General features: G+C 40.8%; 4 protein-coding genes across 4 annotated transcripts; 1 reads left to right on the top strand and 3 right to left on the bottom strand. All coding sequences in view use genetic code 11, as the record gives it.

Moving 5' to 3' along the window:
• Window positions 1-6,513: 6,513 nt before the first annotated feature.
• Window positions 6,514-7,110, bottom strand: EGR_01075 (hypothetical protein; the record flags this gene model as incomplete). Its single annotated transcript, XM_024490324.1, has 1 exon — window positions 6,514-7,110. One exon carries the CDS (start codon window positions 7,108-7,110, stop codon window positions 6,514-6,516), a length of 597 nt encoding a protein of 198 aa, XP_024355143.1.
• An 8,008-nt stretch (window positions 7,111-15,118) lies between these two features.
• EGR_01074 (hypothetical protein) lies at window positions 15,119-18,845 on the bottom strand (the record flags this gene model as incomplete). Its single annotated transcript, XM_024490323.1, has 4 exons — window positions 15,119-15,268; window positions 16,063-16,094; window positions 17,564-17,677; window positions 18,749-18,845. 4 exons carry the CDS (start codon window positions 18,843-18,845, stop codon window positions 15,119-15,121), a joined length of 393 nt encoding a protein of 130 aa, XP_024355142.1.
• A 605-nt stretch (window positions 18,846-19,450) lies between these two features.
• EGR_01073 (Cytoplasmic dynein 2 light intermediate chain) lies at window positions 19,451-21,102 on the bottom strand (the record flags this gene model as incomplete). Its single annotated transcript, XM_024490322.1, is given in 8 exon segments — window positions 19,451-19,636; window positions 19,876-19,967; window positions 20,161-20,311; window positions 20,342-20,431; window positions 20,451-20,706; window positions 20,726-20,928; window positions 20,967-21,019; window positions 21,051-21,102. The coding sequence occupies 8 exon segments, from the start codon at window positions 21,100-21,102 to the stop codon at window positions 19,451-19,453; spliced, it is 1,083 nt and encodes a 360-aa protein (XP_024355141.1).
• Window positions 21,103-22,430: 1,328 nt separating this feature from the next.
• Window positions 22,431-59,670, top strand: EGR_01072 (DNA polymerase alpha catalytic subunit; the record flags this gene model as incomplete). The annotated part of the gene is made up of 33 exons (XM_024490321.1): window positions 22,431-22,616; window positions 22,660-22,855; window positions 22,946-23,076; window positions 23,641-23,799; window positions 24,980-25,220; window positions 28,744-29,107; window positions 30,664-30,772; window positions 32,536-32,757; window positions 34,331-34,443; window positions 34,849-34,903; window positions 38,401-38,513; window positions 39,381-39,484; window positions 40,426-40,526; window positions 40,562-40,903; window positions 40,939-41,239; window positions 41,277-41,558; window positions 41,633-41,751; window positions 41,822-41,899; window positions 42,186-42,334; window positions 42,484-42,548; window positions 43,695-43,888; window positions 45,080-45,164; window positions 46,317-46,648; window positions 47,733-48,080; window positions 49,212-49,482; window positions 50,098-50,231; window positions 50,460-50,843; window positions 52,633-53,100; window positions 53,949-54,423; window positions 54,484-54,656; window positions 55,886-56,321; window positions 58,821-58,975; window positions 59,560-59,670. The coding sequence occupies 33 exons, from the start codon at window positions 22,431-22,433 to the stop codon at window positions 59,668-59,670; spliced, it is 6,996 nt and encodes a 2,331-aa protein (XP_024355140.1).
• Between the last annotated feature and the right edge of the window lie 4,926 nt (window positions 59,671-64,596).

Below are 64,596 nucleotides of genomic sequence, written 5' to 3'. Positions count from 1 at the left end.
TTCTTTTATGGTAAACTAACTCTAGGACGTATGAAGTACTCTAACTGGAATGTTGTTTGTTCCTTCAAAAAATCCAGGAGTCCTATGGGATCTGTAAATGGCGCCCTTTTTTGGCACTTACGACTCCAGCAGATAACCTGAATGAACTATCACCCTGCCAGAAAGGTCTCACGTCAAGAGGAGGTATCGTGATTTACTGATAACATCGAGTAGAGCATAGCGTAATTGCCCTGAGTCGTGGACACTATCAACAGATCCCTATTAAATGGATCAAAAGTGTGTTTTATATTTTTTTCCCTGCACTCACTTAAGTTCGCTCTCACTAAGTTATTTGCAATCAAAGTTTTAAATTATGTCTAAAATATATTTTAAAAATTTTAAATGCAGTAAAAGTTAAAAAAATGGCTTTGGTCTTTAAAATCGGAGAAAGTGCCACATTCCAGAGGAATTTGTGTGGAAGCTACAACCACACTTCTTAGAATGGGCAATAACTTCACTAAAACGAAAATATTCAATTGGGTAAGGGGATGGATGAATCTTTTACCTTCCATGTACATCAATTGGCCCATGTGCACGGAGTAATCTTGAGACCTTTCCACTTCTCCTAATTTAGGGGGTGCTTATGTCTGTACACACTTACGTTTGTCTTGGCTAAACATCCATTTAAAACGGTACTTGTATTTTATTTGTCTTCAAACCAACGTCTCTATTTGCTGTTGCAGTACAAACGAGTGTTTAACTTTATGTTTTTTACATGTCTTCAACAACCTCGTAAATGGGATATTTTCCTTCTGTTCTAAAGTTATTACGACAAAAGATACCAGTGATTCTCTAAATTACCTAGTATTTGGAAATTTTACATTATCACTTTTCAATATCTACGATGTGTATATTCTCCTATAACATGTAACTGCTAAAACAACCAGTTTTGTAAAAAAAGTACATCGACATTTCCACAGGGCGGCTCCCAGGTGATTCAAAACAATGACGCCTCTATTGAAAATTTGTGTTGTGAATGGGCTAGAACTCAGACGCTGTAACGTGGCGGCTGTCGTAAACGCAGCGGGTCACTTTCTCCACCCTAAGCATGCCAAACGTTCGCATTTTTACACCTCGAGTTCCTCAGCTTCGACAGTACACTTTTCTTAGCTTTTCAAATCGTGTCAGACAGTTTCCTTGAGGTAGATGTACGAGTATACAAAGGGTTGCAACGCGAAAAGTTGTTGTAAAGGTCTCAGTTTTTCGTTAGCCTTCAAATCTTCCTTCAGTGGATGCCAGGCGACTGGGACAAAACAGGCTGCACTTCGTGTTAGGGAAAAATCCCCTATTCCTGATAAAAAGTTTCTCCGCTTAATGATAGCAAATCACAGTCCTTTAAACAGGTGGAATTGCGATGAGGACATGAAAAATCTGATAAGTGACTTTTCCGAACTGAGGTAAATTTGCCAGTCGCATCAGGTTACAGATGTGTGAGGATTTGTTTTCTCCCTATTTTAGCAAAGGGACTTTTGGCAGAAAGACAACCTTCTACCCTCACTGTTTAGCGATAGAAAGTCTCCTCTCAGCAGCAATGTCATTCGCACACTCCTAATGACAATGCATAGTAGTGATGCGTTTCACTTCAACCGATTCTATTCAAGGAACGTCCGATAATAAGGAAACTTTTTTCCCCCTTTTATACTTAAAAAGAAATTTTTTATTCAATTTTCTGGCCAGCAAATCATGGGATTCAATCATAAATGTAGAATTTTCATTAACCGTCCTCTCCTGGATAAAAAAACCACCAAATTCTGTGGATACAGGATTCAAAATAGAAAGGGAACCCAAAGAAATAAAAAAAACAGCTCTTTTATTTGCGGATAATGCTGTGCACCGTTGCTATTTCAAAGTTGCCACAAAAAATAGTGGATACTTTGACCAAAATCTGCCACGTACTAACTATATTGGAATGGCACAAATTGTTATTTTTTCAGTCTTATTTACCGCTAAAGGTATGAAAGGGTTGCGGTTTTTTAGTGAGTAGGTGAGATCAGGCAATAAAAGCGGAAGCCGAGCAACAAAGTGACAATTAGGAGGCTGAACGCTAAAACTCTGCCAAAGTGGCGCGGACCAGCAAGTTCATCTATGCAGGTCATCGGATGCGTGGAACTTTAAGCTGCCTTCAGCCTCCGCCGGGAGTTCAAATATCGCAGTAGAGTGAACTAAAATACTTACATGCGCTCAAGGCATTTAAATGCAGCGCAATCGGCTTGAGGAAATACCATTGTTGATGCCTTTTTATAAAATCGTGTTCTAAACTCCAAGGGAACTTGCTCCAGGGTCGCATGTCAAAAGCAACGGGAAAGATTACCATAAAACAGAACTTTTAGGATTCTGTGTATTTTTTGTTTCCATTTTTGGGCAATTTACTGTTGCATAAAACATTAGGATCAGTCGGATCGCCTGACCACAACAGGGCTTTTCTTACCTGCAAAATGGTTCGTAAAAAAGTTTTATACACAATTTTAAAAACCAAAGGAGGCTCCACCGAGTGTGTACAGAGTAATTTCAAAAGTTGGCCTTTCAAATAGAGGTCAACGTAGCCTGTATCTCTCTAAGGTGGCATGAACAACACTGAATCAAGGAGGTGCGATTCTGGTAAAATTATTATAGAAACGGCCCTAGATATCTTCTCAGGGGTGGAAAAGTGTTGGTGGGAAAAGGGTGCATGGGGGAGGATTAGTTTCTATGTAATCAACATAAGATTAGGCAAATACATTCACCCCTTTTGTTTAACAAGGCCGTGTTTAATAATTGGCATCAAAAAGTTGTGGGATTTTTCTGTTTGTAACCGATAAACGCGGGGAAATTTTCGAGCCTGCTAAAAGTACACACAAAATTACATTAATGGGTAGTCAACATTTAAACAGAAAACTTTGCTCTGCAAATTCGTGCAGAGGAGGCCAAATTTACCTCTCCCAGCGTTGGCATTAAGAAGACAAACAGCATAGCTGATAACATTCCTAGGTATGAAGGTGTACCTTATTGGCGCTACCGTGCATTTATTTCTACTTTGTGCAGGTAGCCTGATGTTCGTCCTTCGTAATTACAAGTTATTGGAATAGCCGTACCATAAAGCGAGACGTCCAATTGCCATTAAGTCTGCATTCTTTTATTGCAGTGAAATCGTCAAGATCGCAGAAATATTTGAAATTGTCGATGAATGGGTAAAGAATTGGAAAATTTCATTGTGAATTAGCTTAATTAAAAATTGGATATCATATTTAATGATTTGTTGGCTTTGCCTCAGAAAAGAATTTAATCCAAGGAAGAAGACCGTTTATTTATCGTTAAGCAAAAGTTGGTACGCTGTAATGGTAGTGTTCTCCCACCAAAGTGCCGTCGGAGGAATGGTATACATAAAGGAGATGCATTAAACCTGATTGTAAAATTTATTCAGTCATCTGGATGAGATAATTACTGTTATTACTGTTGGGCAAGCCCGTAAATGGTTAATAAAAAGGACCTAATTTTAGAATAGACGGAGGTGCAGTAGGCTTGCCTGGAAGGAGGACCAAATTATCTGTCCCTTCGTACTGTAAGCAGAGATGCTAGAGAGCTTTAAGAAAAAGTCAAGTATGGGTAGTGGTGACAGCGAAAAATAACAAAAATAGCTTAGATAAATACCTGTGAAAGACGATTGCTACCAATCTAGTCAGTATAAATGCCTTTAATACAAGATTGTGCCTGGCAAAAAAGGCAAAAAATATGGTGCTGTAAAGGGAAAACTGCAAATTTTTGTCTCAATGAGAAGGTAGGGAAAGGAATTAAAAGACAATAAAGATGAATTGCGCAACTTATGGCAAGTGAAACTGGCCTTAGTTTACTTGATTTTTATTAGGTGTGTCCGAAGCCTCCTTAGAGGTAGAAAAATTTTATGGAAGACTGCTTTGAATTTGGTAGGGTATATGTCCTAAATTAGTATACTATAAACAAGCGATTCAAGTAAGTGAATTATATATAACTCCTCAATGAATTCCCAAGATTAAGAGTATTCCATTCCTCAGGTGTGAGTGGATACTATTTGATAGGTAGAGCTTACCACAAGCAATTTTCCTTCCCACTTAAGTGAATCTTATCCACCCACTCAAAAATAGAAACTCTAAAACTGTCCTCGTTGTGCGCGTACTGAGGAATCCTTTGCAGCACTTTTTAGGCCGGTTTGCGTGACTCAAAATTGTAATTGAAATTTAACATACTGTTGAAGCGTTTTTAGCAAAGTGGTAGCCATGTTTATCATTTCTGCTCACAAAAAATCGCAAGTAAAAATTTGACAAGGGAAGTCAATAGACACTGATAAAGAGCATAAACCTACATTACAGTTGAATGATTCTCAAAACGAAATCAGGCAGGTCTTTTAAGATGGTAATCTTTGATACTATTATGGGCGCGGATCTTGCGTGTTAAACAATTGTGGCATTAAACGACCCCCAGTCCTGCCATGACGAATTTATGGGGAGACTTGCTAATCTTCACCGTAATTTACAAGCCAAGTTGATTTTGGACAAGGCAGAACACCCCGTCGATGGACAACTTCTGAAGTTTGCGCATGTTTTAGACTCTTTGTTGTATTATCGCAATGGCATCACTTAAGCTACTGCCAAAGTTGGAAGAGGTAAAATTACTCCACATTGTAATACACCATCCCAACCAATTGTATGGCGGCCGGAACATACAGAGTCATGTGTAATACTTATGTTCCTTTCAGAGAGGGGGCGGGTGGAAGAATCGAACCTCGTGACTGAAGAGCAATCGACATCCGAAAACCCGAAGAAAAGTTCCGTGCCCAAACCTTCCTAAACTTATCCCCATTTACATTTACTCGATAAACATTACAAAACTAAATCAGCCTGGGTGTTTTAAGGTACAAGGGCCAGGAAAGGGGAGATTTACGAGACTCTTCCTGCATATATGATTAGGAGATAATTTTAATTAGGTTGTCAATCGTAATGTGTCGTTCAGCTTTTTTCCCATTTGACTAAATCATTACTGAAAGTGTATAGAAGGAAAAATCTTCCAGTTTTCATATGACTTCTGTTGATGCATTTGAGAACTTTTTAATTCATAAAATTATTAAAAAAACTCAAAATCCGATGCCTATTTCATCATGAATTCTAAAAGGTTCCATATGAACCATTAAATAATTTATGAATAACATTATATATGATTATCGCTCATTGGCAAGCATTAAGCCCCTATGCTGCTTGATAAAAAATGCATGCCAATTAAGCAATATCTCAAACCAGCAGTTAATCTACAGTTGCAGCAAAACTCTACCACTTGTAATTCTAAGGCTACTTTCTATTAAAGGAAAGGTTGCCTATCACTCGTTGATAAGCTATGCAGGCGTTAATGAAAGAAGAATTCCATGCCCTAAATGAAAAGTCCGATCTTTAAAAATTAACTAAGATGGAAAGAAATTGAATGGCTGACCTGAAGCATGATACAATATGATCCTAAGAGAAAGAACCACTTGACTCCATCTGACTGTAAACATTCAAAAGGGGCATAGAATGAGCAGAAAACTTTTCCGTCGCTGTGTTGGTGCTTATGCGATGTTATAGGATACTGCGCCGCTTCCACTGCTTCAGAATCAAAAGACGATAAACGTCTCGCTCGGACACAGCCGAACTAAAAAGTCGAACCAGCAAAAAGGGTAGTTTTTTGCCTAGTAAGTGCTGCACTGATTATATTAATTCGTCTTTACAAGCTTTCGGTCGCATTTGGAATTCAGCCCGTTTGGGTAGCAAATGTACCATAGATTTTTGGAGATCAAGCTCCGAAGAGAGGCCTGCCATTTCATCTACCATAAAAGCAATCAAGTCGGCCGGCATTTGGAACAGACGATTATGAAGACCTGCAGCAAATAAAACAGTTATTATAAATTTAAGTGTCTGTTTTAGCGCCCTTCTGTTTGAGTAGAAAAATTTCAACTACAAAGGCAGCATCTGTAACTTCAAGCGTAGGAGTACAAATGATTGCAAGCTGCTCTATAAGTAGTAACTCCCGGGTAAATGTGATTCCATTTTTCCTGTTCTCAAAAAACCTAACAGACTAAAGTACCTAAAATATGCGTTGTCTCAAACTGAGTGGCCAAGTTTGATTTCTTGGTGCCGCTCTTTTCCTATTATTTTAGGCAAAGATAAACAAATGAAGGGGGCAATTTCCCGCGGTTGTTTCAACCAGCCGCGAGAACGCTAGGGCATATTTATTCGTTTTCACTAAACATTCTTAGTAGTCGGTACCACGATTGCACACATTGAAAAAGACTAGGGTCTTTACAGAAACGCACAGCGAGCATTTACAAAATAAGCGGGATAAGAGCAACAAAGGCCGTGGAAGAAGGGATTTATCTAAAAAGAGAAAGATAAGCAGAACGACAGGCGCGAGAGTGAAAGAGGAATGCATGTGGGATATAAGTGAGTCTAGAGGCTACGATTAAAAGCGACGCGCAGTCGCGCATTTACAGGTGCACTATCGGATGTGCACCTCCTTAAGCATCGCCGCGTAGGCAGTTGGAGTCAGTTGCAAACGCTGCTGGCTGCTGCCGAGCACCGGTGGAAGCGACTGTCTGTAAAGCTGTTGCTGGCGTTGGTGATGATGATGATGATGATGATAAGCGGCAAGAGAATGAGGGTTTTGTGTAGGCTGCATGTGAGTTATAACAGGAGTGGCGGAGGTGTTAGGAGCCACAAGCGTGGAGGAGGTCAGCAGCGCTCTATCTCTTCGACTTAAATGTTGAGGATGGGCGTGGGGATGGGCAGAAAGTTGATGAGGGTGCTGGCGAAGAATCACCTCGGTCCCCGTCGGCGCTCCCACCGACGTCTGTCGAACGTGAAGTTGGGGATGCTGACGCGGCACCGCAGATACCGAAGTCGACTGCCTCGACGGAAGAGCTTGAGATGGCAAAGTGTGGAGGAGCGATTGTGAGATATTAACGCAAGCGCAGCAGTGGATCGGTTGTTTGGGCTGCTGACGGCTGCGTCTTAGATCCACTGCGCATTCGCCTGATGTATAGGTGGCAAAAGAGGGTATCATTTGATTTCGTAAAATATTCGAATGATCACCCATTAGGCAAGCGTTTTTACCCCGTATTTGTCAGAGCACCTCAGATTTGTTTACTTTAAAACACTTCTGCAGTAAACAACACTTTACCAGTCTCTGAAGCATGTTGCCTAAGTCTAGTCAACCAAAACATGAAAAGCGAAAAAGCGTGACGTCATCATCAACAAAAGTACTCATCCCCATTTCTGATTGCATAACAAACTTTGGCTGACACTGGAAATGTGTTCAAGAACACAATATCCCTCAATAACCGATTCGGTAGCAGTTTTTTGTAAACCTTGGTTTGGGCGGTTATTGGTTTTACTTGAGGGTAGCATAAAGTGAAAAGGAAATCTAACAGACAACTCTCTAAAATCCACATCATCCTTACCTCATAAAATGTCCAAATTTTTTCCACAAAAATATTGGCTATAACTCCACATGTCAATTTTTAATGTGAAATTGGAGGAAATGTGCGTTTTCTTATGCTATTTAAGTCATCAGACATCAGGATGGATGAAATTTTCCATTTTGAGTATATATCAGCAGTGTTTCACGCCACAACAGCATGAATGCCAAAAAAGTTATGAGATTCTAGCTGTTAGCTTTCTTGTCTGCCTGCCTGCCTGCCTACGCGCCAAGCAGTAGAACCAGCATTAACAGTGACACAGGAAGAAGCCTGATTAATGCAAACGAAGTACTCTGATCCTGCGATAATTGAGCGTCGCATCAGTGAGAATCCATCGTCGAGGCAAATTCGAGTCCGATAGGCACATTTCCGACTTTCTTAATACAATGGAAAAACCAGAGAACAAGACAACTGAACTACTTGGATAGTGGTGCAATCGACGTAACGTGTTCCTGTGTAAATTACTTAATAAAATATATTCATTTCACATTTCCCAGAATGATTCATTAAAACTGCGTTGCCGAAACCCAAAATTATTAAAATAAAATCATTCTAACCACCATAGCTCAAAATACTGAAATACTGATAAAAAATTTAGTCGAGTAACATACTACCAAATGTTACAGAAATATAACCGTTTTGAGCAAAGAAAATGGGTTAGTGAGGTTACCGAGCTTGACACCACTCTTTGGCTGCTGGCACGCTAAACCCGTTGCCATGTTTCGAACGACGTCGATTAAAGTAGCCTTGGGAATTACAGGATGAGGGAAGGGGTAAACGGTTGCCAGGCGATAGCTTCAAAAAGAGGTTTCGCAAAATAATTTAAAAAGGGGATTTTTTTATAATCTCAAGTTAATTTGCGCATGGATTGTGTAATCAGCATGGCGTCGGTAGCCCCAGAGTCAAGCAAATCGTGTGTTGCTGAACCCATTCAGTAATTTAAAGTGATTTTTGCAACATAACTGTCCTTACAAAAACGAATAAAACATTTAAAAATATCTTTAGTAACGATAGTCTATCGAAAATGGAATTTTCGGGTGGCACGAATTAGAACCCGTAAAGGGCGGTAAGTGCTAAATTCAGCAACTTTAAGTTGATCAGGAATTTGGAAAATGAAATACGAAAACATTCACAAGAAGTTGCTTTGCTATGAATGAATTCCTCAACTTTTGCTACATGAGAGTTGTCCAACAGTGTCTTCGAATGGTGAAGTAAGGCCAAAAACCGTGAAGTAAATATATTTACAAGTATATTTGTGCTGATTGCTCCATTCATTTATCGAAGACGTTAACATAGGGAATAAAAAGGCTTGACTCTCGGATTACGGGAACCAATTTCAAGAAATGTCTAGTCTTTCATAAAATAAATCTTAAAATCCTCAATTCTGAACACTTTCAATTATCACTTCCAATATCATAATTTTGTGAATTCTGCATGGATTCATATATTATTCGTCTATTTTATTACACGGAAATCTTGCTACAGTTCCACAGTCTTGAGTAGACCATTGGGATGAAAGCAAATTGTTGTGAAGATAGGAAATGTGATATTATTAAAACTGTTCTAAAAAGAAGGGATTAGGTAAAGTGGCTTCAACTTCAAGCGTTAAAGGTGAACGTGTATTAGGCAATGTTTGTCAATCCACTGTTTTCGATCCCTGAAACGCAATGTGGACTCAAAAAATTGCCCCATTTTAGGTAATTCGATAAAAAAGAGAGAAGTTCGGCACCAAAGAACAAAGTCTACTTTTTCCTTTCTGAGTAACGTGCGAGGAAATAAGGACGTTTCCATAGCTTGAAATCACAGCGTAAATGTGGCTATTATTTTCTGATTAGTCGGTTGCTGAGCAGGCGATTTCTCACCCACAAAGAAAGAGCCCATTTCCCATATTTTCCCACATTAACAAATCTAAGTAGAAAAAGAAGTTTCATGTCACAAATTTGGAAATTACCCTTGGTAAACACTTTAATTTATCAACACATTAACGCTGAGTGAGTCGCTTGTGTGAGCTGCCCGTCTTAGTTTCTCCATTATAAAGCACTTTCATTTAATTAGATAAAAAAAATTGGATCTTTTGGAAGCTCGTCACAGTCTGAACTCCCTATTGAGGCCTTTGAGACCGTGAGCGGTCTTATAAAATAATAGCTGCATAGCCTATACCACAGAAGTAGCAAATCGTGGTTTTTAACTTAGAACTGAATAAAAACTGGGATGTATTTTAGGAAGATTTTGATATTTTGTAGAACAATAATAATACACATATGCTGTTATAATGTTCGTTAATAAGAATACTTACACCGGTAAACCAAATATGACTCACCTAAACGAAAAAAACGACGACTTCAAGATATGCTTCAAAAAAATACGCAAACGATCACGACTGATCTACAGTCCAGGCAAAACAATAGATTATGTGCAGCCGCAGTGATCACTGAAACCATGCCCACTGGTCAGGCTAGATTTTTTGTCGTTTCAGCATCCTGACACTTTGCAATTACAAATTGTCAGCAAGAACCTTTACTGGCCATTCAAATGAAAAATTCATAGTTAGCTAAGTGCGACAGTGAATGACTTTATAAGTGACAACCACGCATGCATTTGTCGCTTGGAAATGTTAATTTTAGTAAAAAGAATTGTGACTTTCGAAGGATTTAAATGATTCTAAATCACATTCCTGAAATCCTTGAAAAACAGTGCTAGTCAGAAAACGTGCTTCGAACATGGAATCGAGAAAAATGACCTGAGGAAAATAAATTGTACATCGCAGAAATCTACAGGCCTCTATTAAAATGTTAGATTGGGTGATAAATACTTTTCAAGTATTTTGAAACTGTTTACCTACAGTAACAGAAATTAATGAGAATTTCCAAAGAAGTAATGGACAGAGATGGTCCGAATAGCATCACTTTAAGGTAGATATTAAGAAGATTAATCGCCTCCACGGAACCAAGAGAGGAAAAGGCAATTATTTTAGTCAGTTGAAGGTGATGAAGAAAATAGGGGGATGATTTATTTCAAGGCGAACTAGGTGTAAAATATATCATATCGTTTTGATAGGTTTGCTTCAAACCCCAGATTATGGACTTGTTTATTCTCCAAACAACGACACATTATGCGTGATTATTGCAAGAGAAAGAGATGATAAAGTGTTTGATAATGATAGACGGTATTCGTCGCGTTTGAAGTGGGAAATTGTAACAATGCAGCTTGCTGATGAAGCTTATTTTGCGAAGTGCGCAGGAAAACACTAAGTTAAGCAGGAGCAGATATTTAAGATCTACCAAAGACCCTCCTAGATGTGCTTTTTCCTGTATAAACAAACCCCAGTGACAAATCTAGCGATAAAATGCGCCTGCAAACCTTACATCGACTTGGCATTTAATGTCCGACATTAATCACAAAAGAACTCTCATTTTTGGCACGCAAGTAAAGACTGCTTTCTAAACGCTTCCGCAGGGATAATAGCGACATTCGAAAACATATTGCCAGTGACCAAGCGGGATGTTGAAGACTGGAATGAGAAGGCCTAGCTCACCTTCTGGACGCGAAAATGAGATCATTTGGGAAATATTTACGAAGGGAGATCCACATACCCCCCATACCACCACAAAAATGACATCGGTAATTTTATCACGTACCAAACTCATTAGTTAGGAAAGACTACAGCGTAAGGCACCTTATACCAGCCATCAAACCAAAACATGCATAGTTTTGTCATAACTTTCAAATGTGACGGGTTTAACTAATAGGACTCAAGGAACTCCTAAGATACTCCTCAGTAAGAGAATTTTAGAAGGAAATTCCCAGTTTTCTGTAAGTAATAGGGCACTGATATCCAGACAAGATATTATTTTCTGCATCTGACTGGGAACACTTAGCGTATTACCTATTTTACGCATTAGGATAGAGTTAAGCATACATTAGCCTTTGAGATTGTGTAGAGGAGTTATCCATTTAAATACCGATTCCTCCAACAATGTAATCAAATATCACGAAAAAAGGAGTAACACCAAGTCAGCCAATGAGTAAAATCTAATTGTAAAAAATCCAAAATTTTTTGACAATTTAATTCAAGCATATATGACAGATTGTGAATCGCTAGACGCACAAATACAGTAGTATTGAGAAGACGGGAATAAATTGGTTCAGTAAATGCAACAGATTTGGACCAAAAAAACAACACTAATGCTTTGAGAATAAAGAAGAAAGACTTGATTTCAATCCTCATTTTAGCATTAAAATATTGCAGATTAGAGAAGTTTTTCAAAATCCACGTTTCGATCGTACAAGGATTCTAAAAGCATTAACTTGACAAAGAGCCTTTCTGAAGGCCTTAAAAAGGTCAAACACCCGTTTTTCTAACAGAAAAAGATTGCAAAAAGCTCGTTTAAAAGAAGATTCAGAAAGTATACTTACATAGTCGATAGTCTGAATATGGGTATATCCTCATTCCACCAAAACCCGAATTCGTTGTGTAAGTGCAGTTGTAAAACTCAGTAGATCTTATTAATCCTGGTGGAACCCTTGAGGATTGTGGCGTTGGGAGGCTCCCAACCATGCATGCGTCCGCGGCGATTTTTCTAACATATTCACACTTTAGAACCGGCCTTGATTCACGCGAAGCGACAGAATTATACACAGAAATGGGTTGACGTTCAGAGACATTATTTTTATGATTCTGAATGCACTGCATAGTGAAGCCATGAATAATCGTATTATTGTTTAGTTAAGACCACAGTTAATGTCCAAACAAAACTGCCGAAGCCACCAACCAAACCCAGACGCCCGCCTTGAAAGGGGACAACTAAGCCTTTCACGAAAGGTTAAATTAGTTAAGTTAAACGAAATGAATTTCATGTATATTCATTGTGACTAATTTTGGTACACAACAGGATTAAAGTCATTCTTGAGTAATGAAAAGGTAATGTTTTTTTAATTTGGGTAATGCGTGCATCTGACAACTCGTGTGAGAATATGGAATAAATACTGAAGTAAAAAACAGACCATGCGAAATCTTTTAGTGTACTCTGCGGAGCCTAATAAGAACTGGAAAATTATATGCTGAATAAGTGTATTTGTAGTTCTTTTAAACTCGAGCTATGGGCACTGCCCAGACCCTGATTTTAAGCTCCGGAGCTCCACTTGATGGCGTGCAAGCAAAAGTAGTGCTGCAGAATATCTATTTCGGATGTGTGGGAGGCTGAAGATCTTCAAACTTCTTTGTAGACTCATACTACATAAGGGAAATACATATTTGCGAAACTTGGAAGGTCGACGCATTTAAGGAGCTAAAATTAGCTCAAACTCGTGTTCAATCTTTTTATGCTCTGCGTAGTGGTTCCATCCAGTTTTTTGATATATTCCAACACCGAAACTTATTGCGTAAAAATAAACAAGTGCGTTAGTTTTGAAATACTGAGGGTTTTTTGCTTTATTTATTTGTAGCTATTTTTCATTGCCATTTACCACTTATTGGCTTAGGCGACCTAGTATCAATGGATAAGTCAAATATCTTTCTCACGTCTTGTTCAATTAAAGTTATGTATGAACTGAACTTTATTTTAGCTTCCTCTGCTATCCCGGGCCCTCTGTAGTCCCAAAATCCTTCACTATAATGCTGAGCGACTTATCACTAACGGGTGGAAGGGTTGGGAGGCTACAGGCATTGCTGGACGTCCGGAAGTACGATTGTGGAGAACCAGAGTCCCATAAACTGAATCATGAATTTAGTATAATAACACGTTACAAACTTATTATGTCTATTATACAATCAGCATTTTCATTCCTTTAGCAGCATAAACTCGTATTGGCCGAGTGGGTTGTATTTCAGAAAGAAATGGTGTGTGATAAAAGTGCACATGGACACGGAAAAGTAAAGCGATAATTTTTTAATGGACGGTAAAAAGGGCCATATGGTGTTTAAGTAATGAAGACATATGGAAATTCCGCATTAGTGGCAAAATAAAAGCCGCTGGCAAGATCCGTCAGTTTTGCTACTTCGCTTATGTTTCAAATAAAATGGAAATATTATTGTCAAAGCCGTTAACAGCGTATGAAATATGCTGAATTAGTTACTCTATTAAAGGCTAACGCACTCCATTAAGGAAAGTATGTATCTGAAGTGTGGACTTACATCCCGCAGTTATAAATTTGCTAGCACACTTTTTAATAACTGCATCAAAATTGGCCAACGCTTAGATTTTTGTGCTTTTCATAACTGGTGGAAATGAAATGGTTAGAGAGCCACATTCAAGGTGAAAGTAAGCCTTTACTTGACCAAATTTTCCTAAGTTTGCAGTGACGTTTCTCTGATGTTCAGCCGTGAGTACGTAGATAAATGAATGAGAACTTTATGCACGCAACTGATGTAATAATATACTGCAGCACTTCAGACATTTCTTAAGAGGGAAGAAATTAGTACTGGGACAGGTTATGTATTGCCGACGTACGGAAGGGTTGGGGAACTATTGACATGGTGTGGAGACCATTCCACCTAGCAGAAGTACAAATGCAAAACACAAGATGGCCGGGGTACCAAAATCAAGAGTTAAACAAATGATTAAAGAATTACATAGCCCCCTCCTTTTAAGCGTCATCCTTAGCGCTCCACTTGGTCATCCCCCCGCATCAGCCAACATAATATGGTTAGTGCTGTAAGAAAAAACTCACAAGTCAACCGCACCACTCATTAACTTTTCGTGCAACTGAGGAGGTATCTGACGGCAACGTCACTGATCCCTCTTACTATTCTAGTGGATCTGGCGTTTCATCCCTTTTAAGAGCTGTATTGGGAAAAGGGAAACGTGATGTTTACCACGCGTGCCCGTAGCCACCCGTGGAAGCACTGGCCCAAAAGTAGAGCCATGTAACAATGAGAGGGGTTAAAAATAGTTTCGTGGGAGTAAGGTTTCGCGTCTGCTCCTCCTTGCCACATCGTTCTCATTTAAGTGCTGCCCAGCCAAATCTATCTTGGTTCTATCCAGCTCGCACAAAGATGAAGGTGACACCGCGTGTCCCCTTCATCGACATCTCCATGTAAGTACCTTGGACAGCTCCGTAACGAGCTTTTAAGATGGCTTACGGCTCGCATCACTCCAGTTATTACTAGCATTTCTAAAGAATACAGGACTGGGGTAGTTGCAGAAGGTAGACGTCACTTTCACCCCCTTTGTTAGGAGCCGTCACAGATTTCACCATCCGCAACACATACATTTCTTCCGCCTCGCTAAAGGTAATAGTGCCTTATGCTTGAGTTCGCTTGCGACGCCAACTGATGCAGCTCCCGAAGGCTATTTTGAAGGCAAGAGAAGTCACAATACTACAAAAATATGAATTGCCAGCACAGAGAGGGGGCGAGCGGCTACTGGCATGGCCCGAAGGGGGCCATGCAGCCCAGTGGAAGTACAAAACAGAGCCTTAATTGCCCACAAAACTAAAAGGAGGAGTTAAACAAATAATTAAAGCATTACAATGCCACATCTAAAGTAAATGAATCGAAGGGCTTACATATCATTTATGTAGGATGTGTAGAGTTGTTATCTTGCCCGCTGTGCTAACTTAAATTGTCCGCCTCTTCCGCTAATAATTGTTGCGTATTTGGCATAATAGCAGATTAAGTGTTTTAAATCACGTTTCGTTTAAAAGCCATTGAAACAGAAATGAATCAGTATTGCTAACAGCTTGAATAAATGAGTTATCTGGTTTATAAAAATAACTAAGAAGCATTTTTAAGTTGGAAGCAGACCAGTCTCTTATTTTCACATGTAAACACAATCCCTATAAAATATTAGCAGAATTTGATGAATTTCGGTAACTCGGTAATCGTTCCATTGCTTACTGGCCTAGATACTAAACATGCATTTTTATTTTGGATTTGAAAGTTTGGTGGAAATTTGTGCGCATTTATCTCGAACTCACTAAGAGTACAGTGAGATCGCCACCCAAGTCGACATCTTTCTATAAAAATGGTTCCGTTTACTCCATTGCTAAATACACTTTTTGGGGTTTATACCATGAGTAACTCACCTTTTTCACTCCTACCAAACCTCTTTAGACTCTGCATGGAAAGTTGTTGCCCTGCTGCTGATCACAAGCGCGGTCGTGCAGGACACAACGGGGTGCTCCACAGTGGATGTTTGCACGTAAGCTGACTGGTCGGTCAGTGTCCCGCCCTGTCTGCCATTCTATCAGCCAAACTTATTCTAAATCATTTTTTGCTTCTCTAATTCAGTCGATCCTCGTCAAATTGTAAATGCATTTAGAAAATGCTTTAAAGGTGACTATTGGGTTTGTCGGAATGTTATATCATTTTAAAGCACTTTGACAGCTAAATCTGGATCGTTTCCACTGTCTTCTTATCTTTAGATCAATCGACAAATTTTGTCGTGGAGAGATGGTGAAATCAAAGCTGCTCAACTCAAAAGTCTGTACCTGTATTTACGAGAAGTGCAAAACTTCGCCTTGTCGTGTTGGGAAGGACTGCAGGGATTCATTTAAGCAGTACTACCTTCAGTGCAAACAGTGAGCCCAAAACGCCTTGCGTTTGGGGACTTGGCCTTCGCATTCCTTACATTAATGGGATTTATCTCTCCAAACTTTGAGACTAAATTTTAAGGTTATGGGTATCTTGAAGTAGAATAATAACCTTTAAAAATGGTCCTTGTATAGTAAACGTAGAGGGCTTTTGAATGCAATACAACGTCTGCTATGTTAAAGCATCCTTTTTATTTGATAAAAAGGTGGATATAATAACGTTTGGCTCCTAGAACATCAGAAAGCAAGCGCTTGTTCATCACACGTTTAAATCATAAGAAGTCTTCAATTAATGAATGGATGCTGTCACCTCGTTGATGATTGTGCTTTAGTATTACATTAGATCTAATTAAGTAAAAGGGTTTATGGGAAATTCAAAACTACTTTTAAGATTGAATCACCAATTTAAGTGGGATATGAGTTATGCAGTAGCTGTGATGTCGAATCTCAGTGAGGAAACAGGCTTCAAAGTGTTGGCTGTCGAATAAGCGGTTTATTCAATTTTACTAAGATTTTGTAAGAAATCCCGTTATAAAGGGGACATATCAGTACAGCTATAAGTGGTTCAACTTATTCTCGAAGGATTATAGCATGGGGCTTAGAGTATTGTGTATCGCCAAGTGGTACACTGAATCCTGAGGGCCATCCATAGCCAGGGAAGTGAGAACAGAATTTTTTGAAGAGGGATCAGGTCAATTTTTAAATGACGTCTTCCACAGGATACTTATGTCGGGTAGAAAAGCTCTTTGTATTCATATTCACATTCGGTACATTCACTCAGTTAACGGGAAAGCACACACTGATCTCCCTTCTGACCTTTTCTGTCTAACGATATATCAAAGCTCTTGTTATTATTATTAGTGCGACCGTTCCATTCCTTTGAAACTCTGTGTGCTACAAATTAATCAGCTGCAACGAATAAAGGTTAGAAGGCCTATTCCGATAGTCGTGTTTCACCTCTAGGTCACCAAGCACAAATTGTTTCAGGTTTGTGGGGATCTGCGAATATGAGGAAGATCTTCTGACAAAAGTGGTCAGCGTTTTGGATACCAATATTTTTTTGGCTGGGTCTCAGAAATGTTCCCACTCAAATTTATAGTTTCACAAAAACTACTCCGATTGAATGCCGACGTAGTACTATCTTCATCTTCATTGGTTCCGCCTTTCCAGCAAAACAGGCAGAAGGCAGTGCGTGGTAAGAAATTTTCATTAATAAATATTAGTTTACTCAAGCTCAAACTCGAATACTTAGTGGTTTTAAGTGAAAATTATTGGAGAATGGCAGAGTATAGCAAATACCCGCGGTAATTACTGCTAGTTGAGGTAATACTTCCAGCAGATATTCGAAATTCAAGGAATGACAACTCCTTTAGTTCTAAAGGATTACACAGTGTAGACCATCAAACCATTTGCTTAGACGGAGTCGTAGCAACTTTGCTACAATTTATCTTACTATTTCTATGCAGTACTGAGAAGAAAATTCCCGGCTTTATGTACCGATATTAGTACACACGATTTTACTATACTACTTACGACTACAATGAGCAAGTTTTGACGTCCACAGTTGTGAGATTAAAACTACCGATTTCGGAGCGAAATTGCAGAACATGTCTAAATAGATTTTTGATGGTTGGGCCTTTGACTGACACTTATCTGAAATTGAAACGCAAGCAAATGAAACATGTTTAGAGTTCCGACACCTCCGTCCCCACAGGTTGCTGCTCCGCCTTGCAGCATGACCTTCAAGTCAAACCGGAAGCCTCCAGGCTTTTGCGTACGTCAATACTATGCGTTATTTCACACTACTTTGGCTCATTACGATTTTGGAGAAAACTCAGAGTGCTGCATTGGTGGCAGCGGCAAGCGAATTCTATCCAAAAGCACACACGTCTTGAGTTCTATGGCTAAATACTATACCTTAGTGGGATCGAAGAAGGGCATCCGCCACTGATGGGTGAATCTGTGAAGACTCCCAATGGAAGGATTAAAAATGACATCTGCCTTTGAGAGTTACTTCAGTGCCCTGTTCTGCAAGAATACTAATAACAAGTTAAGCCACATCAGACTAGAAACAATTGTTAAGAATCATCATAGAGCTGTCCAAAGCACGTATAGGAAGATATTGGTTAAGTGAACCAGCAACACCCCCACATCTCTGCTGGCTGAATGGAACCAAGAGTGGTAGGCTGTCCGGCAACACTGAAGTGAGAACAAAGTAACAAGAAGAAGCCGATGCCAAGCCATATCCCCGTGAAAATATTTTTAATGGCTCCGCATTTAGACCATTTTCCTTGCGATTGGGGAAAGGTATACTAGTTACCCCCGCCATGAAACATCGTACGGTCTTGGGAGGAGCGAAGGCAGTGCATTCGTCCCTCCCCGGTACACGTCACAAATTCAAAGAAATTTCGGGCGGAGTCGAAACAGTGAGATGTACCAGTAACGTTGGAATCAAATGCTTTCTCCTGCGCAAGAAAATTGAGCAACTTTTGTTGCCGATTTGTGGTGGCTTATAAAGCACCGATTAGTTGTTCGAAGCTGGATGCTGCCGGAGCATGGTCGGCGACGGATTCCTCATTGGAGCGCCGAACCCTTGCTTAGTAGGATATCAATCCTCCCAATGATCCACCTGAGGCAAGCGTGGAGCAATACAGTTTATAGATCTACCACATGCCTATCAAGGAATGCGATTTTTACTTTCCCAAGGGGGGTGGTTGAAACTACCTTGTTTCATGTCTAATGATCGCTGTCTGCATTCCCTCTTCTGTCCACTTTGCGATTTTGTTAGAATTTCAAAGCAATTTAATGTCCCTCCTGTCATCTAAATAGGATGTATTGTCCATTTGGTCATTAACTAAAAAGGGGGCAGCAATGTTGGTGGCGAAGCATAAAATAAACTTTTGGTAGAAGTGGTTGTGGCTTGTAGGTCCGGCGCAAGGCTTTGCCATATGTGCCGTCTTTGGCCGGATTTACAGCCTGCACACCTGCTCTCAAATATTTACGTTCGGCAGCCCGACTACTCGTGATGTACACAAGTGGTAAGCAGTTAACAGTACCGAACACGAGGAATTATTGTGATCATTTTCATAACGTAAACGGACTTGGCCACCGAAGCCAGTAGAAACAGCATGCCTTTATTGGACCATCGAGGCCACATGCACGGACACGCAGGTAGAGGGAAATCAAGGTACTCATTTACGTCGGGTTCTTGCGTTCATTTTGTTACTCATGGAACTAATGGCATTTTACGGTTTCCCATAAATCTTATTTGAAATGTAATCAGGACTTCTGATTTAATAAGATTTCCTTCAAACTATGGTAAAATCACTCCAAATTATGGCAACTATTTGCTTGTGTGACTTACTCAGTTAGGCAGTCACCTCAGGCAAGGGCGGAGTTCAGAGACTCTCAACAGAAGAAAAACAATCAAACATCAAAAACAGGTTCATCGATGGAAGCCAGTTGCATTTGTACTTGCATGGACCGTTCCGACTGACGCCGATTGCGTTCAAATTCTTCATCCTTCAGCTGTCGAATGGCATCTACCTCCGGCTCAGCAAACTGTTCATCTGCCCCAGGATCGTTATCCTGCGCCGATGTTGAAATCGTCACCTCAAATGCCGAATAAACCACACATTTAAAATCCCATCAAGTGACTGGGGATTTTAACGGAATGAACCAGCAGAATGATTTTAGCAGTATGAAATAGAAGACCTCCAGTGAATTCAAAGTCTATTTTAGGATTAGCTAGCGTACTACCTAGTATTGTTGCACAGTAATTAAGCCTGAAAGATTATAAGCAATTCCATTTATCATGAATTGCTTAAATAGTAAAGTTTAAGCAAACAAACCTGCGGAAACCGTTTGATAAAAGCCTTTTCCCATAGTTGAAACGGTGTGCATTCATCACCAAGTTTCAAATACGACTCGGATTGAGGAAGACCTAGTCAACCGAAATGCACAGGAACTCATTTACTTTGTAAATTAGACACATGGAAATAAATAAGAGCACCAAAGAAAAATTAACACGTAATCACATAAAAGGTACAGAACTGGTCAGGATGTGCCGGGTGAAAACCAGAAGTCGATCATCGTAAAAGTTACTATTCAGAAAGGAAAAAAAATTGAAACTATACCGATCGAATCAAATGAGTCCTCGCCAGGAAGAATGTGGAGAGGTCCACCATCGAGAGTGGGAGGAGTAATTGGCATTGACGTATCAAAAGCCAAGTAATTTAGATAATTTCGGATTTTCTTCGTCATAGAAGTATCAACCGCGTTTGTAAACTATTAGTGAGACGCTGTAACGGAACCTACGAAGAGGGCCGCACCATAAGAGTGAGCAACAAATCTCAGCAATTTAGTGATTATATCTTGACTGTCCATCTTTAATTTCTGGAAGAATGTCTGTTTAAAGCAAACCTACGAGAAACATGTCGTATTTGCTACCGATTATTGTGAGAGGAACTGGGAAAACGGTCATTAAACCACGATCTGGGTGGTTGGCATTTATTTTTTGCCATGTGTGGTTGCTCTTCCCTTTTCGTGAATCCCTATTAACTTGAGAACGGCTCTGTTCCAGCGCAGCACTAATACTCGATTCTAAGGAAATAAAATGAGTCAAGTGGGTCCAAAATTCGGTAGGTTTCGACAGGTCTAAAACGATTACAATGCGCAATTTCCTATTTGTAAAACGCTCACTTAACGTACTCCACTGAGTCTTTCGTAATAATGGCGTCAAGTAAATCTGAAAATTTCACACCTCCACCCAGTTCCCATAAATGCACAACGGTCTTTGGGAAGCACGGGCCACGGTTGCGACGGCAAAAATTAAATTCCAGTGCCAAAGTTTTTCTTGGCGCTTCATTCTTTTCAAGGAAGTTGTTAATTATGGTCGATTTGCCCTATATATGAATTCAAATGGCATAGCTTATCAACTAACGCTACTCTCACATCCGACAAAGACTAGCGAGGATGGAGTGGGCTGTGCTGATCCTACGAAATCACATAACACACACTACACTACCGGCTTTAAGACGCGATTGTTTAATCGCAAGATCCCACAGCGACTGAGCCATTTTGAAATCATCAAAGTAGCAACCACTCTTATGTTTACATGAAGGACTTTAACAAACCAGGTATTCCCGATAATTTAAACTACAATTAAACGATGGAGCGCTTACCTGTCCATTAACCTTTAATTTGGCGGTGTCTAAAAATTTATCGAATTGTTCTGCATGGTTCTTGCGTTGATACAACAGAAACAAACACTAGGCTCAGTACTAGTAAAAGTGAGATAAAGACTTGAAAAATAAGGGCAAAATGTACTGCCAACCATAAGGTGTGAAACAACTGTGCTCATCAGTTCTACCAGCTGCCAAACTTTATTGTAAGGTATTTTGATTCTCAAAATAACAACTATGCGAAAGCATACGCGAAACCTCGCCAGAACGCCACCCTTTGAACATCATATATATGCAAAAACAACGACTTGGGTAACTGTTGTGTTTGGGATTATTAGACCCGGCATTTGAATTATGCAACGCAATTAAAGCACTTCAACGTATTGAAAACTAGATGCCTTTTCCCGCCCATTTCATCCGTTTTTGAGGAAGTGAAAATGCGTATAATTTACTGGACAAAAAGCCGATTGAAATTCTCATCAATCGTACTGGATTCTCGTGCGTTTTATAAAGCAAAAACATAATTGACTATGGGCGTAGAAGATCACTCGTTTGTCTCCTCTTCTCCAGCCTTCATGCCCTTTGATCGAAGGGGCCGACTGAATTGGAACATGCATATTAGAGATTAGCGACATAGGGGGAGCCAACTGTACTCGACAACCTGTCACCTCCCTAGAAGTTATAGTTGAGTAACGAAAGTATTACAAGGGATTTCTCAAATTTTTCAGTTATTAGCAAGATATGTAGTAAAATCGGCGCATTCAGTCGCAGATTGCATTTGCGCAACAAGCATTATTAGTTAAGAGCAAATCCTGGTTTTTTGCTAAAACACATTACTGATTGACCGAATGGCAGTTTTCACATTTGCTCGCTATTTTTCGAAGTTATTCCAACACATTTCCTTTGCATTACTTTCCAGTCAATTTAGGTAAAAATGGTCGCAAATGCTCGTGCAGCATTAAAAAAAATTCTGTAAACTGCCAATTAAATTTGTTGAACTTGATTCAAATTTACATCATTCTCTAGTTTGGTATCATTTATATTTCAGTGATCTATACACCCTAAACTCTTACATCCCATTTTGCTATTATAAGCTCTTTGTTAATATTAAACTCACACTTCAAAATTCACGGTTCTTGATTGGGAATTGAAAATATCCCTTTGTTAATTTGCACTAGTTTGTGGCCTTTTTGATGCTCACAAACTCGTGCTTTTTATGAAGGATGAGTCTGCCTTCCGTTGCTCCTTGGAACGCTTTTCACAGGCATGCCTCGTTGGCTCTTAAGTTCGTCCGGAATTATACACGAATTACCGCACAGGAAATAAACCCTAATATGAGAAAACTGGAATATGCCATTAGAGGTCCTATTGTCCAACGTGCCATTGAAATCGAAAAGGGTCTTCTAAATGTATGGCCCTTTCTACTCCCTATTTGCTTAAATTCATATTAAGGGTGAAAAAAAGCCATTTGATAGTATCATCAGGTGCAATATCGGAGACTGTCATTTTGCTGGTCAGACGCCGATATCCTTCATACGCCAAGTTATCGCCGTCGCTTGCGACACGCATCTCATGGATTCGTCGGTTATTCCCGATGATGCCAAGGAACGAGCCTTGCGTTTTCTTAGAAGTGTAGGTGGCAGTGTGGGTAGGTTCGCCGTCACTCATTCAGGCTATCAGTTCATTTTATTCGAATATCGTTAGAGGTATGTCATTGAGATTCTACTTCGGTATTTAGGTGCCTACAGTCAATCCACGGGAGTTGAATTAGTGCGCGAGGACATTGCAGCGTACATTGAGCAGCGCGACGGAATTCCCTCGTCTCCAGAGAATATCTTTTTAGCTACTGGTGCCTCAGAAGCCGTTAAGGTGTTATCATTTTTCTGTTCCATTTCATTTTACACGGCTCCTGAGATTGCTAATAGTCAATTGCTTATGCGTGATTCTAAGGTAGACATTCAGTTTGGTATGTGCACATTAGCAATTCTTTTGCGAGATTTTAGTAGCATTTCCTTGAAAGTATGATTGTTTTGCTGAGGTGCATCCCTGACCACTTTTAGTTAGTCTTTGCCAACGTTATTGCATGCAATATTTATTCAATATCTTAATTAATGTTGCAGTTCTCTGCACTTAATTTTAAGGACCCGTACTCCGATTATACGAATAGTCAACTTGTAGTTTACTTCAAAAAATTTTCACTGGGAGCATTACTTATAGTCCATAACCTAGTTTAATGGTTCATTTACATTATCCGTCTTGAGCACTTACTAAAACGGTGTCGCTTTGGCTGCTTCTTTCTTCCGCCAAATAATTAGTCATTCACTACTTCAACCTCCACTTGTGTTGTCCACCATGTGCCATGTGTTGTTTCAGCAACTTCGTCTAAATTAACTCCCCACACACTTTTTCTCTCGTTTCTGTCGCTGACCTTAGTTTATCCTCGGGCTGCTGGCCACTACAAAGGAAGGCTCGCAGCGCGCCGGAGTCATGATCCCCATCCCTCAGTACCCCCTCTACTCCGCCACACTGAGCGAGTTCAACAACTACCAGGTAGGCGCTCAACCTCTCGCCTCCACTGAACATCCCTTCAAAGTATGTTTTCCGATAATCGATAAGCCGATAATCCCTTGGGGATGTGATTTTGGGAAACCAATTTATAATCACTGTGTGCCTGTAGGTCAATATGCGCATTCATTTTCTCAAACAGCAGTTCGTTTTTCACTCCATTTAATTTTTTCCCAAAACCGGTTTCCACTATTTGATGCAAATGGTTTAATTCTATTTTCATTTTCTGAGACAAGCCATCAAAAGTCTTGAAGCTGAATGTTTTGTTAGGGATTTACCGAATGCAAACTTTCCATAGCATCACTGAATTTTAGAAATGTCTTTTCGGGGTAAGGATGGGGTTTTTTGTAGGTGCTATGTACAAATCACTCCATGAAATGCACTGTCCAATATATGCATGTGCGGAAGCCTTATATTTTAGTCAAATTTTTCGTCCCTAACATTGCATTCCCGGTTACGGAAGATGGCACACTCAGAGGAAACAATGCCCCAGTCTAAAGGCCAGCCTTTAAACAGTTAAACTTTTTTCACTAATTACGATAATGAAGAATTGGTTTCCTTCATTATTAAAGTAGATTGTTATATGTTTCTATTTAAATACACAAACAACTACTTAGGAAGAGAATACTCCAATATATGCGGGTTAAATTCTGCAAATTAGTACTAGGGAGGCACTATCACCGTTTATCTTCGCCTCCCTTCTTCGTGTGGCTGTGTCGGCCATTTGGTTCGGTTGTTTACTATCCGCAAATTGGCCATCAACTATTAGTGTTGGTTCTGGAACCATGTCACTTGCGCACTCACCACTTTTCGATCTTGTTTTCATCTTTATCACAACGTCAAAGAGTTGCTTCCGGGGTGTTTTCGTTGCAGCTGACCGAATAGGATGGTCTTTTTATCAAATGAATGCGCAAACCATCTTGAGATGAAGCGAATCAACCATTGGTTTTTTGGCATTTTGTCACAAACACTAGTTTAAACTCAAACTATCTGGTAAAAGTTCAGATTTGTAATGTTTCCTACCTCAAGATTATGAAATGTCACTGCGGATTTCTCGAGGTGAGTCGTGAGTACACTCGATCTAGGTATTTGGTCATGTGACACGTTTTTAGGAATGTTTTTTTTTCGTGCATGGAAGTGGGAAATTTTATAGCAGAATTTGTGGTTTTCTCAACATCCGTCTGTCTAGTTTTGGGCTTGTTTGTAGATTGAATCCACTGCACCCTCGGAAAGTGGGCTGCGTGTGGAGCAAAGCTCTGGATCGAAAATTACTTCCTTTTGGAAGCGTAAACTTTTTCTTGCTTGCAGGCTGCTCCAGTCTACTATAAACGCCTCGCCGAGCGCAAATAACGTTGTTTCTTTTCAGTTCATTTGCGTTTGTGCAGAATTTTGTGCGCTTTGGGTTCTCAGCGGGTTTGACTACGGAACGATGGGAGTCAAAATTGGAGGTTTGCCTCCAGATTGCACTTTCGGGGGTTGATTAATTACGGCCCATATGATCTCTCTTTATTTCATCCATTTATGATTCATTGCTAACGTGAGAAAGCTGACTGAGTCATCCACTGACTCAAGGTTAGCAGGAGGTGTAATCATTCTCATCGTGAGAGACAATCTATTTACGGGCTAAGGCATTTGCCGCATTGGTTCCAGCCATCCTCAAGATACAGTCATAAGTTTGCGCTACCATGCAGTCACAATAACTGAGCTGCTTTTTCACCTCGAACGGAGTTTTTTTTGATATCAACTTGGTTTCGATTCCATTTCGTACCCAAAGTAGTATCTCCAAAACGACACCATTTGATCTTCAAAATATTTCGCCTGTCATATTTAAGTAGATCATTTTATCCACGTGTATCTACTTCGTCATAAGATTTGTAGTTTGCAGCAGAATCTACCAGCAGAAGACCTTCGGGTTTGAAGACTTCTGCTGCGGCATGAAATTGCGGCTTACCCGGCCAATGCAGTGGAATGCGCCTTGTGCCTAATCTCTGTCGTTTCCGTTTATCCGACTGGTACCATAGCGTTGCGTAGCAGCGCAGTTAAACCGATAAACACCACCGTACTGTGTGCGCTTCTGTTTGTGCATTAATTCCCCAGTGGTGTGAATTGGCGGTACCTTCAAACCGAGAATTACAATGTTAATAATGGCTAAGTTATTTTTTCTTTGGTAGTTTGATTTTTATTCATACCAGCATTAATTTCCGGGAATTTCACCATTTTCTCAAGCTTTTTTTCTTGACTTTTCACTTTGGATGCCGACAAATACTCTTTTTCAACTTATCACTCCGTAAACGAGGATAACGTCATTAATGAGGGTGGCATATAAGCACAATCGTTTCAGCATTATACTCAAATGTATCATTTCCCAGTTTCTTGATTTCCAACATTGTCTGTGATTTTTGCATCTGTACATGATCTCTCACCCATGAGTTGATTGAAGCGGTTTTTAAACCGATGCGTACAGACCACCTCCCGACTGCAATCTTTCTACTACCCTCCAATGCTGTCCCATGGCTCAAGGCGACCCGTTATTTTTGAGAATTCACTTTAGATGTGTCCAGTTTACGCATTTTAAAGTTGTGCGTCTGCATGAAGTCCCTTTGTGTGATTGGATTTCTACCTTAAATGGGGCCACGGATTTAACCCTAGAATACGTGATTGAAACCGGTTTCGGTCGTCTCTGTCTCCTTTAGGTTTTTCTATGTCTATTGGTGATCTCACAATAAGAGCTGAAGTAGATGAATTTTTTTACTCCATGATGTCTGTGATAGAAACGGAGTGCTACCTTTGATTACGTAATTTAGATCCACAGGACCGTTTTAAAATATCTTCAATGATGTGTAAGGTCTATTTTGTCTCCATTTCTTCCTCACTAAAGGTGTACTTTAAGAGACCCGAGTATCAAGATACAATGTAGTACAATGGAGTGGAGTGTGCATCTGGGCAGATCCTACAACTGAATTTGCTCCGAGGCTCCCTACCGGCTGTACAGCCTTGGCCCAACCAATATATAGTTGGTGTCCAAAAGCATGGCCAGTAAACTTATTCCCACCTGGTTTCCTCCCCTGTTCTTTGTCCCATGGCCGAGAAAGCCTATCAAAAGGGTGGGTGTGTTCTTTCATCTCGAGTTTCGTCCATTGGCCTCCTCACAATAGCATTTGTTCATTTTGCTTCTAGTACATTTGGTTGGAAGGTGTTGCGTTTAACCATATATTAAACACTACTGAAAGCTAAACGCAAATTAGAGCGATACTCCATAGCGCAGAAACGGTGTTTTTGTTTCTATCACCTGGTGTTGTTCATAATTTTATAGGGCATTTCAATGTTTTTTGGGCTGTTGTGCTTGGAGTCTTTCCACCTTACTGTACACCATTCCCCTTGAAATTAGTTGCAGTTTTTTATTTATGCCTTCGAGAAGCTTTTGATCGTACGTAGTTAGCAGATTTTAATGATAGTTTTAGGCTATTAGTTTATTTTCCCTGCATTTTTCCCGTCTATCCTCATTGCTATGCATCACGAAAGTTGAGTTGGCATGAGCACCACACCTTGTTTGCCTTCTCAAAGATCGAAAATCCATAAGACGCCATCTTTGTCTTCAAACCAATGGAGCTTAAGGGCAGTTCGTGTCAAGTCCCCACCGGACGTTTTTGCAGCTCTGATGAGGGAGTTATTTTCCGCTGAACTGTATTTTTAACCATGAATTAAATAAAAAAATCAGGGAAACTGAGTCGGGATAGCACGACTCGATACCTTTTTTTGCGGTACCACGAAAAGCTAATGATATCAATCATGCGACCAATACGATATCCCTAAAGTTTTCGGCTTTTCCCATTGTTATGCGTTGTATTCATTGACACTTGATTTGTGTAAAACATACTTCGCTATTTCGCAAATATCCTAATTTCAAGGTAATTGATGCGATATGTGAAATTATTCCCTTAGTCTACGGTAAGCTGTGTCCACTTGGTGGCAAAAATCGGTTCAGGCAAGTTGTTCTGGAAACCACGATTACTTTGGCCTTTTCTAATGTTAAAATTCGATGATGATAATGATACGGGTTAATTTATTTTTGAGGATGTTTAAAACAAAACGGCGGTTACAACTGGGGCCCAGCTTTAGAAGAAGCTGTCTTGACAATCAAAGCCGAGAATTGGATGATTTGCAGCGTTTGTAGTATTGAAGCATTTAAGCGGGGAATGGACCGTGTTTTTCTGCTTGTGGAGTATTCATTCGAAATAGCAATTATTTCTTCCTTCCATTGGGCATTGTTTACGAAGTGTTTCAAAACCAATCGTCTGACTGGATGGAATGATTTGTCAGAATGAAACCGAAACGTCCAGGATTTGAAAGTCGGAAATGCTCTCCCTGTAGTCAACGGTCAAGTGGGTAATGCCCCCTCTCTTGTTCTGGTTCAGCTGATTTTGTTAGTTGTCTTGACTGCTTACGCTTTTGGAAGGGTCAATCAGTTCATTAAGTAACCTAAATACTATTTACTGGTAGAAGCTGTCTCTGGTTGTCTAAAATATTCCAACTTTTAAATAGAGATTTATCAAATAACAGTGGGGTGAAGCGTACTTGAGCTTGTAAAACTACTTAACATTGTGAAAACCTACAAATATAAAGAAATGGACATTGTAAAAGACTTCACCAAAATACGATTTCTTAGTGGTTAAAATATCTCAGTGCTCCTAGCAGTCTCAGTAGGGTGTCTCGTATGTCTTCGTTTGGATGTTCTTAGTTTCGGATAAAATAAGTTGGCAATGGGACAAAATATTGTCATAAGTTCTCTTGTTAAAATATATGCCTTTAACGTCTAAAGGTTTGCATCAAATAGAGCTTATAGATGGCTAAACTGTTTAGAAAGCCTTGATAGAATGCCGGCAGTGGTGAAATGTTACCACTCACTGCGACATTTACCACCGCAAAGACACTTATTGGTGGCTGGTTGACTGATCTGATATACTGGCCTAGAATGTGTATCCTCGCAGATTGGATACTACCTGGAGGAGGAGAGCGGCTGGAGCCTGCGGGAGGAGGAGTTGGAGGCGCGGCTGGAGGCGGCGAAAGCGCACTGCAAGCCGCGAGTGCTGGTGGTGATCAACCCGGGTAATCCTACCGGTCAGGTGCTCACCCACGACAATATCGCCGCAGTCCTGCGTTTCGCACACCGCAACAACCTTCTCGTCCTTGCTGACGAGGTCTATCAGCACAATATTTACGCGCCTGACCGGCGCTTCCACTCTTTCAAACGTGTCCTCCACGAACTTGGTGGCAACATCGCCAACGAAGTCCAACTCACCAGCATGATGTCAGCCAGCAAAGGATTCATGGGAGAGTACGTCTTTTTTAATCCTTCCCTTCTCTTTCCGTCTCTGACTCGAGCTTTTAAGAGGCAAATCTCCTTTACCATTATGTTGCACGTTTGAAGTCCCACTTCCTCTCATCTATTCCTGTGGTTCCATTTTAAAGTACAGGTTATGCTTTGTCATTTGCGACAATTGAGGCATCTCCACTATGCCTAATTTCCTGATTCATCAGTAAAAAATGAAGTTTGTTGACCTTATTGATTTGGAATTCTAATCCATGAAAGCTAACGTTCTTCCCTCTTTGTCCTTTTCCAACTCTTTTTACGCCTTTGTCTTCGATTGGCTGATGCCTTCGCCCGGCTCTTGTAATGTAAATTATTCGCGAAGTCCTGACTGGGTCATTTCTCTCAAAATTTTCCTAATCTCTTGTTTTGTCTGCCTTTAGACACCTAAAAGCCCATTTTCCTTCGCCACTTTCGACGGCTTCACTCCAATATAGACGGGTTTGGTATTTTTCTACTAGTTCTTTCTTTTTACCTATTTTAACATTCTGGTTGCCTTGATCCCTCGTACTACAAGCATATGCCTTGGAGAAAACTTTTCTCTAAATAACTTCATCCTAAAGATTTTTATTTTAATTCGGTTTGTTGCAGTGGGGGTGTTGCTTTGTTCTCGTTTGATGTCCAGTTGTAGGATTTAAGGTAATTCCCTTTTGGGTATCTTCTTATTGGCTACCTGGAGTTCGTTCAGTCTGCTTCGAATTGCTCTAAACTCTTTTTTATCCATCTACAAGCATCGGAATTTTTAATTCAAATTCAATCAATCTCTAAAAGCGTACATTTTGCGAGTATTACCTCTAGTACCTTATCTGGTCATGTGAACTCCCGTTAATTATACTTTAGAGGACATTACAATCATCCTCATCCATCAGAGGATCAAAATCCTCTGAATAATCACTTCCAATGTGAACTTTGGCAGTTTCATGGGGAGCGACGACCCCGGCGATTGCTACGACCCCAAAAAAATTGGAAGAACAATGATCTATCCGATAGACAAGAATGATCAGATTACCACTCATTTTTCAAGCACTCTCTGATCCTTGTTAAGAATCAAGTTTATAATATTTAGTGGACCTTTCCAACTCCATTATCCGTCGCTAATTCACCCCTTTTTTCAACGATATTACCTTTCAATTATTCTGCCTAATTACTACGTTTATCTCAAAACCCATTACCTTTTTTCGTCGTTTATTTTTCGAGATATTTCGGTTTTTGACTGTTCTTGGTATTGCAGTTACGATTATTAAACAAATCGTTTAGAGAGCAGTTTTTCGAAGCCATGTTTATGTGCACCATTACAATAGCCTCCAATCCGGTTGTACTTTATCTCATCGATGGGGTCACCTGTTCACACAACTGGTGGCTATGTCAAAAGTTCAGTGTTGCTCGACTTCCTCTTCGGTTAATGATACCCAAAATACTCATCAAGACTTAAACATAACACCTTTTTTGTATATTAATAGCCTCATTACTTGTGATCGGGATGTGTGTATGTGGATGTACATGTATGTATGCCTCAATTGTAGATGTGGCTTCCGTGGTGGCTATTGCGAGCTGGTCAACTTTGATCCTGAGGTTCGGGCGCAACTGTACAAGTGTCTCTCAGCGCGTCTCTGTCCTCCTGTTCTCGGTCAGGTAGATCACGTTCCCTCCTGGTTTAGACTAAATTTTCCCCAAATGGCACGTTCTCAATAATTCAGGAAGGTGACCCTTACAATGTAATTTTTTGATCTGTTTTATTCTTTTTCAAGTAAGATTAGCGGCGCTCGTTCTCGATTCCTGACGCGCGTTTCAATTTTTACGAGTTTTAGACTTCTTTTTGAAAATGGAATAGTTTTACCGATGTTTTACTCTACAAAACTCTGGTTCTCCTCATTTGTGCTTCGTTTCTCAATGTTCGTTTCAAATTTAACCGACCTTTGGATGATTTCTTTTTCCTCCGTTAATTAACGCCAAATGTGAGTTCAAGATTAACCGTCAGTCAGGCATTTGAGCACAGATTCGCTTTCCGTTGATGGACACGTGGCAATCCGAATCTTCTTTAGGCGGGAGAGATGAAAACTTTTGGATTAATTGCGATGATGAACCTGGTGACATTTAGGAAGGTAATGTTCTAGTATGCCATCTTTCAGGCAAAACTCTTTAACAGCAGCCCTGAAAGTAAATGCTTTATACGATTGCACTTTATGCAATAAAAATATGGCATATACTTCTCGGGTACTTGGGTTTTAAAAACCGTAGTCAAATTTTCCGTTAAGCTTTAAATGAGTTTTACCCAATTCTTCGGTCAATTTAGTACCTTTACTTATCTGTTTTTTCAATAGACTATTAACTCGCAATCACCACATATTTGTAACGTAATGCACGATAAGGTTATTTCTAGCTAATAAATTACGAGTCATTTCGGTGGTTGCTAGCCTACTCACAAGTACTAGATCCTCCGAAAGCATTCTGTGCTTACGCCTATTCTGACATCTGGGTAAATTTTTTAATCGGCATTAGGCGTATTTCGTCATATTCATACCTGTTCAGATCAACAGAACAGGGTCGGTGCAATTGATGATCTACAAGTGGTCCCTACTTCGCCCATGCTTCACTCGTCTCAAATCCACATACACCGCGTTTGCCCAGAGCCATTGAATTGTCGTAAAATTTGTACTTTTGTGCATTCCCCGGCTTATAGTTACTATTGCTCTTTTATAAGGTTTTCAAGACAACCCTACACAGAATCTCATAAAACAACGCAAGCTGGGCGACTATTCTTGTAGGATGGTTGGTTTAATGGCAGTAACAAATGTCTCGCATTGAGGAAAATTAAGTTGCTAGTTGCAAAGACTAAATTTATCGGTAACGCAAAATTGTGGTGATTTAGATTGCCACTATAAGTTATGCAACAGCAGCATAGTTTCATAAGTTCAAAGCCACAATTTGTAAGTGTTCATTCGTTAGTTGGTCTAAAATATTATCTTCCCTTCAATGCCGGAAAATTATGGAACTGTAGGTACCTACGAATCTACTTTTATTGGGAACTGCTGGGAATTAATTTTTAAGGCAAAAATGAATAATGCAGCTAGAGATATGATTCTTTTACTAGGTAAAAGTTGACACTTACAGACACTTTTGCGTGGAAAAACATGGGAGAAACAAGATGCCAGCGGCTTAGGAGCATCTTAAATCGGTCAGTCGGAAACACCCTAGCAACTTTTTCTGATGATGCTAAGATACCCTCGTGGAGAGCCAGATACTGCTCAATAATCACTGCCTACTTCTTAAGTATTATAAACGAAATACCTTTTATTAGTGACTATAAGTCGTTGTCAGTCTGACTAATTAAAGATTGGGGTAAAGTATGACTCTAATTGTGGTGCCTGATCATTGCCCAACTTGCACTTTTAAAGCTGACGATGGATGTGGTGGTGAATCCGCCGCGGCCGGGCGAGCCCTCCTTTGAGCAGTTTTCTGCGGAGAAGTCACAGGTGCTGAGCGATCTGGCGAAAAAGGCGAAGCTGGTGGAGAGCCTCTTCAACCAACTGCCCGGCTATCATTGCCAACCCGTTATGGGGGCCATGTACGCCTTCCCCCGTCTCGAACTGCCCCCTAAGGCCATGCGGGCTGCCGAGGTACGTGCTCCCTAAGACTCCTGTCTAGAGTAATTTGAATTTATACAACGTACCAGTGTGGATTTGGTTTTATCGTCAACATGCGAAAGGTCTGGAAGGCTGTTTGCCTTATGACCGAAGCGAGAGGGACTGAAAGAATAGTGATGAAAAATGTTCAGGCCATGGACCTCTCTTGAGCTGTTGGAGTGGTTTCGAGAGGTTAGCGCGATTTTGTTGTGAGTCTCCACAGATTCAATCAATAGTGCTTCAGTGCATCATCCAGCTAGCTAAATTGGGGTTGCTGTTGCTGTCTGAAATGTAGCGCTTGAGATGACCCTAAAGCAGTGATAAGACATTCGAACCTAGTAATGACTGGGAGGCTATTATTGCAGGGACGGAGTTGCAGCAGGTTGAAAAGGTCGTATAGTTAGAAACACAACAGAAATGCTATTAAATTGCTAAATGGGGTAATAACGTATTTGTAGACATGGTCGTTCTTCTATTTGAGTTAATCGTACATTTAAAGGGCACTAGTTATATTAAATACGGGGTGATATAAGTGTTGCATTTGTTTTTCGGTAGGGAGGGGAATCCGTTGCCTTTAATCCTGAACTGTTAAATCATTCACGTAAACATCTAAAAAGTAAGATTCTATTTCGCTCAAATGTGTTTGAGTTTACTTCGACAAACGCTCTAGATTCGGTTCTATGAACCACTTCTAGAGCTATTTCCATTTGTGGATAGGCACTTATTCCACCTTAGACGTATAGTATCAAAGGGGTTATTTGATCTTGTTTCCATATTTTTTAACCTTCAAACATACATTTTCTTGCAAGAGTAATATTAACCATTGTACCTCATTTTGAAGCAGGAGAGGGGATCTTCAAAATCGCTTCTTTTTTGTACCACTAAATACAGTCACTCTTTCCCGTGCCGGGAATGTCTTTTATCACATAATTTAACGTTAAATCATTTGCCGAGTTGACATTTCTTAGAACTCTTGTCCTTTCCAACTGGTAGATACTTGTGTTTCTTATTCCACTTTATGGGATCTGATTATTCCGTTTCTGCTTCAAACGACTTCCGGTAACCCTGGTAGCAAATTTCGCTTGGCTAATGCTCTTTATTTTTGCGCGAGTTGGCCGTTCTTTCGAAATAGTACTACTTTTTACCATTACACATCTCCTATCTTCGATTTCTTGCCCTGATTCGGGAAACGTTTGAAGTTCAACTTGTAATTACTTGACCTGAGCTGAAAATACTTAAGCCTGTTGCCCTTATCACGTCATAACTTCGTGGGCTTTCTGTCCCCTAATAGTGCTGTGAAGGTAGTTAATCTTATTCCTCTTTAATATTAACTGCTCTTTTTAACGGATAGTAGTAATGGAGTGATATCGTCTGCTCTAACTTTACTGTTCTTTATCAGTAGTGTTTTACCCAATCACCTATTCGAATGTTCTAAAGTGTCTACAATCTCCAGTCCCAAGAAGTATTCACTATTCAGTATTAGATCCCCTTTATAAGCAGTCACTCAGTCCTTTAGCTTACTGTCACCTTCACCATCCGTATTTCACCCGCTTTTCGTATATTTTAGCTTGCCAATATGCCTGCGGACGCGTTCTACGTTACCAAATTACTGGAAGAGACGGGCGTCTGTGTTGTGCCCGGTAGCGGTTTCTCTCAGAAACCTGGTACCTTCCATTTCCGGTAGGTGGAAGTCTAATCATCAGGTGGACTCATTCTAAACACCGCCTTTGTGTTTTGTGCTTTGTTTTTTTTAAAGCATTTTATAGCGGCCCAATTGTCCTCTAAGGTCTTATGAGACATACGCGCCCGGAGGTAATTTTATTATAAACAGAGAAGGGTTGGGAGCCTGGGCCAAATGGGGGCAACTAACAAGAGCTGGTCCGTCACTGATGCAGCGGATGACTGCATCGTGCATGGCCATTCCTTTGGAGCGCAAGATGTGTATAAACAGCTGGAATGACTAATCATCCCCTCCCCTTTCAGCGTCTCCATTAGCCTTAGATGTGACCAGCTGGCTTTCCAGATTTAAAGTCACACACGCACGTTAGCACTGGGATGTGCATTAGCCACGTTTCGCTTTTCGAGAATTTGGGAGGTTGTGCTTGAACAAGATTGCTGGACGAACGGCGCCACCGCAGTGGTGCGTTCTACTTTTCATAGTAGTGAGTTCAATGACCATAGTCTCTAGAACGTTAATTTAATCGTAATGCGATTCTCTTGACTTGGATGTCTAATGGTAGACAATGCAGAGACTTGCCATTATTAACGAAAATTCAAGTGTTTGCGCCGCTATGAAAGTGGGAATAGTGCAGGTTTAGGATCACCTTTAACTACTTTTTCAACTTTATGCACTATCAAAATGTTTACTTTTTCTTGAAATTTGGGTCATAAATGCATATTTAGTTTTCGAATGAAATACTATTTCATTTATTGTGTTTATTTTGGCATGCTTCTTTGCAAAGTAAGAAATGGCTGTTGATCAATTTCGGAAACTCCTTAACTGATGGACCAACTGAATTTTCGGACGTATTTATTGCCTCCAAATCCATTAATGTACTAGGCAAAGCCTTGTTAGATTGATTGGTGTTAGTAGACCTAGTGTTCATTTAAGTATTTTACAACGGGCATTTCAACTTCAAATATGTAGACTTCTAGGGTGAACTTGGAGATCGCGCAATTTTTAGGGATATGTCTAATTTCATCATCCAACACAGTTTTGCATGTGGACTCAGGTTTGCCATTCGCGCCCAGAAGCAAGTCCCGCGATCCAAATGAATTCACGTATTTTTGTATCATTACGTACTCAACGGTATGAGTAGATCGTCGGCATGCCTGGAACGAACCACGTATGATGCAGTTGACACCTAAATAACCATTCATATAAATAGCGTGGACCCATTCAAAATGCCAAATCGAAGGGTCTTGCTTCAAAATGTATTAAGCGATTACTTTTCTCCTTGTAGAACGACCATCCTTCCAAAGGTAGAACAAATGCATGTGATGATGGAACGTCTGGGCCACTTTCATTTAAACTTCTTGAAGACCTACAACTGACTGATTGCTCGCTCTCGCCAAATGGTGATTCGGTCTTAATACTCGATCTAAATGCTTTGACAATCGCTTTTTCCTGCGGGTACAGACCTTTTTACATTCGAAACAAAACGCGATCCCACCTTATTTAATCTTTTGGTGTGAAATTTGATTCCTTCCACTGTTATATTTCGTAATGACAAGTTTAACACACTTCACTTGCTATTGAAAAGACGGGAGAGAACATTTTCCTCCTACTGTTTTTAGAATGCCGAAGTGATTTTGGTTCTCAACACCAAATTTCTAGCCTTTATAGCGGGCTAGCGGTCACTAGCTCTTTTTGCCTCAATTTAGGGAAGGAACATTTCTTTCACGAATGAAGAATGATGAATAAACGTCTCGCTTAGTAGTGTTTGGTGCATAATCCTACCTGTGAGATCTCAACTGACTTCAAAGCACTTTAATTTTGATTTATCTAGAAGAGTTGAGTCTCTGCCACGGCAAGCCTTGGATTTGTAACACTCGTTTATTGTTGCATCTCTGTCACAATCCTTATGGGAACCGTTTACAGTAAGGCGCAATTTCCAGCTGTGGTTTCTGCTATGAAATTAATGATATTGAAGTACCAGGGAACCTCAATCAAATGAAGGTGTTCGGTTTATTCGTTCTTATTTTTTCTAAACCAAAAAATGCACCTAAAGCACTACCATAAAAATAATTTGTTAGGTAGAATCGCATCAGCAATCGAACCGACTTCATGACGGAGACCTGGGCTTTTTTAGTCGTGACGCTGACCAATTTCGACGATAAGTATTGTTAAATTTAATAAATTGGTATTGCAATCTAAATATAAACAAATCGACATGTTCAATCAGGTAGTCTAAACAAACTCTAAACGTAAGGCAAATAAGCAGTTGATGAGACCGAAGTATACGTCGCGTGAGTGATGATTTTCGTCGAGTTGTCCGAATTATTGGCTTAAAAAACGGACTAAACTCCCAGGACAATCAAATCACTTTAGGAATGCAATTACGAAATTGCAATCTGCGTCCAAACTAGTTGGATTAGGAAAATAGGCAAAGTAAACGAAGGGAAAAAAGTGTGTGCCAAAAAAGGTGTATAAGTGATCTGATGAATCGCTTTGTAATGCCGTATCAATTTCGTCTCAAAACAAAGGCCATAAACTTGAGAAAAAATAGAGGGACTTAGTGGGAATATCAAATGAGCCGAGGTATTGAGAAAAAGACGTTGGCTTATAGCGGTCTGCGGTGCCTGGCAATTTGCCTGATTCCCCTACTCTTAACTGTATTTGTGTCCATAATGCAGTTCCGTTCTTGTTACTATGATTTCCTCATTAGCTCGTCTTCATGCTAGTTCTAAGTTTGAGTCTCTCGCGTTCCGTAGTACTATTTTTCGAAGAATATTAGAATTGGAGCCTCAAGGCTTCAAATTTTCGAGTGGGTTCCTGATCCTTCACAGCTTCAAGGGAGGTCGACGGTTTTCTTGAACGTTTCATTAATGTTAGGCCTAACTCGTAAGGTTCTGGAAATGCCGCAACAATGTTTGGGCAATGAATTTGCCATTTTTAGAACCTCAATTTCAGTCCCGTGTGAGAGTACGAATAAAATTCCCTCTGGCTCATATCTAGTCTGTTAACTTCGGGACAGGTGAATGAGTTAAGGCCCGCGCGCTAGTGAGGCAAAGGGACCAGAGCATAAGAAGCTTAACACTTTTAATTCAAAATGTAGCTCCTCGTTTCAACTCCAGTTACTAACTGCAGACTCAACTCCGTGACCGACTAACTGCTGGAATCAATTTTCTGGAAACGTAGCGAAGGCTGTAGTTGATTCCGAATCCCAATTTTCGACCTGTTTAAAATGTTACTTGAACAGCATCAGGGTATGAATGCTGCCGCGAGAGTTAAATCCGCGATTTTATACATTATAATTTATTAGGACAGGACTGTCCGCAGGCTCGAGGCTAATACCGTAAGAGCACCGTAATACGACACCCAATAAAAATATGAGTTATGTGGTTTAAAACATTGGCTTCTGACCGTACATATGCATGATAGGAACGGCTGCTCTAAGAACCAAGTTCTGCCTTTAATTCTCTCCCGCTTGCTGCTTATCCTACCTACCCATTTAGCCGCGTCAAGGGTGCGTGCAAATTATTTGATTATCGACACAGACGACGGTGAAGCCTTAACTCCTCATTATTCCTTTAAACCCTTTAAATTTGTCGTGCATGGTAGGGCTTCTGTCACCCTCTGCTGACTCATGTCAAACCTAGTGAATGTCAATTTTTGGTTATTCATCATGGTTCCTCTAACGCGGATTTGGAACATGAGAAATTTGAAATTTTTATTTATATGCCCCACTGAACTTCAATCAAGATTCCCCGATTTTTTGCATTGTTACGCCAAGGCAAACGGGAGGATCAGGACTAAAACAATGCCACTTGACAGAAAAGGCCCTCCAGTAGTTGTGAAAGGAATTTTTTCCTTTAGTTTGGGAGAATCCTTTAGGAAAGCATTGAATTACTCAGTGGAAAAGACTACACACGGGCCTTTAGTCATCGGATTATTTTGACTCCTCTCAAACGTAGTGGCAGGATCCCTCCAATTTGTTGTGGTTACTACGACGTCGTGCTACAGTTTGTCCGGAAGACACCCCACATCAATTCCACGGTTCACTTCTCTTCTTCATGCTCGACTTGAGGTATGTCTATCTGTAGATTTGGCTTGATGACGCCTGGGGAGACTTAACTACTATCACTACTCCCTCTGAACACTTGTTATAATTTTGCCTATTTAAACCTAAGTATTTTTTCTGCTACCTTCAAGGGTGTGGTAAATCTATCCCTGCTAAATCAGAAAGAGCTGTTATTTACAAAGATGATGTTGTTACGTTCTCGAAGGCTGAATACGAAACTTACAATAAGGGTTCACAGAGCCCCATGAAAGTCACGTGGAACTTTCGATTACGCCTGATATATTACTGTTTTGGCAATAAAAAGCCTATTCTTGAAGGACTTACACTCCGACCATGTGCAAACCGAGGAAATGAAGTATGTATTTCGACTTCCATGTTGGGGGCAGAGCTTAGTGATGGTATCCTCCGGGTTTCCAGAACCCATGCCTAGCGTTTGCACAAGGTCCATTTGAGACCATCTCAATGAGTGCTATCGCCGATGGTTTGTGAACGCTTGCAGCATAAGCATGCTGAATACTGTGGTCCTTTCCTTGCATTTACCATGCGTTGGCTATTATCAACACTTACATTGGATATGGATGGAATTCATTACTTCGCACATATAGTGATTTTGCCCGCAGAACACTACGAAAATTTTGGCCGCCAAGAAATACCAAATTCATTTTACTACGGGAAGTTGATTTAGAAGTATCGGTCGCTGATATCGCTTGGCACTGCCCAGACACCAGAACTATCGTCATTACCAAATATGTCCATCCCTAAAATTTTATGGAACTAAAACGCAATGTGGGAAATTTCCTTTTGCATCACTGTAATGCTGCGGATCTGCATGTAGAGCTAATTCAGTGCAGCTCTTCAAATGTTGTGTTCTAGGTTTCAAGCATGCCCAATCTGGGCTCAGGAGGTCTTGAACTACCAAAGGGACGTGCTTAGACCGTCAAGAGGCATTGTTCCCGACAGTGCATTTATTCGCATATGTCAGCTTCTAGGCTTAAGTGCTGGTTCCGGTCATTCATTACACATTGCTTAAATTCTGTATTGCTGATCACTTTATAAAACCCTGGATCAATTCTGGTGATTTAGATCAAGTAAAAGGTTACACATCTATTACTAAACCACAAGAGCTGTGAACCCCAAGACAGCCCGGAGCATAAAGATCCTATCCTTCGTCACTATGGTGAATCATTCCATTACTTCTGCTTTTTTGTATTGCTATATTTATATGCACAATACAGATGCGTTTCTGTCAATCCCAGTTCCTTACTTCTGCACCATTAAGCTCCTTCTGGGCTTGGATGATACTTTGTGGAAGAGTAATAATGTTTGCTTGTAGGCACCCTAGGCGAAAAGAGGTCAGTCCAACCCATCCTCGTAACCTAGCAGACATCACCATTTTCCGAAACAGAGACAAAATCTAACTTCTTGTACACACTGGTGCTATACAAACTTTGTTTGCTCTACCCAATTAAAAGATGTCCTCATCCACACAAACTTCCAACTCCAAGAGCTTGAAGTCAGGGGCAGAAGAAACACTGAACGCGTTACAGTAGTACCACACTAAAAGCAATCTAAAATTGCGAGTTGGTACCGTAAGAAATAACATATGCCTAAAGAAGGTCTCTAGACTAAAAATACCAAGGTGGTCATTCGCGATGATTCTATTATGCAAATATGAAAAACTAGAATATTTGCCTTTTTGTGATTTTACTTAATGCTAGAAGCTTTCTTATATATAATCTGGTAAATTTCATCATAAATATGCACTTCAACAATACTTTGTGTTTTTCATTTTGTTTTAAGTTGCATGTCGACCGGTACCAATTTAGTTTAATCGGCGGAGTCGGTCTTCTTCGCGCGTTTTGTTTTGGCGTGTTTTAAAAATGGATCGTAAGCTTCTTTTTTTTCTACAAATCTTCAGCCTCTTCTCGACCTCGTCGAGTTAGCCAGAAGAATGAAAGTAGATCGGACTTGTTAAAAAAAATTCGGGAGGCCAGAGAGCGTGGTGAACGTTACATTGTCGTAAGTTGCCCATCGAGATTGTTTTTACTCCTAAGGAAACCATCGAAAAACCTGTTTATGAAACAGTAGATGAAAAGACCTACTCTAAAATAGTTCAGGAACGTATCGAAGATGACTGGATTGTGGACGATAGTATGCTAGGATATTTTCTCATTGCTTTAGATGGGCTTGGCTATGTGGACGATGGTCGAGAACTATTCGACGATCATGATGGTGATCTTGAACAAAGTGGGTCACATAAGAAATCCACTCGTGGATATACCGGGACTAAAAAACGTCTCAATCCTGACTTACGTCCCTCGTCATCCTCTCCTAAAAGTCATTCCAAGGATATTCGTCACATGTTCGCAGCTTCCGCATCCCGCCAGCCTAAGCGAGTATGTGGATTTTTTGGATAATTTTGGCCATTCAGGCTGCAGATACTGTTGCTGATGATGCAGCTCTGGATGACCTACTGGCAGAACTGGATGCGGACAGACCTAAGGATCCACCAGATAAAAAACCCAGAATGGACGGGATTCGGAAGAATCTTTCTGTAAAACAAACTCCGAAACCATCTGTTGTACCCCATTCACGTCGTGAAACCTCCTATGCAATTAGATCTCGACCGCTACCACCTAAGCCGCGGCAATCTCATTCGTCCGTAAATCTGGATTACGTGGAAATTCAGTCCAAAGATAGCAAGACATTAAAAGTCTCCCCGGTTAAGCCAAGTTAGCCTTTTTTGACTTGGTTAATGCAAGTTTTTAGGTCCCGTAGTTGGGCTTGAACCGGAACCCGAATCTACTTTGAGAGCCGTCGGCGTTTCTGTGGTCGATGATGTAACTGAAGCTGCGGAAGATGAGGAATCGATGGGAGTGGTGAGTCCAGACCCGGAGCCTCCGGTCAATGTGCCCTGGCTCAATGAGGAAAATGAGAATGCTGAAGTGTTGCGTGCTGATGAGAACTCTTCCGCGGGCTCTTCAGACGGCGATTCTGGGAGTCTTCGATTTTTCTGGTTAGACGCTTACGAGGATTTGATGAATCAGCAAGGTATAATGCTTTAAGATAATTCCATTTCTATTTTTAATCATCGGGTTTTAATTAGACGACCTTGCCAATCCTAGGCGTGGTCTTTCTCTTTGGCAAAATTCCCTGCAAGGAAGATCAGTCTGGTTTTTGTAGCTGTTGTATCCGCGTTAAAGATCTGGAACGGCGTGTCTTCTTCCTCCCCTCCACGTCCACTGTATGTAACACATACGGAAAATCTCCGCATTTTTGATATATTTGTACTCATTTCGGTCGTTTATTTTCAGGGGTGTACAGTTAAGGATGTTTACGAAGAACTTCGAGAACTCAGCGGTCAATGTAAAATCGGTAAATTTAAATGTAAAGTGAGTTTAATGCATATATTTATCAGCTCCTGTTAATTTGTCTCATATGTATTTATGTATGAGCAGTATTAAGATACCCTTCACCTATATCTAAGCAAACTTGCTACTGCCATATGTCCTCAAAACTTTATGATTATAACCATTTATAGAATCGTTTGTGTGTTATGTCTCATCTGTTCAACTTTACCTCTGCTGTTTTGGCTTTTCGCCGTTTATACTTTATGCATAGTATTCCAACGGCACTCCTTTATGTCTCCTCATTCTGTGCCAACTTTCCCTCTTGCAGCCAACTACAAAAAAGTACTGCTTTGAAGATGTCGACGTTCCTAGCGAAGCTGAATACCTTGAGGTTCGTTACCCAGCCTCCTATCCATCCCTTCCTAGCGACCTTAAAGGGAAGACATTTTCTCGAATCATGGGTTCCACTGCCTCATTGTAAGTCTCTTGTCCTGGGTTTTAGATTTATCAGCTTAGATTTATCGCTTTTAAATGTTGCATCGAAACTTATTTTGGTTATCCATCGTCAATTTCATTGGGACTATGAAGGACACTACCTTAAATGCCCTACACTGTTTTTGTTTTAGTCTGGAAAGCCTCATTCTTGATCTTCATCTCCGCGGCCCGTGCTGGTTGGAGCTTAAGGGGGCAAGTAAGTACCACTCATTTGGGCTCTCCTTTTATGTTGCATGTTTATTTTGTTACCCAAACCAGCGAAAAATTCAATTTTTCGGGTAATGGCTAGCGTCTCCGAGGTAAGAGTCTTACAGACTCGCTACTTTTCACATTTTAGTAAATAAAGCATGCAATGGCTTATTGACTCGTCTTTTGATCAATTGGTTGCCTAGTTATTGTGCCCATATATTCGTTTTTAGTTGAAACTGATTTGTGTAGTGAAAACAGTTGTGGGTTTTGGAATTCCATAATTTGCATTGGCAAAAGTCTTTTACTGCCTTTTAATATAATTGAGATTGAATGGACTAGATGATGTATCCACTTGTATTCATCTGTTAGTACGTCTTTATCATTTTAGCCTATCGGGGTTTAATTTTCGGGGGAATGTTTAAATTCTTCCTTGTAGTTTTAATGTGTAAGATAGATTGGTCCGTTTTCATCCGTAATACTTCACATAAGCTCATATCGCAGCTTAAAATGTTTCAAGTTACTAATGGGAGTGGCGAGCTCGCCTTTGTAAATATGTTATCAAGTGGTTTGGTATAATTTAGGTTGTGTAAACGTTGAAGTGCCGAATGACAAAGCAGATGTCTCATTTAGCGCTGATTGCTTAGGCGAATTCTCCCATGTGCGTTTAACGAAGATATCTCACTGTGGCCTAACGGTTCCATTCTGTGTCAAGGCTAATCTTGATCTACCCATATGCATGTGTAGTTTGATGCACCAAGGTTTTGGTGCGTTTTTTTATGTAAACTATTCATTTGTAACGTGAATCCATTTTTTTTCAATGTTCTTGAGATGTAATTGCCTATTACGCATAGTTTACCTGATTTTTGCCTAGCTAATATGGTTTCTGATGGTGACCTACAATCTTATCAGCTGATGTAATTTAATGCCTAAAAATCAATCCATTGTGGTCAACAGTTTTCGCACATCCAAGGTTTACATCCCCACAAATTCTACCAAGACCACATTTGTCTGTCAGGATAGGTAAATTGAGTTCATTTTTCTAGACACATTAGCATTTAAGGATTTTGAACAATTTTAAATTGATTAAGTTTCCTTATACCGTACTCGAGGCCTTGTGCTGCTTGGGACTATCTTCTCTCGGCGTCTGTTTCAGCTCTTCTTCAGCCACAGTTGAGTTGGTGCAAGGTGGACTACGACTTTTCCTTCCAGCAGCCCAACAAAATGCTCAAGTTGATAGATGTTTTAGCGGCCCGTAGCGATAATCTTGCACTGCCGCCTGCGCCGCCCATTCGGATGGTGGCATTGGACGTCAAGTCGGTCGCGCGCAAGCAGAGCAACTCTGCTGAGGTGAGCATTGCTTGTCTATTTTCACTCTCACTTCCCTGTTAGTGGTCTGTTTTCTAATCTGCAATAATATGAACAGTAGGAAATTGTTTTCACTATTTGGGATGCCATTGTATTTCATGTGATGAACAGGTGCCTTAGTTGCCTACATTTTATAGCTGGCTGTGCATTCTCCTCACACCTTTCTCCGTATATGGATGTGATTTGACCGTCACTGTTACATTGAGGTTTTAGTAGTGATTCTCTTTTTTAAAACAAGGTCAAAACTGGCCTGATTTTATCCCTCCGCTAAACAATCTTTTTGTGCGAAGCAAACCAGTTTCTGTCGTCTCTTCATTTTGGGGTATATAGTTCTATGGTGCGGTGTTTGACATCAGCTCAGCATCATAAATTTTAATAAACGCATTGAATGCCATTTATCCTGACACATATGCTCATACATGAATTCTACCCATTGTTATCTGATCCTGCAGTCTGATTCTAGTTCTATGATTTAGTCCAGAGATGGTTGACTAGTATTCATAAGTTACTTTTTTGTTATCATCAAGCAGAATAAATATGGGAGCAACATTCTTTCATTGAGCCTGTTTTTTTCGTTTCCTACACCAGGAATCTGTTTTCTGTGTTTGAAGTTTGAAACCGGCTCATAAAAGCCACACTATGATTGGTATTTTTACACATTATTACCTGAATTGGTCAGCTCGTTCACCATCATTACAGCTTATTTCATTAGGCATTTAATTTGGGTTATTATCTACCTCAGTTACTAATATTCATATGCGATGCCTTTATTTGCTGGAACCATGGGATAATTTATTTCATTAGCAGATGGTCGCATTTGAATTAGATGTCCTGAATTTAAACCCTTATTCATCACCTTATTTCAGGTATAAAATCTCTCCTTTGAGTGTGCTTTTTTTTTAAAATCGGGCGCCTGCATCAATATTAAGTCGATACTATTTCATTATCAAAGGATGATTCTATGAGTACATCATGTTTTGCATCAACACAATTTGTTGAGTAGTACACGGCCCTTTCGCAGAATGGACTTGTTTTTACTTGGATTCAGGAGTATTTTTGATATGTTGAGACCGGATTTGGCTAAGAACAACAAAAACGGACTTAGCTTGATTTACTTGGGTCTTTTAAACGTCCGAAATGGTGTTTTTGTCAAATTATCTTGCCCTTTTTCAGATCATCTCTGTAGGCCTCTTGATTGACAATCACTTTAATCTGGATAAACCCGGTGGTAAAAAGGCATTCCAGTCACATTATCTTGGTAAGTTTGTCTCGCTGTTGTATTTGTTCATCCTTCTCTGATATTGTCACACGCCCACCGTGTTTTCCAGTTTAAACATCAGTACTACTCTGTTTGAAGAACTTTCCCAGTTTGTATGATGGTTTTCATGTGGCCTTATTTTGCTCATTTTCTGCCATAACTCAGGTAAATCTTTAAATTTCGCGCTGCTGTTTTTAATTCTCGTCTGTCATCGTATTGAGCTGGCCATCGAAAAGTTTAAAATTCGCAAAACCTTTCCTGCTACCATCTCTTTTGTGTTCCCTCCTGGTGACACTAGTTCATGGAAACTTCCAGTAAGGCTTTGAAGATGGGGGAAAAACATTAACTCAGATGGGTATCAGCATTGAGAACTGATTGCGTAAAGTTGGGTGAAACAGCCTTTGTTTATGGAATTCCTATATTGCGTCCGACTGCATTCCTCAGTTTTGTATTTCAACCGAAATGGTGTTTACTGATTCAGTTTCGCCCAAGAAGCATTTCGTGGACTTTTAAACATTTTTTTTAGTACAAGCAAGGCTTCGAAGCCAAAAGATAGTTAACAAAAACGGAGCACGATTATATTAATAGGACACTACCTCAAAAGGGCTGGCATAAATCCAATTTCGCTGTCCTGGTGCATTCTAATCCAATGTTCATACTTTTAATTAGACGTCATTCACCCTCTTCCATTCACGAAAAATCTCATGGACTTGGGCTTTTGTTAATCGTGCCTTCAAGACTGAAGATGAAAGAAATTGTGGTGGAGGTTCACTACCTTATTGATTTCACTGTTTCCTTGTATATACCAAAAATCAAATGCCTTCTTAGTACATTTGATTAAAGTTGAGTACTCTTAGTAAAGTGATGTTCACGTTTACACCACGCCGCCGAATTTAACGCCCAAAACTCCCAAATAAGCTGTCAATTTGCATCCTTGCGTCTGTTTAACATGAAATTTCCTTCCACGAGCCGCTACTCATTGTTTGGAATTCAAAATAGAATTATACAATGAAATTTTTCTAATACGTAACAATCCTACTCTTTGCGCCGACTTTCGCGCTATCTTTCAGATTGATAGTTCACCATCAGTGGTACTAAATCGTCATCACAGACTACTACTTTTGTTGTTGTAAATGCTTTATCTACTTCTAGTACTTGCACCACCGAGGGACTCAGTGCTGCCTTACGACCTCTCTAAGCGCCTTCCCAGTTGGGGTCGGCAGTATCAGCCACCCTCTAGCAGTGGGAGCGGTGACGACAGCGACGCACCCTACGGTATCGACATGGAGCCCAACGAGCGGGCTCTCCTCGGTCGCTTACTGACGCGCATCCATCGCCTCGACCCCGACCTTCTCGTGGGCCATGACCTCTGGGGTAATCAACTTGATCTCCTGGTGCATCGCCTCGTTTCCCACAAGGTCGCCCACTGGCATCGCATCGGCCGTCTCCGACGCTCACAACACTTTGTTGTTAACTTCAACAGGGTGTGGCACCATCTTTCAATTTCCAGAGTCCGATTTTGTTTCACTTTTGTTGTCCTAGTGTTGAAAGGTTTCGAAGCCGTATTCAACGGTCTCGATTTCAGAGTGTTTCTTAGTACTACACCTAGTATTATCTGCTTCGAGATAGGAATTTCGTCGATAAATTGAGCGTTTAATGGAACCTACTGTTTTCATGCGAAAAATTTTATCAGTTATGATTTTAGAAGGCTCGTTGATAGTACCATTAATGCTACGTATCAAAACCGATTTTCTGTAACATTCAGGACGAATGGCCAAAGAGTGATAAGGAATTTGTAGCTCGGTGATAATAATAATCTAAGGCTTCAATATGTTATTGTGAATGTCTTAAAATCCAGACCCTCAAATTAAGCGAAATAAGGTATACAGAGCTCCATTTCGTACTTGCTGGGACCCAGGTCTGCATAATGTGGGTACTCAAGTCAAGTGTGCTATCTAGTAAATTCTTTGGTTGTTAAAACCGGCTTTTCTGAAGTTCTGGTCAGCTGCACTTTTTAAGTGGCGGAAATTTCACCAGTGTTTGTTTCCCTTTGTATAGTAGGGTGATTCTTTAGATTTTTTGGACTTATTTGCCTCTAAGAAGGTATTAGGATTAGCCTTTAAGTATGTACTTATTCAATCTGGTAAGTCGGCTACACTAATTTTAACGGGAATATTTCTACTACTATCATGAAAAATACAATTTAAGGCTCCTTTTAACCGTCTCGTGTTTTCATATATAATCTTTAACATGTTGAATAATCAGATCCCAACTTGTAAGTAATAGTTTCTACTAGATACTAAGTGAGTTACGCCTTTTTTATCAAGTGGAATTGGCTGTTGTCTTTTCTCATGAGGCGGGAAATGTTAACGAGGAGACGTTAACGTGGTATCTACGACGCACTCGATTGTCGTTCTCAGTAGATAAGGATTTTTTATTCACGTGTGCCACGATTTCATTTTTCCCGCTGCGGGGTCGAAATCGCCGGCTGTTTAAAACGGTCTGCGACACAACTGCTATGAAGTTGACATCTGGATGTAATGGATTTGTTTCTCCTCCCCACGCCAGTCTTGGTTCATGCGCCACGCTCTTCCCGGACGGCTGATATGCGACACGCGAATCTCGGCTCGCGAGCTGGTGCGCTCGCGCACCTACAACCTCAGCGAATTGGCTTTTCAGATCCTGGGAGAGGACACGAAATCACGACGCCAAATTCCTGCCCTTATAGCTCGCCAACTCGCCTCCGCCACCGCCTCGGCTGGTGGTGTCGACGAAGCACTCATCTCTGGCATTGACTTGGAGGTCGACTCGGCTGATCTGAGCTGCCTCTTCCTCTCAGCCACTGGCGTCAAAGAGCTCGCCGATTTTTGCCTCTCGGATGCTCTTCTCGTTCTCCGACTGGCGCACCAGTTGCAGGTGGGTGTAACTATAATCTCGCTAATACAAAATGGGTTCTTACCGTCTTAATAGGCTGTACCGCGATTTGTTTCTATGCTTCGCGGGTTTGTATTCTCCGCTAAGTGTAAAGCCATTCATTCAGTTGGTATCTTTTCACGTCATTGAGTCGAATATTATATGAAAATCTGATTAGAGTTTGGATACAATATATTGTTGCGAGGCCCTCAACATTAGTTAGATTTTTGGGCTTCATGTTTCGAATCTACTAATAGTAGTGGCTGATACAATGCAAATAAGTAGAAATTTCAGTCATTTCCCTTTGTTATTTCAACTATTTGATGGTGCGCTTACCACGTTAAATGTAAGCTTTTTCCAACACTAATTAGGAACCCAAGCACCTTATAGATTAGTTTTATTGTACACAAAATTCTATATGATTAAACCACATAGAACTAAGGTAGAAACGCTGAAACTATCCCATTGATGAAATAGTTTATTTACCTGTCAGTTGTATGATTCATGTCAGCCACGTAATCTCGCTGCATGTGATTGCCACTTTCTGGATCTTCATTCTGCGAATGAGGGAAAAGATAGCTTGCCTAATTGCTTATGTTCCTGAAGATTCAGGCCACGACGCGTTGTGGTAACGTGTCATGCTGACTGTGTACTCCCAGATGTTTTATTTTCTACACGCGTCAGCTGTCATGCATGCAAAGTCGTATTACATTCTTAGCAGATTTCGAGCAATCGGTTTTCTGATGTAAGGCCTAGATATGGAGCACTACGTAATCTACCTACCTCCATATACACATTGGCATTATTTTCATACCAGCCGTTCTGCAAATACATTGAATGGATGTGTTGTACTCAGTACATTTCCGTCGATCGATCTTTCTGCTCCCGCATCATATGTGAACTGTGTAATCTTAGAGACTGAACGCCTTCTACCCAATTACGACAGCTAGATGGGGGTCAACATGCCTCCAATATGCTATACTACTGTAGGTCCCATTTCATGTTCAAGAATCATTATTATTTGTACCGTCCGTTCTGCAAATTAAAGTGGTACAAAAGTAGTCGCTCATGCAGTATATTTTCATTATCTCGGTTTCAATTTAGTTGGCTGCGTTTGTTATTTGCTGCCCGTAGGTCTTACCACTGGCTCACCAGATCACCTCGATCTGCGGCAACGTGTTAAGTCGCACGCTTGCGGGTGGTCGTTCGGAGCGAAACGACGCGCTGCTACTGCACGCCTTCGTGGAACAGGGCTACCTCCCACCTGAAGCGCCCTCACGTCTCCATCCCAGCCGCGAGCGTGGCCGCGGCGTCAAGGACGACCTCGCCGAGCCGCTTGAGACCGAGCATGAGGGGCGCCGCAAACCCACCTACACAGGTGGTCTCGTCCTTGACCCTAAAGTCGGTGGGTCATCGTCCTGGTGCTACTGTTAGAGCATTTTGATCTACAATCGTATAATATGCAACCGCATGACTACCTTGTTGCTCACCCATATGGGGGATGTCAATCTCTCGAATAGGAATAGATGTATTAATTTATGTCGTTTCAATACATTTATATTTGACATAGAAGTGTACCGAAGCGACACTTTTCGGACACCCGAAGGTTCTTTTTTGCTTTTTAAATCGCTGTTATTAATAGCACTTCAATCATTGAAATGCAGTACGTATGCTAAGTATTAAAATGGTTTATTCGGGACTTTTTTGGATTTTACCAGTAACATCTATCTCTTCATCCAGCAGTTTTTAGTACTTTAGTTAAAGGGAACTTTACAGCTTCCCGAAGAAGGTGTTCATTGTTATCATAATTCAATAAGGAATCGGGGGTACGTAAACAATTAGATTTTTAATTTACTCCTGCTGTTCAAAACACCGTTCGAAGTATTTTATTCTTTTGCTTATTTTTGTCACCATCCAGCTGCTTTAATATCCCTTGAGTAAGGGTCACGTCACGTAAATTATGAGTCAATCTGACCATTCGACAAATGACTGAAGGGGGCCATTTTTGATGTCTTTTCAGGATTCTATGATACGTACATTCTGGTGTTGGATTTCAACTCACTCTATCCCTCCATAATCCAAGAGTTCAATCTCTGCTTTTCCACGATGGAGCGCTCCTTCTTCGCAACCAAAGATCCCACTGATTCAAACGCGGTGAGGGTCTCGCTTGCATAGCCGCATTGCTAGCTCTAGTATAACTGGAGATGATCTACTGAAATTGGGAAGTGGCACGAGTTTCAAATGGAAGCATCCACTGCCACTCGAAAGGGGCCGAAACTAAAGTGGCTCCATAGGCTCACAGAAGTGCGAAACATCTATTTCGCCCCAGTTTTTTTTTCGAGTAAATTTTACAGCTTTTCACATTTTGTTCCCCATCTACAGACGGCCACCGAGGACATATACATCTCGGAGCTGATAGCCAGTGTAACGCAGTCGGGCGGAACCAAGTCATTGCAGCAGCATCTACCGACATCTCGAGCACCGGGTATTCTGCCCTCCGAGGTGCGACGACTGGTGGAGAGCCGGAAGGAAGTCAAGAAGCTTATCGCTACCGCCTCGGCTGTCGCCGACGCCGCCAATATGGCTAAGGTGGCCCAATGGAACATCCGCCAGCAGGCATTGAAGATTACCGCTAACTCCGTCTACGGGTGCCTCGGCTTCAGCGCTTCTCGTTTCTGTGCACGCGGTCTCGCTGCTCTTGTCACCGGACTGGGACGTGCTCTCCTCGTCAATACGAAGGAACTCGTTGAAAATATGAAACTTGAGGTGGGTCTTTTTTTGCTCTTATAATCGCCACAATTACCCCTATGTCAATTGTTTTGTGGATCTGATTGAACAGTCCTGCCCCTGTAGTATCATCTTTCTGGGAATGTATTACATGGCACAGGTTTAAGTTTACGGGCAAAGAAGATAGAGTTTGCGTTGATTTTCATAACAGGAAAGTAAAAAGCCTATAAGAACAAGAATGTCTTTTTTGTCTATCTGAGTATAGCTTAAGCTAGGTCATCTTAACACAGAAAACGCAGGTTATAAAATACTACTTTTATTCATAAAAATATGAAGGTATTTGCTTTTCTAATAACACTACTATGCTACCGGTTTCGTTTAATAACATTTTCGTCCCTGCTTATCGTGCGTTATCTGTCTAGAAAGAATGCATGATTAGCATCAATCAATGGAGTAAGTAACCATCACAGTTTAAAACGTTTTAATTTGAAAAAAAATTGTACTTTTGACTTTTCTGTCGATTTTACTGTAGAGAAAGAGGCGTAGGGTACCACCGTAACAATGATTTAACTAATCGTTAGGCTACTGACGGCTCGTTCCACTTTGCAAGTTTCTTTAGAAACATATTTCGAAGTACTCTTTCAACATCAGAACTGCGTTACGAGTTTCATTCGCAGTTCAGTGAAAGCTTGCTTATTCTCATTTTAGTCAACGTCCACAGAAGTACACCAACTTGTATTTAACCGATATATACAGGAATAGGGACACATCACTATTGTAAAGCATTTTCCTTGCTTTTGCATGCTAGATTTTCTGGTTTTTAGTAAAAAAATGTGGAAAGTACGCTTGAGATACACCTCCAGACCCCCATATTTGTATACTTGACCCTTTCACGACCAATAACTGAGTTTTGTGTATCAAATCTGAAAGATTCATTTACCTAGTGCTGAATCATTTGTTGTCCAGTTTGAGGTTTACATAACCTCCTTACCGAAGAATTCAGCTTCAACTTGTGGCGATTTCATTCCGTTGCCAGCATACTTTCTCTTGCCCGCTCTTTTTTCTCAGTATAGCTTTGTAATCACTGTAAGCTCTTGCTAAACACTGTTAGCGCAGGACATTGTAAGGCGACCCTGCATTTTGCATCTTATTTACTTTCCACTGAAAAATAAGCCGAATGATAAATGCAGGACCATCCATATACGAATGACGGTAATGCTGAAATTGTTAAAACAGAATACTAAACAGTCTCGTACCTAGTGAACACCAAATTACGTATGAGCTCAACGCCCAAGTACTAATTTGCTCTTCTATCCATTCGTTTAAATAATGAAATAGATGGTATAACAAGTGTTAATGTAGTTGCTATTATGAATGAGATACATTAAGCGTTCTATTCTATTCGTCGAGGTCACAAAGAATTCAAACTGTAAACCCTGAATCGTTCATAGATTTATCGAGGTCATTGATGCGAATTTTGTTCGTATCATCCCTATTAACAATGATAAAATTGCACAGCTATAGCTGTTGAAATATAGCTTCCTACGACCTCATACATCGTGCTTTATTAAGAGTAGATCAGAAAATGCTCTAATCGGAGATGGGCGGATTGTCGCAGTGCAAATACCTCAGAAGTAGAGCGGCAAACGCTGGTATGGGTTAGTTGTTGATTATGTCGGTTAGAGGTTGGAAAAATGTACGATAATCAAATTTGTTTACGAATTGACTGACTTTCATTGCCCACTCTCGATCTTAGAATTTTCAATTCAACCGATTAAACTAATTGATCAGTGTAAATGTGCTAATGCGGTGGTGGTCGTTGGCGTAGGTGATATACGGTGACACGGATTCAATAATGGTGAATACCAATTCTACGGATCTGCTCTCAGCTCTGGCGATAGGGGATAAGGTGAAGCAGGAAGTGAATCGTCGTTACCGCCTAGTGGAGCTCGACATAGATGGAGTGTTTGCGGCGATGCTGTTGTTGGCGAAGAAGAAGTATGCTGCACTGGCTGTTAGCCACCCCCTCCAGTACGTTGAGCGGCTGCGCCAACAACAGCCCTCACAGCAGATGCTGCCACCACCGCCGACCAAGACGGAAATGAAGGGTCTTGACATTGTCCGACGCGACTGGTGTCGTCTGGCTGTAGAAGTGGGCAAGTTCTGCGTCGCCACTCTCCTCTCCGGTCGCGCTACCTCTGAAGTCGCGGTCGAGGAGATTCACGAGCATTTACGAACTGTCGCTCAACAGGTCCGCGATGGTAGTCTCCCCAAAACAGACTTTGTCATTACCAAAGTAAGCGCGCGCTGTTCATTCGCTTGGTGTGAACCTCCTATTTATGTACTGGTTGAGCTGGGAACACAGCAGTTGTTTTTGTGCCACAAGATTAGTATTTACTGGAGGAGCTCTAGGAAATTAGCTACTGTTTCTTTGGTAATCATCGCAATTGAACAGCAAATAGATATCTTGCAAGTTTTACGGTCTGGTTAAGTTGCTTACATTTTGAACTGCTCAAATTGTGTTTGGTATTGTTTTCGATATGCTTGAAGTGTCTTGGTTCGATTATCCCGACTTTAAAATGGATTATGGATTTGAATGACTGTGGGAGGTTACTTGGCGAAATTTGAAATCAAGCTCTCTAATGAAGCAAATCTATCTTAATCAAGACAAGGTAACTACCGTTTGTGGTCTGTTTAATTTCGCTGCCGGCTTATTTACACTAAGTGCATCCTAAAATTCATATTTTCCGACAGTTGAAGTTTAATACTTGTGAATAAACTGCTTTGTCGTGGATTAATCGCGCTTGTATGGAAGTAGCTAGAGAATACCTTGGTTATCAAAAGACTTATTTTAATTGAGCGTTGTTTTGTTATTTCTGTTTACTATTAAACTGAATTGTACTTGTAATCCTCATCTAGCGAAGGATTGAGGATCATTGGTTAGGTCTTAGTATTGTCACAGTTACTGAATCATTTAAAGATATAAACTGCCTTTTAATTAGATTACGGGCTTACAGTCATGCGGTTATGCAGGCGTATGCGGTTTGTTCTGTACCCCCAAAACAATCATATTTTATTGTCTCTGCTTTTGTCGTTGTATATCTCGGCTTTAACTCAAAGTTTTTACTTTCTTCACCCCACCAGATGTTGACCAAGAATCCCGAGGATTACCCTGACGCCAAATCCCAGCCACATGTGCAAGTTGCCCTGAGATTCAATCAGCAGACGGTTTCCAGAGGCACAGGAGGCGGTGGTGGTCACCGATTCCGTGCCGGCGATACAGTGGAATACATAATTTGCAATGACGGCACTTCCAGATCGTCTGTGCAGAGGGCCTACTCTCCTACCGAGCTCTCCACTGGCATGAGGCCCCCCGAAACCAGTAGTGGTGATGGCGACCGTACGTCGAGGGTGAAGCATAAGAATCAGGAGGAGCGACTTACAATCGATGTACACTACTATCTGGCAAGCCAGATTCACCCTGTGGTTTCTCGCCTCGTCGCGCCTATTGAGGGCACCTCACCAGCGCACATTGCTGACTGCCTGGGTCTCGACTCTGCCTCCTATCGACGCTCAATGGCAGCCACCGCTGCCGCTTTCGCTGGCGATGAAGAGGCATGTCTCTCTACCTCCTCACCATTATCACTGTCTAGATTCACTCACACATTAATCCATTGAGTTTTTGTGTACGTACAGACTAACGACAATGGGTCAATGTTCTCTATCAACTCCCTGATTGACGTGGACCCTCTGGTCCTAGCCTGTCTTGCTTATCATGAGGGGAAGCAGTGCCCCGGAAAGGCACTCATTCGCACCTCCCCGTTCACACAATCCGGTCTTGCCATGTGGGTGGTAAGTTGCCGATGGTAGTTATTTGGATTGACACCGGGCTCCGTTTCGGTAGATGGTTGGGTACTCCTTCCTAAAATTCTACAAATGTTTACTGTTGTAAGCGTGCTTTTGTAAGGGCTTATTGCGGCCTCATTTCGAGTTTTTATTGTTTTGAAATTTGTTATTGAAAATCCCTAATTACGCAATTATGTACACAAACAAGTGACTGTGAATTTCCACCTCAAGCCTTCTCCTGATGAGTCGCGATTGCTATTTTCGGAATTATTGTTGTAAATGCAGCTACCGTAAATTCTTCTTCCAAACAAGAGTCATTTGAATTTTAGCCAATAAATCATGCATAAGTGAGTTTCCCGTCTTATTCTCTTTTAAACTTGTGATTTTACAAATAGTCATCATCTAATCTGGAAGCGTAAAGTCATACTGGAAAAGTGATCTCCAGTCGTTGAAGTTGTCTGCGTTTGCATGTGTCTAGTCCATTCCCGCGCATTAACAACATGCTTGTACAACCCAAGTCATCACCTATGCTCTGATGAATACGTATTAATGCAGGGTACATGTCTGAATAAGTTATTTAGTAAGTCAAATTACAAATAGCCTATGCCGTCACATTTCGACCAAAATATGCGCTTTATTCACGCAGGGTATACCTTCCTTGTGGACCTTGGTCCTACATCATTTTTTTCAAAAATACAGATTTGTCTTCAGTTTTTCCAACCAGACTGAGGAACTGAATTTCTTGGCATAGCTAAAGCTCCGGATTCTTTAATTTCAGATGCGGATTTTGTAAAGTTTTGCACATTTACACCAAACAACGGAAAATGGTGATAAGTCATTGGATTTGCAAAACACACCCATGCAATCATTAAATTACTTTCCTACTCGTTAACTGTACACTTACGTAATGCTAATCTGTGAATACTGTCTCATGCAGGACAACTTAGTCAATGAATTTAATGACGCCATTCAGGAAGTCGCCTTTTGATTGTAGTTTTGGATTAATTTATGCAAGTTATATTTGTATTCCCACCGAGCAAAGATTAATTTGCGCGACTCTATCACGGTTGACTTGAGCGGAGCTCTGCGCCGCCAGAATTTCCGGAGTGAAAAGCTTCCATACTTAATACTTCTGAAAGTATTTTAGTGCACGGGAAGTTAGTTTCCTTAAAAGAACAGTTGGTTTGTTTTGACCTATTATCTCCGTTTGTTTGCCCTCCCGTTTCCGTGTAAAGTGTCCCGAGTGTGGCGAAGACCTCTTGGGAAGCGCGAGGCACGCCGCCGCGGCGGTGAACCAATTGGTGCTGCAGGCGCGAGCTCACATCGTAGCCTACGAAGTGGGTGTGTTAGTGTGTGAGGATCCTACCTGCGCCCTCGCCACTCGCACCGCCTCCTGTCCTCCCAGCACTGCCACTTCTACCTCCGTCAGCGAAGGCCTCTGGGCATTCGGTGCGCAGCAGCAACAACAGCCGTTATGTCCACTCTGTGGGACTGGCCAAAGTCTCCTGCGTCCCCTACACTCCGAGATGCAACTTTACCGCCAACTCCTCTTCTACCGCCACCTCCTCCTGCCCCCAGAGTCGCTCTTGTCACCAAAGTTGTCAATACCATATGAAGATGGTAAGGAGAATTCCCAGAAACTAAAGAAAAGTCTCGACCAAAATGCGCCCTGTAAGCATAATTTCTCGTTTGGACTTTAATTTGTACTGGATGTGTTTATAGATGAACTTTAAGCCACCATATTAGGATAGTAATTCATATATCCAATGGCAGCTTTATTCATTCCTGCTGACTGCGTCTACCATAGACGTGGATTGTTGAGTGAATTACGAACCATTATATTGGTGCAGAGGTATTACTAGATAATCACAACTTCGACCATCCATATTAAAGGATGACTCTATGTGGTGTAGTTTTTCTGGGCTATAATGTGCTTTCCCTTATTTCGATGTAGCAAGTTGACAGATGTAGACTAATGAGTGAATTAGAAGCTGTAACGTCTGTGCAGAAATCCATACAGTTATTAAAAACTTTGACCAACCTAGCTCATAGCTTTTCTCTCGAGCTCTATGTGTTTCATTCCATTCTTTCCCATTTACGCTAAGTGGGTTGTGTAGAGATGTATCTGGTTATTGACAACTCTGTTCATCCTTGTCCTTGAACCTTACAAGTTGTCCATGTTTTCGCATGCTCACTTCAAAAATTTGCTGTTAATGTGAATTGTCTATCCACGAATCGGTACGTTACGAAGAGTATATGGCCCTCAAATATTTATTTGCCAAATATTGATCATTTTTGAATTTTATAGTTTGTTGGTCTTTTGCTCCTCCCGTAAACCAGCTTTGAAACGAGTTTGTATGCTTTCGTAGTCACCTCCAGATATGGCAAATTACACCTTTTATGTGCTATTCGTGGATCTTACTGGATAATGTGCGATTCAATATAATGAATTTTCCCATCAGTTAGCATGTTTGCCACTAGGGCCTCAGTAGAAAGTCGACCACCACAGGTCAAATGTTATACTGTTCTTATATCCCATCAACTGTCACTAATTTTCTTTACCTAAATCAGCTGCTGTCCAAAAACTGAAAGTGGAATTGCTTTTCCCAAATCAAGAACAGCCTACAACTTTTGTTTTTTTTAATACTTAATATATTGTTAAACGGTTTGGTGCAGCCAGTTATCATGGGGTGATAGAAAACGCCTCGTATATTTGCACTGCTGAACTCAGATAAAAAATAGAGGCTTTACACGTACCGCTAGTAGTGTCAGTCTTAAGGTTTTTGCTAAAACCCACTTCATTTAATTCCGATCGAAATGATAGCGTTTTTACTAGTTTTACCTTGGTGGGTACTATAGCTCAAATGACTGAGAAACGGATTTTTTAAAAAATCTATGTACATGGACCTATGTCGTTACTACAAAATGTTACTTGATAGCTATCACAGATAGGATAGCTTTGCACATTGCATTAATTTTTTACATGTGTAGAGCTTCTCTAAATAGGTATATTATGCACTGCTACTTCCCTGGGAAGATGTTATGTAAACAGAGGTTAGTTGTGTCTTACCTTGCAAAATATCACTTTATGCTGCTAAACAACTTTCAGGCAGCCTCACGACAGTTACACCGTAATAAGCCATTTGAACAACTTTTTGACCCAAAAAGGGCGTCAGCATCGGTTTTAACCGCGGGGTGCGTATTCTGATTAACGGCTTGGAAAGTTCATGTGTAATAACCAAATCAGTTCATTTTAGGCAATTCATTTGACTTCGCCTTTAAGTAATCTCGCACTTATCGTTGACTTTTTCCCAGAAGACTTAATGTATGGAGATGGTGTTGGTCGTTTCCACCATGTATATTTTAGACAAAAATATCGGCGACTTTTGGTTGATCCTGCTTCACGATATCTTGGCCGGTGCAACGTGATACGTGTTGAAAGCATGCTGTCAATTTGGTTTGAACTAATAGGTGTAAATAGGCACTATCAGTCACAGCATTATCACTTTGCGATGATATTCCGCCTTCTTGCTGTTGATGCCACTGGCTGCCACAATCTCTAAGAGAACCCTTTATTAAAATACATTCACCAATTTCCTTGTTTCAATTGCCGTACATTAAAATAATGAGTTCAGTTGATGGTGATACCAATCACACCATAAGGCGAAATCCTTCAATGAGGATACATAATTGTGGGATAGCGCTACTCGAATTGACGTCACTTAAACAAGGGTGCTTTCTGGTCAGACTTGTCCTCAAGGTGGTTAAGACGTATGCCTATCTTTTTAAATCCAGTGGATCTTGCGGGTAATGACCCGTTTTGCTTACTTCCAGATCGTAGTAGTTGATTTAATTCTATTTTTTGCCCTTTAAGCATATATTTTGGATAAGTGCTTATTTTGATTAGGATTAGTTAACACCCAATTTAAACGGTTCTTTAAGAATACTATGTACATTTGAACATTTAATTGCAATTTTAAATCTCATGAAATGAGAAGTATGATCAAAAAACTTCGTTGCTATAAATCATAGCACAAAGAAGACCTAACAAGAAAGCCTAAATGGGGTTGCTCAGCATCAAAAATGGATTGAAGTCCGTCAGGTCGGAACACTAAAGTAAATTACAGCTTTAATTATTCAAAATTAAATCCACTTGATCTTCTCTTGCAGTTGCCTTGCCGTCGGCCATAAGAGACACCCTGGAGTCGGGTCTGCGACAGGTGCGTCGTTACTTGGCGCAGTCCGCCTTCGCCATGGTAGATTTGGGCCAGATTTTCGTTGGCTTACGCTCCACTCAGCCCACTACTGCAGCCGTGACTACGGCGGTCGGCTAGCCTTAAGGGACTTCTCACGGCCTTCTCTCTCCTTCCCTACCTCCCATTTTATGTGGCTCCAACTTTCATTGAAATGTTCACTTTTACAAAGGTGTATTTTTTTTAAGTGTGTGCGAATACCCTTTGTTGACTGAAAGGGATGACTTTCGGGTAATGTTTACATTCGATTCATTCACGAGGACTCGATTAAATGCGGTTTCTGTGGTGGCCTTATAATAAAAGTGCAGCCTTATTGCATTGGTAACCTGAACATGGTTCTGCACTACCAGCGTGGCAGCTATAATCGTGGACGAACTTGCGATTGAACTAGGCATTTTCTGCTATATGGTAGATATACTTGCTTTTGGGGTCGCAAATGCTCTTGATGGTGTAGTTCTGAACAGTAAACTCCCTGGAGGTTTGGGTAATGATTTCAATTTATCTTTTAGCGTTTGGGTGGTTGAAAGGAATTACCAATTCAGTTGCAGCCTTTGAGTTACGAAGATCTTATCTCTAGCGTTTCTAAGCCATTTACTGTAGTCTGGATCAGCTTTTGACGTTAAAGTAGAATCTCCACTCTGAGTGGCCACAAGCAGATGTTGACTTATCATGAAATTGCAAAAACCATTAACAGTTCCTCGGAGCGTAATACTGGTATCAGGGCCCAGGTCGCTGCATTTTGCCGCGAGGAAAACAAAATTCACTAGATGGTATCTTCGAGAAGAATATTGGCGCAAAACAGATCAGGGGCATAATTGTAAAGTTATTGGCGTACGTCCGTTATCTTATATGGAATCAGGGAGGCATGTGAGCTACACAAATTTGATCCCAAATAACGTTGTGACGTGGGGTAGCATTCTGCTCATGCGGTGTTTGTCAATTGTGATCCCGTGGAGTTAAAGTATGTTCCAATTGTTGCATCACCTGAATAAGCATACGTCTTTCTGAAGGGAAGTATTAAAAATCTCCTTCACTTATTTTCAGTGTAGAAGGTTGCGTTAATTTCCAAATGTAATACCGCTAGCTAGCAATAAAAGGTGCCAAACCGCAATCATTTAATCACTATTTGTAGATCTTTGTACATTCAATGCAACAAACTTCACCAGTGTACTCTTTAGCCTTATATAATGACCCTTTACTAATAACTACGGAGTTTAGTGGAAGGAAATTTTGTTTCGCCAGATGGAGCCCTTGTTTTACCCTTAAGACGCATTTCAACGGTCTTGCAATTTCACGAGAATCGGTAACACCAATTAAGACAATTCCAGCCCAGGAAACCTCCAATTCGGTATTTCCCTTTTTAAAACTTGCTTTTTAAGCATCATGTACAAGATCTAGGTAAAGTCCCGAACGAACACACGAAATCCCTCATTATTTCAATCTGATACGCTAAAACCAGTGCTGCCATCCAATTTTTCCTTAATCCCAAGCTCAGTTTGATGACACTATCCAAGCTAAGAATGCATCAGCCACATTGACGCGTTAGGAACGCAGTTGGGACATTTTCCAGTTTGTTAAAAAAGTATTTTATCTCTGACCCCCAAATACCGTGGAAAAGTTTCAACAACCCACGATCCGAGGCATAAAAAAATGATCACAGCATTAACACTGACCGAATCGAAAAATGAGATTCACTCATCATGGAAGCGCCGAGTATGTGGCGAATCCCCCCAGCAAGGAGCACTTGTAAAACAGACTTGCACCTTATGATGTCTGTAAGGATAGCACAAACAAGTCTTATTAGAAAAAGAACATTGTGTTAAAAATAGGCATTACATGTTCTATTTAAGGAAACAGTCACCACCAACAGCCAGTTGGTGGTGACTGTTCACCGTTCACAAATCAAAGAGGCGGGTGGGGGAGAAAGGAGATATCAACAAAATCAATGGTTTATGTGGAGGAGGTACAAAATACGCGGGACCGATGCTAACTGGGAGGAAAGGAAGAATAAGGAATTAAAAACCCAAATCGGACAAGTTGACACGCTTCGTCTCACTTTATCCCATATGGGTAATAAGGGAGCAAGATGAAACGGATGGAAAGACAGACGGATTTTTACGACTGTGATTGTTTCTTTGAATCTAGAGAAGTATAGAGAGCGTCTCCAGAAGGGCATGAAGGGAGGGAAGGAGAAGGGGCAACGCCATCACGAGAAGGAAGAGGAAAGAGGCGGCAACAGTGGAACAGGAGGAGCGTCGGGCCGCAGTAAGAGCAATGTGCTGCAGAGAGGGACCGCGATGCCAGCGAATAACCCTGTCCGCACTCGAGCTCACCAGCTCGTAATGCAGCGGCAGTTGGCGGTGCTGCTCGGTATTGTTGGTACCGGAGGCGGCGTTGTGCTGCTGATCTCGTGGGGGCAGGAAGGTAAGGCTGGTGACAAAAATGGGATGCGCTTTTGGCATACTGTAGACGCGCACTAGGCTACGATCGCGCAGAGATATCCTGTATGACAATGGCAAATGATACAATAATGCGATTTGAAAGGACTTAGTTCGAGGTGAACAGCGACTAATGTGTTCGCAAAATTAAAAAAACAGGACTAGGAGTATAATTGGCGCTCTTATTATCACAAATTTTGCAATCAATTTGTACGAAATAGACAAACACTAATGTCCATAGACACATTTTTAAATGAATGAGGGCATACAACTCCTACGAATTTTTCAACACCAATTTCTAGGACGCACAGGTATTTAAAAACAGAAAAAGGGAAGTTGATTTATTTCAAATGTAACACGTATAGGTGTGCTTAAATGACTATCAATTCTAGCTAGATTTTTTAGTCGACAAAATTATGCTTCACCCCAAAAGGAATGTAGTTGAATTTTGTAACACATAAAGAAACAATGATGAGTCTTCCCTGCCTTTTACACGTCTAGTTTATACCTTGCCGTGTAGAATTTTAAGAACAGGAGCTGGACAACGAGTCCGGTCCAGTGGCTGTAAACGGTGATTTTTGGGATGTAAAGGCCACAGAGATTAGGGGACAATAATATTTCCAAAACAGTGAAAGCGTTACCCAACAAGATCACCCAAGTAAAGGCAAGAATTCGACACATAAAGTCAGTCGTTACAGTTAAATACAAATCAAGAGGTGATAAGACGAAAGAGAAACATGAAAAAACATATTACTAATCTTTTATACCCTGCAAGAGTCTACTTTAGGCTCCAAAATCTAAATACCTAGAGTTCAAGGGTACAATAGTGAATCTAATACAAGAAAGTGTGGACCCTGGTTAATCAAATCAATGTCTCAAAGTCACCTACATGAAGGCGTCGACAGAACCCTCCATAGTGCCAAGAGCAATGAGGCCGCGATGGGAGCTGGGGTGGACGGCGATGCAGGCTGGAATCTCGCCGGGTGGCAAAGGTACCGCCGCGAAGCGTTGCAGGCCCAGCACTGGCTGTGGGCCACTGATGGCGACAGAGGTGAAGGGAGCGGAGATAGGTAGTGGAACGAGCCACACGGAGAGGTGGCACACGGAACGTGTGGTGGGACTCACCGGCTGCTCGGTGGTCGCCAAAAAGGTAAAGAGACCGCCCTCCTCTGTTGGCCGCCTGTGTGTCCAACGCAGGAACTCGCAGTGACGGAAACGCGTGCCGTTCTCTGACCGCTTCGATCGTGATTGCCCAGGCTACAATGTGGTCAGGACATAACCTGCACTACTACTACTCATGCAGCCATTTGTCCAGCTGGAAACCACTGTATTGGTTATCGGTAGGTCAAGCCACTATTATTTACCACAGTACTTGAACTCAATGCAGATGCGCCATGTTTGAATGTAGTCCGATGAAATAACAGGATTAGGGTAGAGATTTAGCTTAATTGCGGCGGTAAGGGATGAAACTTTTTCATTACACTTGGGACACACCGTTTTCTGTGCTTCGTTTAGACAAAAAAATACCCACTTCAGCAGTAATTTGGGGGCTAAAGCTTAAGATGACTGATCTTGCGCCCAATGCACTATCGAAACAGCACAAACGATGTTCAAGTTGTAGTATTTTTTTAAGTTCGAAATGCGGAAACACTGCTTCTTCATAAAAACTGTAAAAAGTTAAATGCAAGCTTTTCAGCGGCCAGTACATCACTACCGTGGAACTCCAGACAGAAAGAAGTTTTTGGTTCAGACGCCTACCAGTGGTTACATTCTACTAAGTCGAATCGTACAATTTAGTAATATTGGTCAATAAATGTCTAATTTGCGAAAAATGATTTCAAACCCATTTACACATCAGGCAATATTAACTCCACTGGTATATCAAATAGAAGCTTGGACACTTTAAACTATGCCGCATAATCTGACAGGCGCATAACGCATTGTAGGCCGTAGGGCCAACATCTTTCAGAGAATTCGAAACGACCACTGAGTGTGCCCAAAAACATGTAGTTCCAGGAAGATTTTAGCCACAAAGCATAACCTACAAAAACTGGGATATCAACATAACCCCCAAAACAGGTCGTTAGTATCTTCAAAACCAGAACCAATATACGGCAAAAATACAATCCGTCAAATACAGAGATCGAAACCATTCAAGAAACCTACGATGTTTAAAGCACGGGTTTAAGGCATTTCATACACCATAAATCCAAAACACTTATCCCTAATAAAGTTATGCTTTGCTTAATTCATAATTCATATGGTTAACTTCATACTATCATAGCGTAATTTGCAACCCGCCACAATAACCGCTATAAGAGACGTGATATAATAAAAGGCGGAAACTCCGTCCATCTGCGTGTGAAACTCATGGACCCCAGCTAAAGTGAAGGTGAAAAACTGAGAATTCACTGTAAACGAACAAGCGCAGAGGGGAAGAAAACAATTTGATACATGACCCAAAGAGCATTTTCAATATCACGTGGCTGCCTTAGTACTTATGAGAGCGATAAGCGTATGAGACACCACCTCCAACGCAAAAAATGAAGGCCTTCCCAAAGTCATTAAAGAGTATGCAACTAATTTAAACAGATTCATCTACCATTCCATACACCAAACATCGTGTTGTAAAACTTTAAATGAACTATAGAATGGTTTTAAACCGAGTCTACAATAAAAATAAAATAAAAAAGAAAAAATACAGCTAATGGATACATGAGTTCCCAAAAATCCAGAAACGTGATCGTATTTAATTGGGCAAAGCAAAACAGATGACCGGGAGCATTGCAGTTTAGAAGCAGCGGCTTCAACCACACTTGAGAATAAACTGATTACAGACTGACCGTCCAGTAACAAAAAAGTGTCGTCATGGTAGTTGAACTACCCACAAAGACGCGATAGGTACAGAGGTAATTATTAAAAGACGGTAAGTAAGTGACAATAATATTAGTTTTACATTAATCGCGACATATATTAGATAGAAATTTTTTTCGGATGAAGTAATGAGTGCAAAATAGTACTTGATAACTGGATAGGTCGACATTGCAACTTTGTCAACATGCTCTTCGCGTATGTTAATTACTACCGAATTTATTCCATTTTCAAAGTTAAACTAAGGACCACAGAAAGTGAAATGGCTCATTTAAAGCAAATTTAATTTTATTCACAGCACACTGAGAGGTTGATGAACCTCCAAATGAAATCAGGATATAGTTAGCAGAATAAGAAATGCTTACCTACATCCCACAAACACCT

Source organism: Echinococcus granulosus (genome assembly GCF_000524195.1).
Source record: "Echinococcus granulosus chromosome Unknown EG_S00004, whole genome shotgun sequence".
Classification (NCBI taxonomy): Eukaryota; Metazoa; Platyhelminthes; class Cestoda; order Cyclophyllidea; family Taeniidae; genus Echinococcus; species Echinococcus granulosus.
Note: the sequence above shows the minus strand (reverse complement) of the source record. Positions and strands in the feature narration are given on the sequence as shown.